This window comes from Numenius arquata, chromosome 9 (genome assembly GCF_964106895.1).
Source record: "Numenius arquata chromosome 9, bNumArq3.hap1.1, whole genome shotgun sequence".
Classification (NCBI taxonomy): Eukaryota; Metazoa; Chordata; class Aves; order Charadriiformes; family Scolopacidae; genus Numenius; species Numenius arquata.
The window spans coordinates 27,346,872-27,416,063 of NC_133584.1; the positions used below are offsets into that span (position 1 = coordinate 27,346,872).

The following is a 69,192-nucleotide window of genomic DNA, read 5'->3' on the forward strand; positions in this document are numbered from 1 at the left end:
ATAATACTGAGTCAACAAACCTGATGTAGCATCAGCACTGGCTAGAGGTGCCTGGTTGTGTCTTCCCCCAAACCTGGGTCAGCTGGCAAGCGTGCAAAGCTGGCAGATTCGGGGGTCTGACCTTGGGGGTCCTGCTTAAAGCTTGAGAGAAGCAGGAGTAGATGCTGCCAGGCTCTTTGTGGCAGCGGAGCCTTCAGTGTTGAACTGATCCCAGCCTCTCAGGGAAGGAGCTGCTGATAAAGAGCCTGCATTGGCTCTCGGGATTTTCTCTTTGAATTTTAGCAGACGTTGCCTGTGCTGGACAATGAAATCTCTCTGAAAATCGATTCCGTGTAGGTGTGATTAGAATGGAGCAGAAGAGCTGGGACTGGCTGGTGCCTGCTCTGGCCACCTGGAGAACTCTGGGAGTGCTGTCAGCAGCTCTGGGGATCTGCTCATCTGCTCTCCTCAGCAGCTCTGCCATCAGCACTACAACAAAGATGTTATGCATACTGATTGATTTTTGTTAAGCACAGACAGGACCAAAGAGAGATGAAACACTCTATCAGAATAGGGATAGGATTTTTTTTTTTTTCTTCATGAAATGTGTGGTTTAAAATAGAGCTGAACTCCAAAGGACAGGCTTTAGCCTCTGGATGGAGTTTTAAAATGCTGTAGGAGCAGGATAGAAGCTCTGATAGAAGTGAAAGAGAGTAAAGCTGAGTCTGGGCTTCTGAAAGTCTCACTTTCTGTGACCTGCTCCCTCTTTTGTTGATTGCTTCATCATCCTTAGCAAAGATCCAGGAGGATCCCTCTCTAAATACTTAAGAAGGTGCATAGATGTTTTGGAAACAGAAGATTGTGTGAATACCTCCCCAGAGCGAAACTGAAATGTGATTTTTGTATCCTCAGGATGAGTTTAACTATTTTTCTGTTCGAGAGCCACAGTTTCATGGAGGAGCCACTGGAATAAATTCTAGCTTTCTGGATATAGTTCCATGTGTCGTCTGTTTAACCTAGTCTGTAAGAGGGACCCAGTTTATGGACAGATTCTTACTGCTACTTGCTACAAGGTGCTTAAGATTTATTTTTTTTTTCTCTGAAGTGGCAAATAGCCCTGTTGGAGGTGGATGTGGGGTTGGCCCCTTTGGAAGTGCCCAAGTGTCCCTGATCCACTGCAGTTTGGTGCACCCAGGAGCCAGGATCTGCCAGTCCCAGTGCACTGAGTTTGCCCGTTTGCTGAAGTGCAGATTCTCTTTCACTGCTGCTGTTTGAGTTATTCCCTTCATTAGATCCCATGATTATATCACAGCAATTTGATCGTGCTGAATGGTTACATTGGGGCTTTTTTTTTTTGTGTTAGAAAAATCTGTTTTCCTTTATTTGGTGGGTATTTGGCTTGTAAGTCCGTGAAGGTGACCACTGCTCTCTTCACTTGTAATTGTGTGCTAATTGTAATTATTTCAGCTTCTTTCCTCTGTGGACTTCTGCTTGTTCTGCTGCTGGATGGAGAAGTAGCCTTGGTTGTACATTGCCATGGGTGACCACTGCTTTTGTGTGCTTTCCTAGCTGCTGAAGGCACCAGGGTTTGGTGATGGAGGCTTTGCTGGAAGGAATGAAGAGAAATGGGCAGGGGAGGTACGTATGCACCAGTATACCAGTATACACCAGTCATTCAAAGTCATTTAAGTATTAACTTTCCCTCTTATTCAGAGTCAAATCCTCTGGTATCAGGCAAAGCTGACGTTGCTTATTATTTAAGAGCTTTGGAGTTTGTCCACTGGCACACGCTGGTGGACAAATACAGTGTGTGGTGGCCTTCAGCTGATGCAGAAGCAAAGTCACTGGGTAAGCTGGTGTTGCAGTAATCACTTATCAGGTATTACGGTCTTAATTGTTAGAAATTTGATTTTGCATCTTCCTGAAAACCTTACCTCTTTTTGTTGTTGTTGTTGTAAACCCTTCTTGTCTTCTAACATCAGGGGCAGTAGTAATTAAAGGTGTGAATAAATATTATTTTTGGTAACAGCCTTGCAAGGTTAACGAGACATGACATTGTTATCTGTTTTCATTGAAAACATCTGATTATTTCCTGCTTGTGCTGAACCTGCAGTCCCATTCATCTCTGAAGAACCCTTAATGCTGTCTTAGGTGAAAGTATCTAGACTTTGATCCCAGGGAGAGACTGTAGTGCCAATAATGGAAAAAAGTGGTTTACATGTTAAACAAGCATGAAGCAAAAGTCCCTGATGCCATTTTCATAGTCATCTTTGCGAACGTGACCCAAGTTTAGTGATACCATATCTTCTGCAGATAACTGGTTGCAGAAATCAAGTTTAGACTTAGTTTTATATTAGCAGATGCTGTGAGGGAAACGTTCTTGCTTTGCATAATAGCTGCTAATTTTTGTTTAACTCGCAGGGCAGGGTGAACTTCAAATTTAACTGATTTTGGCTCCTTTAAGAAGTATTTCTTTCCCTATAGAAAAACTGCCAACTTGCGAAGCGTGCATATGCTCTGGGGGAACAGAGAAATTTCAATCCCTTACCCTATTGATTTCCATTTCTTTTCGGTGCTTCCTGTTTGACAGGCAAATTAAAGGGGTAAAGATCATCATGGAGTTCACCACCCTCTAGGGCTCTATCTCGCAAGCCTGAATATTGTCCCTGGCTTAGCAGCTTGTGAAGTTTTAGAGGAGTTAGTTGGATTGGCTTCAATAATTACTGCACCAAATTAGAAATTGCAGCGTCGCTAGGGAGCATGCTCTCCCCAATGGATTGCGAATGTTTTATTCTTCATTATCATGTTGTCATCCAACCCCCTCTACTTAGGGGTTTGTCTGCATTTGTGATAAACTTCTGTTTTCAGGAACTGTTAGCTTGGCTCTAAGATTTCTCTGGTGACTGCAACTCGGTATAAGATGCCTCTGCCTGGAGAGCAATTAAGGCAAATTCGAAATATGGATAAAACATGCTGCGGTTTGCTTAGATAATGCACAGAGCCGAGACAAAGGGATAAGAGTTGATAGGTGCTTGTAATGGTTCTCTGCAAGACATTTGACGTGTGTAGGTCATTTGTTCTTACTGGGATTTCACAAGTATTCTTTGTTGGTCATTGCCAAATTTAGGTCTCTGCCTAGCGATGATACTGCATTAGAGAATGGGATGGGCGTGTAAATATTAAGTATATTTCTCCACAAGCTGATTTGCATGGAGTTCAAAGCACTACGCATGCAGAGCTGGTCCCTTGGTGCCCATCGGTTTGTTCTGCAGACTTTGTTGTCAATGGGACACTGTACCTGAGTTGAGTGGTGCCCGCTTTGTAACTTCCAGCTCTTTCCCTTCCAGTGGTGGGTTCTTGACTTCCTGCGAGGCTGAGCTGCAGGAGCTGATGAAGCAGATCGACATTATGGTGGCCCACAAGAAATCTGAATGGGAAGGGCAGACGCAGGCTTTGGAAGCTTGCCTGAGTGTCCGGGAGCAGGAACTTTCCTCTGCCAGGGCTGCTCTGCAGGAGAAATATAAGGAGGTACCTCAAGTTCATACTGTTTTCTGATTGGTGTCAACCCCTGTGTTTTCTGTGTTACAATATAAAGACTGAATGTGAATTTCAGAGTGGTTTGGGTATTGTTTCATTAGTTTTGATTATTTTATTTTTTAATGTTTAAATGCTAAGCCAAAGCAAGGGGTTAACTTTAGTAAATAGCTGTGCTAAGCCAAACAGGAGCCTGTCTCATAATTGGAAATGAGGAATAGAGTTTATAAAGGAGCCTGTTGGAACAAGGTGCCAGGCTCGTAATTCAATCAAAGTCAAGTGATCAGCTCCCTAAGGGTCGGTGGAAGTCCACAGATTGAGTTGTCACAGTTTCTAGAGAGAACCCAGAGACATCGAATCTGGATACAGGAGTAATCCACAGCCCAGCAACCTGCATTCATTGGCAGAAAAAACATTTGGTAGGGTAAACTACATCAAGATGTTGCTGGTAGGTTCTCCAAGGGCTGTTTTATGCAGCTCAGGTTTTGTAGCCTTTAATTAAAGGCTTACTGGGGGGACTGCAAAAATTTTCTGTATTGATGGAGAAGTATCAGTAAGTGAAGTTTTTGCATAGGATGCGGGCCATAAACCTTCTCTTGTGCAAATGAACTGATGTCTCTTTCCTTGGATCAGAGGAAACCAGCAGGAGTCTGGGTGGCTGTATCTTAAGATCTAGCCACATGGGCTTTTTTTTCTGGAAGTGTTTCTCTTTATAGTTACTGTATTCTATCTTTTGGCAGACTTCGTGCTACAAATTGTATTTTGGCAGCTCTCTGAGGAAGTTGCTTTGACTTCTTGGGTTGAAAGCCAGCAGATAACTGTACAAGCCGTTGGGGTTTTTGGGTGCCTGTACAACCATACTACATCTTCAGAATTACCCAAGTACTGCTGTAGCTTTTAGTGATTTGGTGTGGAATCTAGCAAAATAAAGAGAAATGTGAGAGGTTGCGGCAAGAGTGGGTTAAGAACTCTGTAGTTTCTTGTTAATGTGGTCAGGTGCTTCTACTGGTCCACGTGGCAAGTTTTGGAGTGAATGTCTTTGATTACAGAGTTATTAAATCTGGAGTCCTGCCACAGGATTTTTATTTGCAAGAACAGTGATTTTCATCATATAGATGAGCATTGTTATTGTCAGTTGTGTTTTCTCCAGGCACTTTTGAAATATTTCTTACCACCAAAAGCGAACATTGATTTCAAAACTGAACTGTAAACTATGGTTAAGTCACTACTGCTTCTGCATGCTTTTGGTTTACTCTAATGAATTTTCTGTGGTGATTTCTTTTAATTTTAATGTATTGGCTTGGTGTCTTTTGGACCTGCAGTTATAAAGGTGGCCACTCTGGGTTGTGAATGGGAAAAAGACCCAACCCAAAAATCAGTCATGGGAGAAGTCGAATCGATGTAAGGGAAGTCTTGCCATTAATTTCAAAGTCCCATTTCTTTCTTTGTCCTTCTCATCTCCATGTGTTATTTGCAATCTCTGCTTCACCTCAGCGTAGTAAGATAAAATACATAGCCACTTTTTCTCTTGGTAGATAGCTTGAAATCATAAGGCATTTTTATGAAGAATTTGATGAAAATACCAAATAAAAATAGCCTTTTGACACAAGCCCCAAACTGTCAGTTTCATCACAAAAAATGAAAGCCAGAAACTGGCTCAAAACAAGAAGCCAGAACAGAAACAGTTCTGGCCCCAGCCTGCCAAAGACTTAGGGATAGACTTAGTCTGATTCATAGTGTGTGACCCCATTGAAATGTGCAGTTGTTAACAGAATTAGGATCTTTTAATAGTCGTTTACCACTCCTACAATAATGTATATTTATGAAATGAAAACTAAGCCCAGTACCTACTGACAATAAAGTCCACTTGTATTGTTTTATTTATTTATTTCTTAACTCTTGGTTCAGGTTGGCACGTTGCGTCACCAGGTAGCAGACATGGAAAAAGCCAAACAGGAGATGGTTAGAGAATATGAACAGCAGCTGAAGAAATTTCAAGAGGAGGTGAGTTGCAAAAAGAGAAGACTGGGTTTTAGTTCCCCCTTGATATATGATCTGATAGGTGAAATGCTTTATGTCATTGCTTTTGTTTAAATGCCATGCTTCTAAAACTTCCCATTCTTTTAATGTTTATGCTCTTACAAAAAAGAGCATTGGGCGGAAACAAAGTAATATTTTTATGCTTCATTAGGCCTGTTTTTTGCACTTCAGAGGGACTTGGTGACGAACAGAAGACTGTTGGGAGTAGAAATGTGTAGTAGATGTATTGTTGCAGTTTTCATGTGTTAGACATTTGCAGAAGTTTACTGCAAAATTGTCCTGTCTTCACCCATCGTAGTCACCATCGTGCTTATTCTGAAGTTGCCATGGGTACAGGCAGCAGCAGTTTGCTCCTTCAGCATTTTGTGAAATTAAAAAAGGGTGGTGGTGTAACTGGCCTTGATCCTATGAGATGAAGAGATGAGCATGGTATGTAGTCTCATCTTTTGGCCTCCATTGACTTGGATTTCGTTGGTAAGGATTTTGTTCTCTCGAGGCGTATTAGTCTTAATACACTTAATGAAAACTAAGTATACTTAGAAAATATTTTTTGAAAATAATTGCAGAGCTTTCATCTCAAAAAAGCTTCTGATTTCACCGCAAGGTGGTACATGTGGAATGTCCTGCAGGTGGTACAACAGCATTCCATGTTTATGCCTTAACTCTTTGCCTGTCTCCACTTGCTTGGCAGCAGTAGAGTTAAATGGCATGAACAGCTAGTGAGCATTGACCTGTTTTCTCTGGAGGGCTGGGCCTAGCTCATGCTCGCTGTAAGCCATAAGTTAAATTAATTTGGTAGCCTCTGCTTTGATGACAGAAGGCATCTGTCCTCATTTAAAACACCTTACTGTTCGGTATGACTAACAGTCTTCGTTCACGAGATGTTCCCACTGGAATTGTGGATAAGCTGCAAAGCAAAGCTGGGGTGCATTGGCACATCTGCCTAAATTGCTAAGGCTAAAATACAGTGTGTGTGTTGTGGCCAAAATTGCAATGTGTTGGTATTTTACCCACGCAGTATTAAGGTATTAAGCTCCAATATTCCTCAGTCTTCTGTTCCTAGTACTGTTTGGAGAAAATCTCTCTGTCTCGGTTTACCACCATTACCAGTAAAATTACAGGTACGGTGTCTTACTCACTGAGATTGGTGAAGGAATAAGGCTGTAAGCTCCTGACGTGTTTGGCAAAAGATGTCCATCTTTCCAGTCCCACTGAACATGCCTCAGTACTTTGCTGACTCAGGGCTCTGGAGAGCCCTTTGTGACCAGCTCACGAGGTCTTGATTCAGATGTTTTTTCTTCTCACGTCCTTCTGTTCATCCATGGGCTTGGCTTTCCCCATCAGTAAAATGGGAATGATGACTTCTCAAATTTGTGTGGCCGTTTGGAAACTTAATTTATTTAATAGCCAACTTGGAGGGAGCTCATCAAATGGAAAATTCTGTGCAAGTTGCAAGCGATTATTTGCTCAGAGGGTCATTTAAATGTCAAGAGTTTTTCCCTCATTCCTGCTTCTGATATGACTTTAGCATTCTAGCAGTAGGCGTAGGAGTGATATTTTCTGTTGGCATTCTCCCCTCATTGTGAAATACATGGTGTATCTAAGCAGAAAACGACAGATGAAGTAGTGTTGATATTATGTATAACGGCGATTCTCAAATTTTCCTTTTCCCACTAAGCGGAAGGGTTGCAGCTCCCACCTGAGCTTCACGAGTGTATTTTAATCACGTAAGAAATTGTACTTGTGTGTAGAACTATCCCCCCACCCCGTCTCCTCTGTGTGATATCAACCACGGGTAGTGCCTGCTGTTGCTGTGTCTGGGAGCCACCTGTGGAGAGGGGGCTACCATGCTCTTTCTGCACTGACAGCCACACATAAACCTCTTGTCTTATCAATATTATAGTCGTGTGGTAAGACAGGGGTCTAATTAGAGCTGCTGATGTCATGACTTCAGTGGCATCTTGCTCCTTTTCTACAACTCGGCATATTTTGCAATCCCGTCGGTATAATAGGCTCATTATACAAATAGAAGCCTTCGCTTGCAAGCTGTGTGGCCTTGATTAGGGGAATTGTTTGTGTGAAGCCATTTTGTGTGCCTTCTTTCACAGTGCTGTCTAATTCTTGCCTTAGGGTCCTTGAACAAAGTTGTCTCTTTCACTGAATTCCTTGCAGTTGTCCAGGCTGAGGAGGAGCTATGAGAAGCTGCAGAAGAAACAATTAAGAGAAACCAGAGAAGAAGCTCACAAGAGACAAGGGGAGGACCAGTTTGAAATGAGCCGACTGACCAGGAAGCTGGAGGTACGTAGTGAAAAGGGAAGTGCTAATCAGAGTTCGTACGTATTTCTGGGCTTCGGTGGTGACTGAATAGTCAACTAGGAAGTGGACTCTGAATCCTGCTTAAAAAGCACTCTCCATCTACTCTCCAGGCGTAGCTCTTCTCAACTGCTTGTGTAATAAAGGCAGTTTGCTGCGTTGAGGCCTCTGAGTACCCAGGATAAACTATGCTGCTGTTCTTATTTGTAGACTAAATAGAAGGAAGAAGGTGCTGGAAGGGTAATTAATGATGTGACTGGAATGAATTCCAGTGTGGTGAGGTTGTCATCTCACTTCTTTGAGGAGGAGGGAGCTACTTGTCATGCTTCTTCTCAACCCCGTCCCATCTTTTAATCTTTCTGCTATGCTGAGCTCAACCGCACTCAATTTTCTTCTGCTGCACCCCAAAGATGTGGGTAACAAACACATCTGACTGATGTAGTGTCCAATTTCTGGAGCAGAGATTAGCATTAACATTCTGTAGTTCATACTTGCCGTCTTAGTGATTTCAACAGCAGCATGTTTTGGAAGCTAAAGACAGTTGGAATTGTTAAACCTCTGACAGCAAATCCATGAAACTAGCCATGAATCTGTTAGCACTTAACATTTGTAAACAGCAGTAATTGACACTGACGTTTTAACTCGGGAGGGAACGAAATAGAGCAAGCACAGTATGTGAGGGGTTTTATACTGCTGAGTTGGTGCATCAAATGACTGGCTAATGGGATCCCTGCTGTGGGGAAAGGTGCGTGAGGATGTGGTGGAGAGAGAAAGCAAACATGGATACGAACTAGAAGGGGGCCCTTCTTGTCAACTGCATGGACGTACTGCTCCAAGCCACCCCTGCTGTCCTTGCAGGAGTTTCGTCAAAAATCACTTGACTGGGAGAAGCAGCGCTTGCTCTACCAGCAGCAGGTGGCATCGCTGGAAGCGCAGAGGAAGGCTTTGGCTGAGCAGTCTGAGCTCATTCAGGTACAATTAATTTGTGCTGAAAGTTTTTGTTTTGTTTGTGGCAGCGGGTGGGAGGGAAAGGAGGGGGGGGAGAGACTAATGAAATCTCTCAGGCTTGAATCCAGCTTAGGTTGCCATTGAAATGACTTTTAATGTCCCAGTGGAATAAGGTTTACTTGTATAAGTGCTGTATGGAAAAAAGATCTGGAGTCTGTCAACAGAAGTTAGATAAACCTCGTGCAGCTCTTCCTGCCGCCTCTCTACCCCTCCAATTAGTAGAGAAGACGGTAGGATGAAGCTTTCCTTGGAAGGCAGAGACCACAGCATATGACACTTTAAAATAGCTGTTACATCATATTGTCTAATTCAAAGCTGCGTACCTGCCAGTAGCTAAATATGTACCTTGTAGGTCCAGCTCAGAGGATGATGTTGGAAAATAGTCTTCTCTATGACAGATACTTCTGCAAAGTACTGAAGTAATAGCAGGTTTCAGCCCCCCTCTTTTTTTTTTTTTTTTTTTTCATCTTTTTTAAAGTCTCTTAAAGGCAAGAAGAAGTAGTGGGGCTGCTGTTCCTGAAAAGCTGATCGCTCAGTGAGTTAGCGATGCTGCAGCAGAGCAAGATGAATTGACCTAGAGCACAGCTGTGAAGTCACACTGACACAATCACAGCAGACACTGATAAGAAGCTCTTGCTGGGGGCTTTGCACTTAATGGGCTCCTGAGTTGCTCTTGAGTGGAAGCTCCCGCGAGGAGGAAGTTTGTGATGACAGGATTGACGCTGGCTCTGACGGGGGCTTTGTGAGAGGCTGACACCAGGAGATCTACAAATGCAGAGAGAGCCGTTGAGCAGAAGGTCTCGCTGCTCCGCTGTCTTTGTATCATTGATAGCTCCATTGTCTGGGAACAGATGTGTCCTTGGAGTGCGGGCTGGTACACTGGAGCGCAGAGAAACTCTTCTCACTGTGCAGCAGAAAAACAGGAATTTGGGGAAATTTTTCCTAAGCGGTGTAGATGACTTAGGTGCATAGGTACTGTGAACAGACTGCCTGAATGCTCCATTTCCTTGAAAAGCCCAGCATGAAAGGGCTAAATTTTTGCCTTGGATGTTTCTATTCATTTTCATATGCTTAGTTGTTTTTCTGGGACCATGGAGTGTTTCCCCTTTCTCTTTCAGCTGGCTTCCCCTCCTATCTCTCAGCGCAGGCTGGGGCAGCCTGGGCTTCTCACCTAAGGATGAGCACCTCCCTGTAACACCCACAGCCTTTAAAGTCAGCAAGTGAAACTTGGAATCCTGTGCTGTCCTGCACATTCTGTGGCTGGAAATAAGAGATATCTTAAATGTTTCCTTAATGCAGAAATAAATGTTCAGGTAGTCCTGGGTGGAGAAAGGCTGTGCTTTAAACTCTTGCCCCTCTTGATTACGTTTTTTGTCACGGCTATTCAAATAATGAAAAGGCTGTAATCAAAATTATACCATAGCCTTCCAAATGCACAGTTCCTATAGTTTTCTCAGTTATGAGGCATTATGTGCCAGGCAGTAAATGAAGGCATGTGGTGATTCTGGAGCTGGCAGGAATCGCTACTCTTAGAAATCGGGAGTAAAGGACTACTCAAATATTTTGTTTCAGCCTTTAAAAATTACAAGGTACTATAGAAAAAGGGAATATGTGAAGTGAGTATTCTTAGAAGCTTATATGAGAGCTGGCTTGTTAAATTTCACCAGCTAGCTATGTGGAAAAAAATGCTATGAAATAAAAGTATTGTGCCTATAAATAATAGAGCATGTATTGTTTGCTAGTCATACGTTCCTTATAACTTTTTTTTTTTTGTCTGCCATTAAAACAATAAAACATTCAAAGTGAGCGTTCTCGCAAGCTGTTAGAAGCAGATATTTACTGTGTAAAGCAAAACATAATTGACTGTTACATCCAGTTCGTTTTTTCATCTGTTTGGTGGTTGTGTTTTTTGTTTTTTTTTTTTTCCATTGTGCACCAAGACCTGCTTTCTCTCCTGGTGTGGAATTAACGACTGGGTTAATCTCTAGCTTGTGTATGGTATTTACAAACCTCCTTCCCTGCTGCCATCTCTCCTGGTCTAGCCGTAGGTTAATGAGCAAAAAATAGTAGGCAGCTTTGTTCTTAGTTCGTACTCGAGTATGAACTCACAACTTGAGTGATGCGAGATCCTCTTTTCCCAGATTCCCTTTTGGAATCAGAGTGGCTCCTCAGGGTTTTTTTTTGTTCTATTTTCCTTCAGAAGTTTTACCCATCTTGTAACCCTGAAACAATGCGTTCCCTAATCCCTGAAAGGTCGTGTTACTGACTTTGAGAACGTGGCTTGTTCCCCACAGAAATCAGTAGTTGTTTTGAATGTAGTTTTGATACACTGTGTTTTCTATAATTTAGCTTTAATGCAAACCAATTGCTCTTGGCAGACTCAGCTTGCCAATCGGAAGCAGATTCTGGAGTCAGTGGAGCTGGCCAGTCGCTCGGAGATCCAGCACTTAACCAACAAGCTGGAGAGGGCCAATGATGCTATCTGTGCCAACGAGCTGGAGGTGGAGAGGCTTAACATGAGAGTGGACGACCTGACTGAAAACAATCGCATGATTCTAGAAGATCAGCAAAGGGTTCAAGAAGAATTAAGGCAATCCAAGAAAATGTTAGAGGTCAGTGGAGGAACTGTTAGGAAACTGGATGTAAAGCAGTGCTTGGGAGACATGGCAGGAAGGCTCTTCATCCCAGAGCTTCTCTCTCTTTCTAGAGCTATTGTAAGGTTCCTGATTGGCCTCAAAGCTGGCTTTATACCCGTGTGGTGCTCTGCAGTATTTCCAAGGGTTCCTTAAAAATCTGATCAACCTCTCATGGCATTACAACAAACTGATTTGGTCCATCAGTAATGCCTTCTCCCTCCCGTGCAGGTGCTACAGGATGAGAAGATGGAACTTCGAGCCACCTTGCAGTCTCAAGAAGATTTCATTGACAGCTCCAAGCTGCACCAGGAACAGTTACAGAAAGAGCTGGCCAGGGTGACTGAAACTCTTCACACAAAAGAACTCCTCATCAGGTAGTGTCTGTGCCTCCCTGGTTGGTACTTGTGCTCTTGAATCCAAATCTATATTCCAGGTTCTCCCACTAAGGATGGGAGAAGCATTTTCATACGGCTGGATCTGTGGTGGTTGATATATAGAATTGTACGCTGTAGTTTCTGTGCTTCCTTGCAGCATTTGCCAAATTGCATTGCTTTTGAAATCAAACTTTGGATTTTGAAGAATGTGGAAGGAATCAGCTTTCTACTCAGCTAGGTTTCTGGAGGCAGCACAGGGCTTTTGAGCTTTTTAGCTTTTTTTTCCCCTCAGGCATTTTCAGTCAAACGCTGGAGGCCTTTCAGGATTTGATAACGTGCTCATTAACGTAAGTGAGAGTTCTCACCGATTTAATGAGTTACCTTGGGTAAGGTAACTACATATGTGACAAAATCATCTCGGCCTTCCCCTTCTGCGCTGGCAACACGCAAGAGCTCTAGGGTTCTGGTGGCCGTGTCAGAAGGTTTTGGCGTGTGTTACCCAACAGCCCCACCGTTTCTTGCCGGCTGGATGTCTGCTAATGGCAGGGAGATTGAGGAAAATAGGATGTTGTCTTTTCCAATCAGCCTGAGCTCGAACAGGGGGCTGTCATCCAGCTGACATGTTTGCGCGTTCACAGCGCACGCAGGTGTCACCAAATGTTGGGTTTTATGTATTTTTCAGAGAATTCCAAGAAAACGGTGGTTATGTTCCCTGTATTAGTGAACTCGGGCATGACTCAATTTGTACTGAGATTAAAGTTCATGTTTCTGCTTAGGGCTTTGGAGGAACGCTTGCAGGAGAAGCAATTGTCTTCCCCAGGGCTAGAGCTGGAGCATATACTGCTGCAGCTGGATGTTGCCCAGAAGAAGGAACAGCACTTGCAGTCAGAGGTGACTCATCTTGAGAACAGGTAACCCACTGCTTGCTTTCCCTGGATGTGCAATGAGACTCGGATAATAACATAATATCTAATACATTGTATTCATCGAGTTAACGAGTCCCACTGATTTTTTTTGTAGGCTTATTTTAAATATCAAAGGGCTGAAGAAATCAAATGCTATTCATTTTGCCGTTTAATAGTGAGGCTGTTTTGCTAATTGGTTGGCTGCTTTTCACGGCACAGTGTGGGTGTTCTCAGTGTTTTAGCTTGCTTGGGCTTAGCACCTTCACTGGGAATAGGGTAAGGAGCCTTTGTTGGTCAGCTGGTAAGAACCAGATCTAGACCTTACTGTGAAACAAGGATTATAGACAAGCCTTCCTCTCCGAGTTTGTGGTTTTCAAACTAATGTTTGCATGGGAAATTTGTAATCTTACCATGGTAAAGAAACAAACAAGAAACAGCTGTTATCTGTAAGATCAGCTTCCTGATCTCTTTTGAAATGATTTCGGTAAACAAAATCAAAGGATTGGTAAGAAACTTCTAGGTTAAGAGTCCGGTTTCTGTTTTGACGGACACAGGAGACTGCTTGGATGATCAAAGTTTCTCAGACCATGTCCTCCCCCTTGCGGGTATTCTAATCTGTAGTTTTACGTTTGGCACCCAGCCTGGTGTCTTCAAATGCAAGGTGTGCGCAGCTGAGCGAAGAGCTGGATGAGAATATCAAAGAGCTGCAGTCAATGGAAGAACACCGTGCTGAGTCAAAGGCGGAGATTAAAAAGGTAATGGTGCTTTGTTCCTGGAGAGTGGGAAGGGCACAGCTGTGGAGTCAGCTCTTCCCGTGTGTGTCAGGTGCCCCAGCAGAGCCCGCAGCGCACGGGTAGCAAAGCTCCAAGTGGGATGGAATGCCAGGAGTGCTGAGGGGCGAGGAGCAGAGCTGGCAGAGGAGGAGTTGAGCAGGTGGGTTTGCAGGTTTCTGTACGTGGCTGTGAGGTTTGCTTTGTGAGCACCTCTTAGGCCTCCCCCTGTGCACGCAGTACTTCCCTACAGCGTGGAGATACTAAATTAGTGCCGGAGGGGCAAATAGGCAAAGAAGGCCTGGAATCCTGAGTTTAAGCCTAATACAGACTCCCAACAGGGTAAGGAACAGGGAGAGAATGGGTTTTGCTGCAGTGTGTCCTATCACGCTTGAGACAGGGCTTTCACATGTGTTCTAATCCATATGTGAGTAAGGGAGTTTATTTCAGAGTTGATGCCTAGATGTGAACTCGGGGCTGGAAGAAATGGAGCAGCTCATCTGCCCCAAGGACCTCACCCCCGTGCTCTGTGCACCCGAGGGAGGCGAGCCCTCCGAAAGGCTTGCCTTTTAATAATGGTCTAGGTCAGTTAGTGTGAGAGCTTCCACTGGAGCATGGTTAGAGCAGAAACCTTATTGGGCTTGAGTGAAAAACCTCACTTCTGTGAAAATCCCTCATCCTTTATTCTGAATGTACACAAGTGCAGATCTTGCCAGAGATGTGTGCTTGGTTACACACCTAAACAGCCACACAGTAAATGAATCTCCTACAGGCTGCTGGGGAGGAAGGAGAGATTTATTATGGTTGTTTCTATTTTATATACTTGGGAGGCATTGAGGTGACATGGAGATAAATCACTGTGTGTATGGTATTTACATGGCTAGGCAGAGATCATCTGATTCAATTTTCTAAAATGCTTGTAATTCTGAGAAAAAAATGCTGGAGGTTTGGGTGGTTAATATTTTTGGCTAGTGGAATGGAGTACTAGGGAAGAAATTATGCTATGTTGTTGTTCTCTTATGTCACTGAATAAATATACGGTGTGTCTACCGGAATATTGTATGCAGTTCAGGTCTGCCATCTCAAAAAGGATTGAATAAAACAAGGTAAGGAATGGAAAAAGATGACCAAAAGGACAGAGTGGTTTTTTTTAATACAAGGAACAGCTGAATGGAGTAGGTCTTACCAAGCTGGAAAAGAGATAAATGAGATTGAACGTACTAAAAATAAAATCATGCCTGTCATGTGGAAAGTAAATAGAGAATGATTATTCTCTCATAACACGGGGACTAGTGGTCATCAAATGGAGTTATGAAAACAAAGAGGTATATTTTTACCCTGTGCATAGCCGGCCTGTGGAAATTTGCCATGGGTAGCTTTAGTTGCTACAAGCTAATATCGATTCAAGAGACTTAGGACAAATTCATGGAGGAAAAGTCTGGCTAGAGCTATTTAAAGATACCATCTCTGCCTCTGGAAGTGCTTGCCCAGTTATGGTAAAACACCGGGTATCTGGTGTCGGCCATGGAGGTACAATGGTGAGCTAAAGAGACCCTGATTTGATCAATTATGGGTCTTCTGGAGTACTCCACAGCATGTCACATGTCTTGTGCCAGTTGGCAGTTTATGGTGTGGAAAAGGATTGGGATGAGGTGGTTTTCAATCAAGAAGGACAAGCATGCACGGAGGGCTTGTTACACAAAGCTTTTTGTTTTCCTGTACTTAAATTTCATATTACTGTGTCCTTTTTTGCTGAAACATCTTTTAAAAGCTCATGGGTGGTGTGTGCATATCTTCCTCCAGTTGAAAGAGCAGCTCTCTCAGGCGGAACAAACTCACAGCAGTGAGCTAGAAGGGATGAGAAGGGAAATCTCCAGGTTGACGCAGGAGTTACACCAGCGGGACATCACAATTGCGTCTGCAAGTGGCTCCACATCAGACCTAGAGCAACGGCTGAGAACAGAGATTGAAAGAGCAGAGAGGAAAGCAGTGGAGCACAGGGTAAAAAAGGGCAGAAGACTCTTATGCTGTCTCCTTAAGGGATCTGAAGGCTTGGAACACCACCCTAGGTTTTAGCTATGTTAATAATTTCCTTCTCTCTTCAGCCTTTGAACAAAGGCTTTGAGACCCTTCTGATGAAATCTTCTAATTTACGGTGTTCACTGAATCTGTCTTCCTCCTTCCTTTGAAACCTGGGACTGACAGTCCCACAGAATTCTTTGAGATCACTCACGCTAACTAGGCCTGGAAGATGACATCTTTGAAAACACAAGTAAACGACAACTGTGCATGGTTATTTGTATGGCCTTTTCTGTAGGGTCCCTGCAGAACAGGACATGCTTTGTACTCATGCTTGAATTGAGGGTGGCAGAGACCTGGAACAGGCTGCCCAGAGAGGTGGTGGAGTTTCTGTCTGTGGAGACATTCAAAACCACCTGGACACGTTCCTGTGCAACCTGCTCTGGGTGAACCTGCTCTGGCAGGGGGTTGGAGGAGATGATCTCCAGAGGTCCCTTCCCACCCCATAGCATTCTGTGATTCTGTGAGATGCCTGCAGGATGTTGTGGGTACGTGTTGTGTTCTTTTTTTCTGAGCTTGTTGTTTGTTTCTGTTTCCTCAGGTAATTCTGGTCCAGCTGGAAACCTTGAGGCTGGAGAACCGTCATCTCTCAGAGATGCTGGAAAAAATGGAGTGCGGTATGCTAGAGGTATGCATTAGGGACCAGAGATGGGCAGGGGCTCGTGTTGTGTGTCCCCTACCTGGGGACAGTAATAGTCTTTGCCCAGGCCTCTCAAAATGTGTGGTAGGGCTCAGTGAACTTAAAACCTAAGCGAAAAATACAATTTGTGAGGAAACGGGCCCAGAAATACACAGACTACTCACAGAGTAGTGAGAACTGTGGAAGCAGAGCCCTCATCTCAGTTTTCCCGCTGTGGTGGGCTCCTCTTGACGTGGCACTCTTGAGGCTAGTTGAGGCCACCTTGTGCAGAGGGGAGAAAAGGATCCTGTGTGGAAGAGGCACAGTCTTGGCAGGAATAATTCCTTGAAGCGGTTGGTTTTAGTGCTTGTGGGAGGGGAGGAAGAAAGGGCTGGTTTGCAAGTTCTGTCTCACATAAATCAGAACGGATGCCTCACAGGGGGCAAGGACTGGATTCAGACAGCTGAAAACCTCATGGGAATGTATCATCAGAGCTTTTATCCTGTCAGAGCTGTGGGAAGGAAATACTCAGCTCTTTAATATTAGTTTGGAGTGATTATCCAATATGCCAAGTTCTCGGGGAAAGTGTTGAACAGAAGCTTGTGACTGGTGAGATGGAGAAAAAACAAAGCTTTCTCGAGAGCTGATTTGAGACTGAAATGACCTAAGGCCCCATTCCTTTGTGCTTGAAGTGGCTGGTGGGCTTTTTCCTGCCTGCCTGACTGAAAACTTGATAGCAAAGTGCAAAGCAAGAAAAAAGACCCCACACCTCCGTGGTACAGGAGCTACTGATCTTGGCCAGGTTCTTCTAATGCACATTTGGAAAGACCTTAGATACGGCAGTGACGAGAATGAATTAAGTATCTAAATTTAACAGACTTGGCAAAAAGAAAGTGTGAGTGTGACAGGAGTAGAAAGAATGGGAATTATGCCCCAGGGAGAAGATGGGGAGAAGAATGTTGTTCAGATTTTCCAAAAGAAAAAAAGTAATTCACTTTTACCAGTGGAAGTTTCTAAAGGGCTATGGGTCACCCCATGTGGGTGGATGTGTATGCACAGCCTTTTGTAATTATTACCATAGGCCTTTGCTAATTTGAGCGAGGGGATCTGGAAGTGTTCTTGCAAACAAATTAGCAAAGGCCTGTGAGCCTACAGCCAGAAGCAGATACACTTGAACTATTCTTGGTCTGTATTTTCCTGTTTTCAAAAGCAGCCAGTGGTGAGAGAGCCTTCCTTTCCCAGGCAGATCAGCACAGCTTGTCTGGATGCAGGCACAATAATATATCATTGATTTGCTCTTATGAAAGCCTTGAAACTTTTGCCGGTCAAAATTGAGATTAGAGGGTGTGCTTGAAGGAATTGCTTGCTGGCCTTTCCTCTGGATTCGACCATGTGCCTTGCAAATCCAAAGTTTTGACTTCAGCCCTCCTCTGCCTATTAGGGAAAAGATGTCACCCCGAGTGCTCTCAGTGAAGACTATGCTATTGAACTAAATAAATTACAGTCCGAGAACCAGCAATTGCGGAAGGATCTCGCAGAGGCCAGAGCAAAACTGGGGCTCACCCAGGAGGTCTGCCAGGACGGAGCCGAGGGCACCGCTCAGCAGATGCAGGACGAAGAGCCTGAGGCCAGGGATGTGCAGTACAGGTGAGTGTTGTGTGATCCCAAGGATGCTGCTTCCTTATTATGAAGGAGAACAGAAGACCTGGGCATGTGTGGGTTTTTAATGACGTGCTTTATGTACAGTATCTATCTCCAGCACATAATATGTATGGGAGAGCACAAGAACTGGTTTGGACTCTGCCTTTATGCTTGAAATGCGGTAGCTTTTAGTCCCAGCTGGTTTGCGTTCTGCAAAGCCAGGGAGTATCTGACTGTCTTTTGACTGCCTTTGCCTTTCTCTTTGCTTGAGAAGCAGTCGGTGCTCTTTTGGGTGAAGGGGTTAGATTTGGCCCAGGTGGCCGTGCTCCTTTCTTTTGCAGTACTAGGATGTGCAGACTGTAGTTTCTGATATCTAGAATAGCAGAAGAGTGAGAGAGAATTCCCTAGAGACTGGATGTGCATGTGGAAGTCCTACGGAAACAAGAGCCAGTTTGCATTTGCAGGGCTATTAGTAACCTCTCTGTTGTTATCTCTGTGCAAGTTTTTGCTGAAGTTCAGCTGCTGAGAGGCAAACTTCTCCAACAGTTTTGCGTTCAAACCTGCCTTCTAGGACAACTCGGGAAGCACAGCACAAACATGATGCACAAGCAGAGAGAATACATCATGAACCTGACGGGACTGTTCAGCATCATCAAGGGGAGCCCCAGGGATGGGGGGCTGCTGAAACAAGAACTGTGACCCCTGAGACGGGCGAGCTGTCCACCCCGACCAGCAGGAAGAACTCCACAGAGTCGCTTGCTTTGGGTGCCTCGCTGGGAACAGATTTTTTGCTCCATGTGCTGGGTGGAAACAAAGATTTTGCAGATGAAGCATCTAAGCAGCCCATCTCAAATCATCAGAGAGAATCTGTGCCTTTGGTAAGCCATTGAAAAGAAGCTGGTTGCCATTCAACAGCTGAGGATATAGCTGGGTTCTCATCTGGCAAAAGGAGCCAGATTTTTAATGTGCGATTTGTCTGGTATGTGTATGATTCTGTAGGTGTACATCAAATGTTAAACAGGGAGGAAGAATCACTGCTGGATGGTTAATACTTGGACAATGGGGGAATGGAAGAGGGTCACTGAGAGTAATCCTCATACCCTGGGTCAGACAGGGCTGTAGTAGTTCAGGGAGGGGAGAATCCTGGGTGCTGATCCTTGCTGCAGATGTGTTGCCACTAGAGTATTTAGACTCTGCCACTTCAGAGTGTTTTCTCCTCTGGTTGTGTGTTAGCAGTGACAACAGCTATTTTTATTTTGTGGGGAGCCCAGAGAAGAATGTGATGCACATATAAGCGGGGGCTTGTCAGGTTTGTACATCTTGATGAGGTTTATTGCCAAGAATAGGTCTTGATTGTTTCAAGACTTACGTAGCTTGTGGGCACATCCAGAAAACAAATGTTGAGAGCTTAGGGAATGGTAATATTCTAAATGGAAACTCTTCAGATTGCAGGATTGGAACTGAAGAGCGAGCGGTTCCACTTCAGGGTCTGAGAAGCTCTAGGGCTTGATGTTTAGTAGAAGAGAATGTGCTGCTTTTTGTTCTGAGAGGTAGAAATAAGGTTTCTAAGGAAATGCAAATATTTCTCCTGGTGTTGACTGGGACTCCCTCCTTGTGGTGAGGCTCTTTAAGTCAGTTCCTTTAAGTCTTTAGGTCAGTTCCTTCAATGTTAAGAGAGGAGAATTCTCATCAGTAGGTAATAGTGGGGTAGGAGAGATTTGCTTGTTATCTGCAGCCTTTTTTCTGCTTCCCTTTGTTCCTGGCTGTTGATAGAAGACTGGAAAACCACAAGACTCCAGGATTTAGAAGTAACCAGGTACCTCCTCTTGCCAAGACACTGATGCAAGTTTTCTGTAGGGGAAAGCAGCCCCTTAGTAACTTTATAATTCACCTGCCAGCCCCTGTGCAGGAAGCTTTTCTTCATTGACTCGTAAATTAAGCTTAGTTTAAAATGTTATTTTTGTAAGTTAAGAACACATGGGTAAGTGATTTGAGTAGCAGGAATAGTTCTAGACTGTAAAGGTAAAAATCTGGGGTAGTTGATTGACCATTGCTGGCTGAACTGGAGCGGTGTTCAGTGAGCTGCGGTGGGAGTTTGGTCTGTACCTCCTGTTATTTCAGGGAAGAAGAGGAGGTATAGAAAAGAAAGCAGAGCTATCCCCAGTGCTGGCCCAGTCTGGACAGTTCTTTCCCTTCCCTGGAACCCAGGTTCTGAGATGATACAGCTCACTGCCATTTTTATGAAGACAAGGAGCAAGATCATAGAATCATAGAATCCTCTGGGCTGGAAGGGACCTTCAAAGGTCATCTAGTCCGACCCCCCCCGCAGTCAGTGGGGACACCCCCAACTAGACCAGGTTGCCCAGGGCCTTGTCGAGCCTTACCTTGAATGTCTCCAGGGAAGGGGCCTTGACCACCTCCCTTGGCAACCTATTCCAGTGCTCCACCACCCTCATGGTAAAGAACTTATTCCTAATGTCTAATCTAAATCTGCTTTTTTCCAGTTTAAAGCCATTACCCCTTGTTCTGTCATTGCCGGCCTTTGTAAACAGACTGTCTCCAGCCTTCCTGTAGGCCCCCCTCAGGTACTGGAAGGCCGCTATGAGGTCTCCCCGGAGCCTCCTCTTCTCCAGGCTGAACAACCCCAGCTCCCTCAGCCTGTCCTCGTAGCAGAGGTGCTCCAACCCCCTGATCATTTTCGTGGCCCTCCTCTGGACCCGCTCCATCAGGTCCACGTCCTTCTTATATTGAGGGCTCCAGACCTGCACACAGTACTCCAGGTGAGGTCTCACCAGAGCATAGTGGCAGAATCACTTCTCTGGATCTGCTGGCAACACATCTCTTGATGCAGCCCAGGATGCGATTGGCCTTCTGGGCTGCGAGTGCACACTGCCTGCTCATGTCCAGCTTTTCATCCATCAGCACCCCCAAGTCCCTTTCCTCAGGGCTGCTTTCTAATACCTCATCCCCCAGTCTGTATTGATAGCGATGTAGACCTTAACGCATGTGACCTTAAGACGTAGACCTTAACACAACCATGACAAAACCCGTGGTATTTTGTAGTGACCTTCTCTAGACTCACGTTGTGATTGCTCACGCCGTGTCATTCCCTCTCAGTATTTGAAGCGGAGGGACTGGGAATTGAAGTGAAACTCCAGTTCCCCCAAGTAAACAGTTAATTCCTGTTGATCCCTCTGTGGTCAGGGTTCCACCTGGGAAGTGCAATAGTTACGCAGGCAGATGGGAGAGCTCGTTTCTGTTCAGCGCAAGCCCTTAGAGAGGGGAACTGCTGGAATGGAAAAGTTATGTGTGCTGAGGTACTGATTTTACTCCCTGCAGTTTTGGCAAAGGCTTGGGAGGTTTTCCCTGTTGGTTGGAGGCTGTTGGGAGGGACATTTACCTGTGACACAAGCGTGAGAGCTGAGTGCTTGGTCTGTCCTATTGGACAGAAATGACACAAGACATAAGGAAACGTATTTACTTGCATGATTTGCGGATCAGTAGTGTTTCTGGCTGAAACTTGGAATGAGAGAACACCTGATAACCCTTTATTTCCCTTTAGTGCCCCCTGCCTACAGCTTCAGTTGACTCGATAGCGACAAGATACCTGGAAGAGGAAGAACTGAGATCCCAGCACATCCTGGAGTCCCTAAATGCTCACATTGAGGAACTGAAAAAAGAGAGTGACAAGATAGTGAGACAATTTGGACACCAGGAGTAATGTTTCTCACTGAATTTGAATCCTGGTTTACTGATGTGGTTCCAGACAGTGACTGGGGAGGTACCTATAAATCACTTGCCATTGGAGCGTGAGTGAGAGTCCGTATCTCCTGCTTTGGTCTGAATTGGGAGGATGGACATCGAGGAAAGGAAACTCTTCTCTCACGTGTTTGATCCGATGGAGGGTATTACACCACGAACACTTCAGTCTGCTTGCTGTAGGTCAGACAGCTGCATCAGAGCTGTGCCTTTGTGCACTCACTCACAAAGGGATTGTGTTTTTTAGAAGCAAGCCGTTTGCTAATTTTAACGTAAAGAATTTTAAGTATGTTTTTTACATGTAAAAGCATTGAAATAAAACAGAATGGAAGAACACCTCTTTTCTTGTTCATACAAATGTATAGAGCAAATCTCTTGCGGCTTATCTTGCCTTCTCATCAGCAACTTTGATCAACACCTTTTCCGTCCTTTCCCTCACAGAGCAGCTATGTTCTTCAAGGAACAAGGAATATAATTCCTCTTTCCTTGAGGCTATCTGTATTTTCTCCAGCTAATTTTCCCTTAGAATGAGAATTTCTTAGTGTTTCCTGGTTCTTGGAACTTCTGCCCTTTACTGTTCGTATGGTGTCTGGTGTCTTTGTCTTGCCTTGCACATTGCTGGTGCTGCAGAATAGCTGAGGAGTGAATGGCTGAATCCTGGTGGTGGTCACAGCTCTCGCAAAAGGAAGGAGAGGAGCTGGAACTGGGAATGAAATTGAATGGGAGGAGAACCCACGGACAAGTGAGAGTCATCTGTGTGGCAGACGCAATTGCAGCTGCTGGGTAAGCTGGTATCAGCCTGTTTTGAATCTAGGCAGTCTCGGACACAGTTGAATTGCTGCATTAAAATACATCTGTGACTGTTGTGAGGAATATGCTCAGTCCTTCCTCAAAGAAAGCAAGTTGTTGATGAGTGAGCAGAACCTGTTTCCTATGGACTTCCCTTTCTTCCAGGGCATTCTGCGGTTCTTCCTGTGGCTGAGCCTTCACAGCCTTTGTACAGGCAAACCTAGGGATGGAGACATCCCTTGTCCATGTCTGTAAGCTTCCTCTTCCTCTCCGTCAGCTTCACCTTCTCCTTGAACAGTTTAAGGCTGTGGAGAAATGGGAATTAAAAAGCAACACAGGCGTGCAAAAGCCAGACATCAAATTAGGCAGGTGAGTTGAGCGAAGGCGATGCCTGTCTGCAGGCTGCATCCTCTTTGTCATGCCCTAAAATGGGACTGCACTTGGTCAGGCAACTCTGCATTCCAGAGCTGGAAAGCATTTGAATCAACAAGTCCTTTTATTTTGGCTTTCTTCTGGAGTTCTTTGAACAAGGGTGAAACCTTCAGATCCATTCAGTGAGGCGTTGGACTGCCCGCAGCTGGGGATGAACCACGCTCGCGTGTTTTGCACAGTCAGCGTTGGCCTCGGTTCCTGCCCAGAGCTGCCCACAGGTAAGCGATATTCGGAACTCCCACCTCAACTATCCAGATCTCAAGTAAGGACTTGTTGGTCACGGGGCATTTTGACAAAACCTGAAGGGCTGAATAGAACAAACTGTTGTTTCCCTTTCCTGCGTGAACCTGCAGGTCCACAGTGTGGTGTGACACAACTCTTGGAGATCCCTCGTGTCCTTCAGTGGTGACGGCAATACTGGTTTTCTAAACGATACCTTACAAACCAGGATATATTTCCTGAAGATTTGTTAAGTTACACCGTGCACTGTTTTCAGAAGTTTAGAAGACGTTTTGGCTCATTAGTGATGTTTGCTTCCATACCTCTTTCCTTTAGAGATATTTGGCCGTTAATCTTCGTGGTGGCAGAGGTGAAGGGAAACTGAAGATGATCTATTTGTTTAATTAGCAGCTATAATCCTACAGTATTTATCAATTCCTAATACATGTAATAAGCAGCTTCGTTCGGGGAGTAGGGCTGTAAAAATTTGATGTAACGAGTAAAATTTGCAACAAGGGAACTGCTGAATGACTTCTCTGTGCTGGTGCCTGTGCTCTGCCTTCCCCACCTTCTCTCCTCCCAGACACACGGTGCCATGGGCTCTGCTGATCTTGGAGCTGCTTTGCATGGACAACAGGAGAGGAGGAGGACAGAGGCTCAACGAGGCAAAACGATGCCCTGGAGTTTTGGGAGTGCTTGTGGATGAGAAGGTCCACATGAGCCGGCAGTGCGCACTGGCAGCCCAGAAAGCCAACCACATCCCGGGCTGCATCAAAAGAATGGTGACCAGCAGGGCAAGAGAGGTGATTCTGGCGCTCTGCTCTGTTCTGGTGAGACCCCACCTGAAGCACTGTGTCCAGCCTTGGAGTCCTCAGCACAGGAAGGACTGGACAGGAAGGACAGGAAGGACCTGTTGGAACGGGTCCAGCGGAGGGCCACGAAGATGATCAGAGGGTTGGAGCACCTCCCCTATGAAGACAGGCTGAGAGAGCTGGGGTTGTTCAGCCTGGAGAAGAGAAGGCTCCAGGGAGACCTTATAACGGCCTTCTAGTACCTGAAGGGGTCTACAGGAGAGATGGGGAAGGACTCTTGATCAGGGAATGTAACGATAGGACAAGAGGGAATGGTTTTAAACTGAAAGAGGGGAGATTGAGATGAGATGTGGGGAAGAAATTCTTTGCTGTGAGGGTGGTGAGAGCCTGGCCCAGGTTGCCCAGAGAAGCTGTGGCTGCCCCATCCCTGGAGGGGTTCAAGGTCAGGTTGGAGGGGGCTTTTGAGCAACCTGGTCTGGTGGGAGGTGTCCCTGCCCAGGGCAGGGGGGTTGGAAACCGATTACCTTTAAGGTCCCTTCCAATTCCAACAATTCTATGATTCTATGATTCCTGCTCTTTTTGCACTGCTCGTTTTTTAAGCATGTGCCTTTCTGATGGCCAGCGTGGAAATATGAGAGCATCTGATTGCCACCGTTCCCTGGGTGAGGAAGGTGGCTTCTGGGTGGATGGAAGGGCAGAGATGCACCTTTCCAGAGACAAAAACTCGTTCTGCACAAATTTAATTTGCCTTCACTGAGAAATGAGGTGTTTCTGTGAAACTGGGTGATGTGAATTCATAGAACTAAGTAATTGTGCCTCTGGGTGGTGCAGGGATTTGTAAAAACTCTTCAGTCTCAAGGCCCGCCAAGGGAGAGCTCTGACTGAAATGGGAGAGCTGGGAGTCCCGAGATAACCGAGAAGTCTGTTCCAGAGATGTTCTCCTGGTGTTAGACTCTTGGCTGCGCTGAAGAATGTGCATTTTTTATGAGGGGGAGGAGGAAAAGGCTTGTTTATCCTGGAGGGAGATGTCACAGCAAGTACAGAGTTGTGAGGTGCTTTTATCTGGGGCTGCAGGGTTTCTCGGGAGTTCTTCTCTGCCTTTGCAGTGTCAAACATCCCTTGCAATAATCACCCGGCCCTGGCAGCTTTATAATTAATGAAGCTAGAGAGGGAGGGTTTTTTTGTGTGTGTGTGCCTTTGAACTCATGCCTTCGATAGCACCAAAGAATTTCTTAGGCGTTTGTGGGGCTGAGCCAGATGTTTGCTCTCTGTTTGAAACAAAAACGTGGAGTTTTATTTGCAGCGCTTCTGTTTGTACCAGCCCAGCGTCTTCAAAGTGGGACCATGTTGCAGGTCCTGCCTGTCTTCAGTGTGCTACACATGTTCTCCTGGGGGTGTGAGGGTGCTTTGGGGCACTCTTTACTTCGAGGGGTTAAATCGGTCTTGTCTGCGCCTGTGTTTAAGGGCAGTCAGTGTCTGGGGTTGGCAGCCTTGTGCAGGGGGAGGAGGGAATATTCCCTGAGCTCCCTGAGATTTGAGGGCAACGAAGCTGGTAAAGGGCCTGGAGAATAAATCGTACAAAGAACGATTGAGGGAGCTGGGACTGTTTAGTTTGAGGAAGAGGAGGCTGAGGGGAGACCTCATCACTCTCCACAACTACTTGAGAGGACATTGTAGAGAGGTTGGTGCTGGTCTCTTCTCACAAGCAAATAGCGATAGAACAAGAGGGAATGGCTTCAAGCTGCAACAGGGTAGGTTTAGACTGGACATTAGGAAGAAATTCTTCACAGTGAGAGTGATCAGACACTGGAACAGGCTGCCCAGGGAGGTGGTTGAGTCACCATCCTTGGATGAGTTTAAGAGTTGTTTAGATGTGGTGTTGGGGGATATGGTGCAGGGGAGAACTTTGTAGAGTAGGGTAGATGGTTGGACTCGATGATCCCAGGGGTCTTTTCCAACCTGAATGATTCTATGATCTCGCAGAGCAGGGGGCAGTAGTGTATAAACCAGCCTCTCTGCTCTCCTGGGATAATTTTTCCCCCTCTACCAGGGTAACGATTCTATCTTGAGACAGAAATAGAGCGTGTGGGGTTGGAGAGAGACCTTGTGAAAGGGAGTCTGAGAGGAGGAGCCGAGTTCCTCCATGGGTATCCTTGTACAAGGAGCCTTTCCCATGGCTGCCCTCTCACCGTGCCTGTTTGTGTGTGTCTCAGCGAATGTCCAGTTGCACAAAATGTGTGTAGTTTGGTATCCTTGACCCTGTTACGTGGGAAAAAGTAATTTTCTTTAGTTGCTAAGCTCTCTGGGATGCCTCCTTATCCTCCCATTGTAAGAAGTGACATATTTGACTGAATCGGCTTGACCTGTAGCGTGAAAGCTGCTGAAGTGTGTCCTCCTTGATCTGAAAAAGGGGGATCTAAGAAAAAAGAATGTGTCTGCTGGGCACCAAAATAAACCAGGGCTGTCTGCGCTTACAGACAAAGCTCGCTTTAGCCTTCAAGGTCCTAGGCAATCAAAAAACCCCTGAGTCTTTCTTGCATCCCCACTGTTGCCATCCAGGGAGTGGATGCCTGCTGGGCTACAAGGCTTTGGTTAGTCTTCCTGCAGGGAGGAGCTGCTGCTGCTGGTTTTTGAGGGGAAAAGGCACTAAACTGTTTGGAGGAGGAGAACTTAAAACCTACTTTTATGTCACGTATGGAGCCTCCTTATCTCCAGTTACAAAGAGGACCCCAAAACATTGCTGTACTCCCAGAGGAAGCTTTGGTAGCTCACACGTTGTGTTCATGCTTGCAACTCGTGTCCTCAACTGAGGGTTCTGCTACGGCTCCAGGTACCCTGCACACTCACCCAACTTGCTTTCAATGGGGACTTAACCCTGGTTGCTGGGGTGGAGGGAGTAACGCCGGAGGGATGGGAGGCAGGGATGGGCAGCCCTGTGCCATCATGTATAACTCCTGCCCCCTGGGTCGCTGAGGAGGAGGGGGGTGTAGGAAGAACCTGTGTAATTTGTGTGGAAAACACAGCAGCTTTGCAAAGAGGAGTTCATATCATTTGTCAATGAAACAGAATGCAAAAACATAACAGGTTTATTTTAAATTCAAGCTCAAACATAATAATATCTCTTGGGTCACGCTAACACTTATGGACATCTGAATCATTTATGAAAACATGGCTTGATCTTACAATGTGTATTTGTGAGATTCACTAGAAGGCCCCCTTTGCCTTGTGCATGTAGGGGCTTTCCAAGAGTACAGCACCAAATAATAGGGTTTTTATATGGTAATAACATCACTCAGCCTGCTATTCCACATAACCCCTCCAGTTCTTTAGTTGCAGTATTCCACAGACAAGTTGGAGTAAGGAGTGATTTTTTTTTTGAGAACTTTATTCTCCGTTTTACTGTAGTTGTAGTTATGGAAACACCTATATGCTTGAGATACGATTACAGAGCTAATATTGCAGAAAAAAGTGTTTACAATTCAAATTTAACTCAAATATAAAAAGGTAAAAATGATTATTATTTTTTTTGATTGCATTAAAGAGTCAGTGTAAAAAGTCATTTCGCAGTATCGCTTAAATTTGTAAGACAATGAAGTGCACGAGAAAACTTCACGTTGTATCTTCTCTCTCCTGGGATGGATTTTGCAACTTGACTAAAGATAGACAGAAACTTGGTTTAAATATCCTGAAGCTCCTCGTGTCCAATATTGTTGCTCAAAACCAGGGTGTGCTCTCTGCATCCTGCCCCATAACTAGCTGGATTCTTCTTGGAGTAGCCATCGTAAGACTTTTCTTATGGTCCATAACTTGGAACCCAGCGATCGCTGCTGATGCTGGATGACCTATGGCCAGACAAGTCAGTTGTTTTCTTCAAAATGTTTGTCTGGGCAGTGTTACTGAAACGTGGGCGAGGGTTTTACTTAATTTCTTCCACTGCTGCTCCCTTCATAAACAGGATTTTCTGCTGCTTTGAACTTCTTTGAGCCCTTGGTCTTGCAAAAGCCTGCGAGCGTTGTCCCGGATTCGTTGAAAGAAGAGATTTGATCAAGAAGAACGAGCCATCTCCTAAAGCCGTATTGGTCTTGGGCATGTCGGGAAGGTTGGTTCATGCAGGTGAGTGAAAGAGCAAAGAGGGGGTCGTTACTGGGACTCAACTTCGTACTTCAGGACGTGTGAGTAGAAGCTGTGGTTCGCGTTCTCCTGCACCATCACGAACACCTCCCTGCATCCTGCCGTGTTGCAGGTTCCCTCCCAGTAGCCTCCTCTCTGGGTGAGAGGGGAGGTGTCGTCAGCTTGAACTAGCACCTTTGCTATCCCGTGCATCTTGAGTTTGAATTGGATGTTGCGATTCGCCGGCAGCCGGCCGGAGAGCGGCTCCAGTATCTCATAGTCTTCCGCCCACTTTTTGAAAACCTGGGGGAAAGCCGGCCACTTCACTTCAGTGTTGAGGCAAGTGATGAGGTAGTTGAAGATGTAGTCGTAGTTGCCAGGATCTGACTTCTTCTTGGCATAGATTTTCAGAACAAAGTTCCCTGCATGGGGGAGGTGGATCTTCAGCTCAATTTGGTTCCCACGATGGATTTGCATGATGTGCCGCCTTCTCATGTCCTCCGTCAGGCTGCTGTTGTCGGAGTGCAGCAGGGCTAGGACGCTGATGTCTTTGCCCAGGGTGAAGGTGAGAGAACACCGCCCGTCGTTGGTGTGAATGATGGGGTCAGGGTGTGATGGCCTCAGGAACCCTTGCCGCTCCGTGAACCAGCTTGGTCCAACGGGCTGACTCAGGTCCTTTGGGAAACGCATGGCCTTGTTCACGGACTCGCACTCGATCACGTATTCCAGCACGCAGTCGTAGACATCTTGTGAGGCTTTGGAGGGCTTGGCAAAGATCTGCAGCTTGTGACTCCCTGTCTTCTGGGGGTAGATATCCAGCTTCATCCCGTGTTTTTTCAAAGTCATTAAGCCGTGTTCTTCTGTTCCGTTCAGCTCAAACTTAAATAATGTGGCAGCACGGCAATCCACCGATATAGAGGCTTTTCCATTTTCTATGAAATACAAAAGAAAAGAAACCACATTGGAGTCTCGGTACATTTTTTGCCTGTACACCCTGTTCTGGGAAGACTAATCTGTCCCAATAAATTGCCGCTTCTCTAATAGTGAAACAAAGAGCTGCAATTGAGAGGTCACAGCTTGTCAGCTGTCTGCTTGGACCAGTGTCCCTTAAAAAGAATGAGGTGAAGGGTGGCCTTTGTTTTGGAGGCGTGCGTTTATCCTATTTCGGTATACACTGAAATGGAGCTGTCTTCCTATAGAATATGAAAGCCTGGGTGAAACACAACTGAAAGTACAGTCAGCCCATGTGCTCAAGAGGGGCTTAATTAGATGTGATTAGACCTGATTGCTAGTCCAGTAGCTGTTCCCAGAAGCTTCAGAGAAAAGTGCAGGAACCCTCCAGTACGTAGAAAGGAGATAATCGACCTCCCTGTGAGCCTGTTCCCAAACAGCTTGAAGACAACATTAAGTCCCAAATTGTTGTTGCCTCTAAATTTAAACTCTGTGCTCTTAGCATTCATAAATTAGCTTTCTCCTTGGATTCCTGCAGCTCTTCTGAAACCTGAGGAAGGTGATCCTAAATGTGGGCCCCGTCATGCAGTGGTGCTACCGCAACTGTTTTGTGTTAAAAGAGTCACTGGATTTACTCGTGGTGCTGAGCGTCGCATAAAGAAGTGCCCGTTTATCCATCATCCAGTAAGTCAAGCTTTTGGAATGTCGTAAAAGGTTTTAATCTCGTTTTCAAGCCAGAGTTGCTAATAAATAATAGTCGTACTTCTAATTTTGCACCATGGATGCTGGCTGATAGAGTAACTCATCCTCAGCCGCTGACTGAGGCTTTCTTTTAGACCCCGGGGGCTACAACAATTTTTTTCCCAGCTTGAACAAATGAAAAGAAAGAAAAAAGAAGAAAGGAAAAAAGACCCTCCTCTGCCCCAAGAGCTTTGAGCACGCTCTGCTTGCCAGAACCAAGCTGGAAATGTAATTCGGTACATGCACGCTGGCATGCGGGGGATGCAGGGCTGCATGAGGAAGGATGCTCTGCAGCTTCCCCTCGGCGGGGTGTTACCTGTTTGGATGACAGCTGTCTCCGGCTGTGCGGTCAGCAGGCCCAACGTGTAGAAATTGCTGTTGTGCAGCATGTTCTTCTCAAAATCCTTCAGCGTCAGGGTTGGTTTAAGAAGCTGCCAGTTACTGTTATCTGGGAAGTGGTTGTTAATGAACAGAGCCGGGTGAGTGAGAAAATAAAACTCGTTGTACCTGGAAGAAGAAGAAGGAAGGGATTAAAGGAAAATGAGTAATTATAAATAGTTAATTCTTCCCCTGCACAGTGGTGGTGGGTACAGCAGGAGGGAGTCAGGGTGTTTTGGGCTGCTGAGAAACCCAGGTCGGTGGGTTTTAAATTCTCCAGATAGAGAAGGAACCTGAGCTTTAGTCTTCCATGTCCAGGGCAAATGTTCAGCTGATAAATACCCTTATTGGGGTATTTTATTGAACTGGGGTAATTGCACTATCCCCTGCAACCATGGGCTCCTGATGTCAGAGGGAGGCACCGCTTGTTGTTTGAAAGTGTGGAGGCACCACCTCTCAGGCAGCTGAAAGCTGTGAATCTGGTGTTGCGCGGTACTGCGTAAATTGGAGATGTCATAAGCAAAACAAGTTGACTTTTAGCAGTTGTGCTAAAGGCTGGCTGCTCAGGGCTGCTGCCTTTCTACAGGTACATGCTCCGTCCCTCGTATGGGCAGCCCAAATACCTTGCTCAGGGCTTTGGGACCTTCAATTTGTCAGTGGTGTTTCTTATCACACCCATCAGCTTTCTTCTACCTTTGGGGTAGGTTTATGTGTTAACACAGAGGACGGTTTCTTTACCTGAACGTGAACTTGGTGAAAGAATCATCAACAGCACCACTTCCCCAGGTGCTATCGAGTAAATGCCACCTTCCATCAAGGTAAACAGCGTTCCAGGCATGGTCGGAGTCCCCTGTGAAGGTCTGTCCCATCTTGTACCCGTAGCCCTTAGAGTATCCCGACAGCTTCATGCACTGGATTCCTGCAATACTAAAAAGAAACGACAGGATGTAGTGGGAGACTTCTGTTTTAAACCTGTCCGCATACTTTTGTGGAAGGAAAAAAGGAGGAGCAAAGTCCAGCATGTCTGCAGATCCTCGGTCCTGTGGACCAGCTCTGTAAGCTCCTTAGGTGCCTCCTTGGAGAGAGTGTCCCACTGGAGGAAGGGGCTTCTCTCTTCCAGATTTTGCACATTCCCTCTCTTTTTGCCTGATGCACCATCAATTCAGCATCGTTAGAGGAGGATGACAAAGACGAAGTGTGCTTAATTGCTCTCTGTCTTGTTACTCGGTGGAATCCCTTTGATGCTGTCCACAATTAGCCCATGTAATTATAAATTAAAAGTGCGTCTGTTCATGCTTGTGTTCCCTCTGTGATGGTAGGCCCGGTGTTTGACACCAACTAAGATATCTTAGACCTCACGGGATTGTGGATGCTGATTTAGTTTCCTTAAAGAGTGAGCCTGTGCTTGTCCAGGGTACAAATGATTAGTGTCTTTATAAAAAAATAATGAATACCTGTGTTGATGTGTAAATAAGATTTAATTAGGCACTGTGTTAATAAGCTCTCCGCTGTTGATAGCGATGGATTCTAACATTGGCATCTTATTTCGGCATTAATCTAAAATTGCTTCACTTAAAGGATTGTCTTTCGTGTAGGGTGGTATTGACATTTTTCCTCCTCATTGAAAAGTGCATTAGATGGAACAGGTACCTGAAGTAATAAGCTGTGCATGCTTCAGGAGCAAGATTGTCTGCATAATGTGGGTTTAACTTGGAAGAGAAGTGATATTTATGGGGAAGATAATTAGCATGGTTGTTAAGAAGTCGAGGTCTGATAACGGATCCCGGCTGGTAATTGGCAGCGTGATAGTGCTCGGAGGGAGGATGGCAAAAATGGAGATGATGCTGGTTTAAAGGGGGAGGTGGTCACTTCAGCTTCTCATGCAGGCTTAGTGAACTCAAACCCGGACGTCTTTGCGTTACGTAGTTATTTGGTACTCTTTCTTTAAGAGTATCAAATTAAATTCTTTAATTCTTTCTTAAATTCTTTAAGAAAATAGAATCGCAACTGCAGAGGGCTGATTGAGAGCCAGCTGGGAGCTCACGCTGGGTAACCTGCAGAGAGAAGACCGAGTTCTAGGGCAAGGAGGAAGGCGGCAGTACCCCATCCTGCGAGAGACGACCAGCCGAGAGGAGAAGGGAGCAGTCCAAGCCAGCCCTCGTTTAGCCGTGGGCCATTACGAGGCGCTGCCTGTCACACAAGGTATTCTGGGAGACTGTGGCAAGACCGGAAGGAATGCCATTGAGAAACCTGGTGTCGCAGGTGGTCTGCAAAGTCTTTGCCAGCCCGCAGTCGCCTGCGAGCCAAATTCTAACGTGGAGCTGGGCAGTAAATCTGGAGCAACTCCACTGACAAGACTGGCGAGAGCTTGGATTTACATGATGTAACTGAGACCAGGAGCTGGCTCTGGGAACTTTCAGGAATATTTGATCCCGGGAGTTTCAGAGGGGCCTACCAGGAGCTAAGTACCAAATTCCCACTAATTTCATGGGGATTGGTGCCTAATCCTTCTAGGCTTCTCTAGACGTTCTTGTTAGCTGGGATATTCAGGGAGAACATTAAGGGACAAGTTCCGCCCTTCGTTCTCTCTGTGGTCTCGCTTACAGTGAACCTCAGCAGAGCAAGGAGAAGAGTTCATGCCTGGATGTATTCAAAGTTCCCAAAAGAAAGATCAGAACATTCAAATGGTGGTCTCTCAAATATCGGACAGCCAAAAAGCCATCTTGTAAAAGAGCAATCCTGTATCGGTGAAAAGAGCGATCGTGTCTCCGTTCTTGTGTCAATGACTTTATACAGATAAATTAACCAGGCAGAGAGAAGATTGAGAAAATCTCCAGAAATACTCAAAGTAGTAATGCGATGGTAGAAGAGGACCTAACTGCAAGGTGGACTGGAAGAACTGAATTAAGAAACAGTTGGCAAAATCTGCTCGGTGCAGCAAGGAGGTTAAAAGCTAAGTTGCCGTTCTGCTTCCAAAAGAGCAGGAAATAATCTGGATCTAGCTACAGGTGTTGCTGAAATTCAATGGCACCTTCTTCCCTTTGATTTCAGGTTGACTTTGATGATTTCAACTAAAAAGGAAGCAAATCTGGCTTCTCCAGAGGGAGACAGAATGCTTTATGCTTGTGGTAGGTAGGTGTACGCTCCTGTGCCTGAAAAGGAGGAAAGCTACTGACTGTAGAAAACGGGAAAAGCAAGAGGATGTGAAACCTGGATTATTTGCAGACTAATTATGAATAAGGCGCAGGTAGGTGGTCATATCCACTGTGGGGAGTGTGATCCGCTTTGCCCCCAAAGGTGGTGCTGACACCTCTCAAGTGCAAATGGTTGTTTTGCCTTCATCGTTAATTCTGGGAAGGGAGTTCCTCCCCAAGTCTGGACTGCTTGGTTTTGCCCTAAAATGAATTCATGAATCTGAGATTCATCAGCTGAGAAGCCAACTCTTGATAAACGCTGCTAAAATGTCAGTCAGCAGCCTGTCTTTACGTTCATCGCTCTTACGCCTGGTGTTTGGAAACTGATGTTTTGTGGCCAGCTCCCCCCTGTGCGTGCCCACCTTTCCTCTGTGACGGGGGTCTCGGCTAATGGGAAAAAAGTCTGGCTGCCAGAGCTGTGCTCGGAGCTGACAGCGCTGTGTCTCCTCTCTGCTGGCACTGGGACAAGTAGGACTCAATCAGTGTCAGCCGTTGACTTCGGCGGGACCTTTGGGGCGAATCCTGGTGACTGGCAAATTGGGTTGTTTGTTAAAGTTGCCTCAACGGGCGCTAGGAATAAAAGGAATGTTAAAAGACCTCCCCCCCACCCCCGGTGAAACTTGGCTCTGAAAAACCGTTATGTAAGGAGACGGCTCTTTGCCTCTTGCCTTTATGCTTAGGCTCAGCATAAGACTTGAATGGTGCACAAGAAGGGGTGAGGAGAACCCCTTAAAAGAAAGAGGTGTCTTTGGTTATAGTTTTTCAGGGAAGGAGCTGACAAAAGTAATAGGCTGGATGACTGGGAGGTTTCCTGAATCGTAAAATGAATAATCAACCTGGAACTGTGGAATTAAGAGTAAATCAACAGAGCCTTTAAATAGTAAAAGATATCCTTGGAAAAATTAATGTTTTAATGAGCTAAACATATGCTTTTTAATGAACAGATGCAAATTTCCCCCACTTCTAACTGCTAATAACTGTTCCATAAGACGCAGTTATAAATTCATACTTCATCATCCTATTTCTGTATTTTACTCTTTAGAAAGCAAGATCAGATATCGTGGGGTACGTTGTTGGTTGGAAGCGTGCACCACATTAGCATCTGGCACGGTAGTAGTATTGTCTTTTTAAAGAAATCTGTCCTTTTGCTTGTAGATTTTGTTTGTTCCGTGGCAAAAACCTTCCCAAATCTTATTGCATGGTGTGGAAAGCCAGTTGTTACTTACACGTGGCGATTAATAACTGGCCTTTAATTTTTTTCCATAGCTATGTTGTGCTGAGAAGGTTCTCCTTGGGAGAACCACTGCCCAAGCCTTAGGAAAGCACATCGTTGCTTTCTGGTGTTAGGAAGCCCCTTCCAATTTTGTGTCCCGGAGTCATCAGGTCCGGTTTGACTCCTCTTGGACCACCCTTTGACGTAAGGCTGGTCCCAAACTTACCAAGCGCCTTCATTGCCTTCACTACTCCTCTAAACCAACCTATTGCTTCTTGTGTCTCTCCTTCCTTTGCTGGGTGGGAGAAATGGGAAGAAGGGGTTTGCGCTGCCTGTGCTCCCTGTTGAAGTCAACGAGGTTTTGTAGGCAGAGGATGGATTTTAGTTATTAAATGCTGGCATATCTATAAAATGGGAATTACAGGATTGGCCTCAAGGGTGATGGGCTTTGGGACTGACCGCTGTCAGTGGTGTGTGGTAAGCGTGAGAATTACCCTCGTGGTAATTCTGTAGCGTAGGGGAGAGGGCATCTCCAGAAGGTCTTGGGAAAGCTCCTTCTGGGACTGAGCCTACCTCTTGCATGGGGAGCGTGTTCAAGACCACGCTCCTCCTTCTTCAAGTCTCGCCATGCTTTTAACCTTCACATGCAGATACTCAAAGGAAAAACCTGGCCTCGTCTAACCAAATTAGCTCTGTGTTTTCATCTGCCATTATGTTAATGCAATGCGAAGCTCAGCAGATGGCACAAAGTAAATTATGCTGGGGGGGGGTGGGGATGGGGGGTGGGAGGGCGGAGGAGGAAGCAAAATTGACCTTTCTAGGACTTGCTGTTTTTTCACAGCATGGCTTGGAAGCTAAAGTTCCACGTCCTGCTTAAAGTCACATCAGTCAAGGCAAAGGCGAGGCACAGAGATGACAATGAATGTTGATTCTCCCTGGCAGTGAACGTTTCTGAGCTTCATTTACCTGCACATTTGTTCAAAGAGCCCAGCGTATCCCTCACAAATGCTCTTTCCCGTCTGAAGCACGTCTAGGGGCTTGCTCGACAGCTGGCTTTTGTCATGGTAACCCACGATGTCGTATTCTGTGGGAAGGAAGGCAGAGGAAAGTTCATCCAAAAGCCTGAGGCCATGGGATGGACGGGCGGCAGGAACCAGGCTTGGGTTGCTTCTCGTCACAGAAGGATACGGGGTTGGAAGAGACCTCTGGAGATCATCTAGTCCAACCCTCTGACAAAGCAGGTCCACCCAGAGCAGGTGCCACAGGAACATGTCCAGGTGGGTTTGAATGTCTCCAGAGAAGGAGACTCCACCACCTCTCTGGGCAACCTCTTCCAGGGCTCTGCTACCCTCAAAGGAAAGAAGTTCCTCCTCATGTTTAGATGGAACTTCCTATGTTCCAGTTTGTGCCTGTTACCTCTTGTCTTGTCACTGGGCACCACTGAAAAAAAGACCAGCTCCATCCTCTTGACACCCACCCTTTAAGTATTTATAGGTGTTGATCGGATCCCCCCTCAGCCTTCTCTTCTCCAGACTAAAAAGACCCAAGTCCCTCAGCCTTTCCTCATCAGAGAGATGCTCCAGGCCCTTGATCATCTTTGTAGCCCTCTGTTGTACCCTCTCCAGCAGTTCCCTGTCCTTCTGGAACTGGGGAGCCCAGAGCTGGACCCAGTGCTCCAGATGGGGCCTCATCAGGGCAGAGCAGAGGGGGAGGATGATCTCCCTCAATCTGCTGGTCACACTCTTCTTGATGCCCCCCAGGATGCCATTGTCCTTCTTGGCCACAAGGGCACATTGTTGGCTCACGGTCATCCTGTTGTCCACCAGGACTCCCAGGTCTTTCTCCTCAGAGGTGCTCTCCAGCAGGTCAGCCCCCAACCCGTACTGGTGAGCACCATCCCTGTGAACACCAACAAAGAGAAACGAGCTGCGGTGTGAGCTGCACGGGGACATCTTGGACAGCTGGTGGGGGCAGAGGGACAAGGTCTGTCCCTTATCACTCTTTGTTCCAAGCCTGGGCTGGGATTCTGCAGCCAAACCCAAATGTGAGGAGGGAAAAAAATCTGCCTTTTTAGAGAAAGTGGGGCCTCCCCCGGGGCTGCCCCCCTGTGATGGGGGGGGTGTCTGCAATCTCAAGAGCTCCTGGTAAAAAGCAGAGCTCTCTGCATTGGAAGGGGTTGGACTCGTGTCACTGTCAAAGGAAATCCTTCAGCTTTTTGCAGTCTTTACAAGCAGTTTGTATTAAAAATGCCTGGAAAGTAGCTCATTGGGAAATACCTGAAATGATTTGTTGCAAGGGAGTCATATTAATGCCTGGGAGCGTAGGAAATCTCAATTTGTTTAAATGAATGCAGGGAAGCAGCGCAGCAGGATCCCTTCAGACAGAGCGAGAGGAGCTGGTCTGGGAAGGTTCGTCCAATACTGACCAACCCTGGTCATGCCCATAACCTCCTCCTTGAAATGCCAGAAGGGATTTTTTTTTTTCTGACAAAGCTCTAAGGAATGCTGCATCAGCCGATCCATCCTGCCTTTAATGCTGGGGAAGAGGGAGGAGGGGGGATGGAAAAAGCTGGCAAGACGCTGTATTTGTGCTTTGATGAAATGCTGCAGCCGCTTGTCTTTTATCCGGGGGGCTGGCTGGTGGGGCGGCAGGGAAAGGTTGGCTTCTTCCCCCCCACCCCGGGTGGTTCGGGGCATCTTGAGGGGTAGGGAGGGCCAGCTGGCTGCACGTGGCTCTGTGCTTATGCTAGAAATGATGGCTAGAACAATTTCTTTCAGTAGAGGTAGCGGCCCATCACAGGCAGGGAGTTGAAGTGGGAGGTCAGAGATACCCGGGGAGCAGCGGTCCCACTTAAAATCCCAACGGGGAAGGATTTTATATCGTCAGTGCTCTTCCAGGATAGATACACTGCATTTTTTTAAAAATTTTTTTTTTTTGGTGAGCCGATTTAAATTCCTAACACTGTGTGTTTATTTCCCATGCATGCAAATAGGGGTCAGTCTCTGCAGGGAGAAAGGAGAACCGGGGCCAAGGCGGTGGGGAAAAAAACCCCAAATCTTATGAGGATGTCACAGCCTACCCGCCGGGGACCAGAGACATCCCACGGATGCACGTAAGGTAAATGGACAGACCCAAACCAGACGGGCCGTCCCCAGCAGGATGTGGCCCCGGGCAGTGTCAGGCAGAAATGAGTTAATAGTATAAGGACTGAATGGAACGATCAGCGGCCGACCGGGGCTGGGATGAGTCAAATGCTGGGTTTCGGGAAATGCGGTGAAATCAGCAGCCTGCGTTATTTAAAGGTGAGATTAAAGCTGCTTGGGATGGACCTGACTCTGCTAACCGAGCAGTTGCTGGCCGAGCTCTGCTGATCTCAGTGGGTGTGAGATTAGGCCAGCGCTTCCCAAATTGCTTTTCTCCTCCCCGTCGGCTGCCCTGTTCCGCCAGTGAAGGGCACCGCACTGTGGCCCCACGGGATGGGTAGGAGGGGAGGGCAAGAATAGTTGCACTTCTCCGCCTCTGCCCCCAAGAGTTAATGGGGAAAAAAGCGTTTCTGCATGTGCTATGCAATCAGGTTGCACGTCCCTTTCCCACCCCACCAAGGAGCTTGGGGTGGCAAGAAGCCTTTTTCCCCCCTCTGAATGCTACAAATGCTCCTCCTTCCCTCTCTTCTTGGCATCTCTTGATTATTTCTGGAATGTCGGTGTTGCCTGGGTTGGGTGGGAAGGGGAAACAGTGATTGCAGCTCCCAAAGAGGCTGAAAGGGTGAACACAGAGGCAGGAACTGTGATCCAGTGGATGCCAGCACCTTTTGTGGCTTCTCTGATGAGCTGCTGACATGGGCTGATGGATGTGTCAAGAGGACGAATGCAATTAGGTACCAGCTAGAGACGGGAGCATGGGATGTATCCACAATAAGCAGGGGCAAAGCTGCCCAAGAAAACAGCCAAGAGACTGTCTGAGGGCACCTCACCTGAGACTGGCTGGGTCCAGGCTGCTCCTTGCGAGGGCCGGTCTGCTGCTCAAAGAGGGAGAGCAGAGGAGCTGCAGAAGCAGCTGTGATGGCACTGAGCTGGGCAAGGCAGCTTGGTGGTTCCTGGTGGGACCTACGCTGTGCTGAGACCCTCCCGGAGCAAAGGCACCAGGGTGCAGGGAGCACTGGGGAGGGGTGCCAGGGATTCAGGACAATGCTGGAGATGGAACTTGTGGTGGCTTTTGGGTGGCTCTGGGTGTGACAACCAAGCCCCTGGTGCTTGGAAGCCTTGCTTCATGCTCTGGCAGCTTAGATCACAGAATCACAGAATGATATGGGGTTGGAAGGGACCTCTGGAGATCATCTAGTCCAACCCCCTGCCAGAGCAGGGCCACCCAGAGCAGGTTGCACAGGAACGTGTCCAGGTGGGTTTGGAATGTCTCCAGAGAAGGAGACTCCACCACCTCTCTGGGCAGCCTCTTCCAGGGCTCTGCCACCCTCACAGCAAAGAAGTTCCTCCTCATGTTCAGGTGGAATTTCCTATGTTCAAGTTTGTGCCCATTCCCTCTTGTCCTGTCCCTGGGCACCACTGAAAAAAGACTGGCCCCATCCTCCTGACACCCACCCTTTCAGTATTTATAGGTGTTGATCAGATCCCCCCTCAGTCTTCTCTTCTCCAGACTAAAAAGACCCAAGTCCCTCAGCCTTTCCTCATCAGAGAGAGATGTTCTAGTCCCTTCATCATGATAGGAACTTGTGTGGTTACACTTCGAATAAGGTTATGGAAAGAAATCATTTACACACAGACAGACCTCGTAGGGCCCGGCAGTGCCGGGGGGGGCAGTAGGAAACAGAGGTGGTGAGACAACCTCTGAATAAGTTTCTGGATAAATGCACCCAAAAAGCCTCCCTCCTACCCACCATGTGAAACTACCCCAGGAGGTGTAGAGTAAACTGCAATGGTGGGGTGACAGCAAGAGCCTTATCTTCTCAACTGAGGATCTCAACCTACCTATGTGGTGGCATATCCACATCCATATGGCTCGGACTTTCTCTAGATCGGTCCGGGCTTGTTTAAGCAGTGCTGTAACGAGGTCCTCTACGCTGTTCTTGACGTTCACCTGTTTGTGAGGAGGAGGAGGAAGCGTTGCAAGATCACCGTGAAGAAATTGCTATGGTCGATCTACCTTCCTCCCTGCTCCCTTGTTCTTCTAAAGCTAGACCCCACCTGCCAGGATACTGCTCTAACTCCGGCTTCATTAAAAATGGAAATAAAAAGTTGTAGTTCCATGTTTCGAGCAAGCATTTTTGGTCATAGTTTCCCCTCCTAGAGTGGGATCTCTGTTGCTGGCATTTGCAGGGAAAAGGTTTTTCACTAGTTTGGGAGATTTCGAGGCACTTGCCCAAGTAGCTCAGACTAAGCTGGTGTTAGTGCCAGTAGCTGGGTTTCAAGGAACGTCCCCGCAGGGGAGCTGGGAGGAGGACAGAGGTAAAAAGCAAGACTTACTTTTAATGCATAGGCATCCAGCTTCTCAAATTGCTGCAGATCTACTGGCATGGATTTCAGAGAAGATTTGTCCCATGGATATGCTGGGAAGAAAGGAGTTGTCATTGTCTGGGGAAGGGAGGGGGTGTTTTTCCTGGCTGTAGGCTTGAAGAAGGGGACACTGCTCCTGCCCGACCCGCGGAGGCATCCATCAGCAGGTGCTCAGGGAGCAGAGGACACCGGGGCACTCGCAGAGGGTCCCTGCCAGCTGCGTGGAAAGCAGGAGCCATCCTGTCTAGTCTGGTGTAATTCGGGCAGTGCCGGAGCGGGAGGTGCTCCTGCCCCTTTGGCACTGTACCACAGCATAGAAAATCCCCGGATATTATATGGAGGTGCAGGAGATACGACGCAGGAGTATCAGGGAACGGTCTGTGCTGTGGAAATCCTAGTGAAAACATGGCTTTTAAAAAAAAAAAAAAAAAAAAGCTCAGCAAAGAACTGCATTTCTTCAGTAGTTTTTGCTGAAGGTGATGATTACTTTGTGTGGCCAAGGGCCATGATTCTGCACGAATTCAAGTGTGAGAGAAACGTTACATTTCGGTTGGCCGCTCACCACAAAAAAGACATTGAGGGGCTGGAGCGGGTCCAGAGAAGGGCAATGGAGCTGGTGAGGGGTCTGGAGAATAAGTCTGATGAGAAGAGGCTGAGGGAGCTGGGGGTGTTCAGCCTGGAGAAAAGGAGGCTAAAGGAAGACCGTCTCGCTCTCTACAACTCCCTGAAAGCAGCTTGTAGAGAGGCAGGGGTCAGTCTCTTCTCCCAAGTCACAGGTGATGGGACAAGAGGAAATGGCCTCAAGTTGCGCCAGGGGAGGTTCAGATTGGATACTGGGAAAAATTTTGGCACAGAAAGAGTTATTAAGCTTTGGAATGGGCTGCCCAGGGAAGGGGTTGAGGCACCATCCCTGGAGGTATTTAAAAGATGGGTTGACATGGTGCTGGGGGACATGGTTTAGTGATGGTTTTTTTTTTTGTCAGAGTTAGGTTGATGGTTGGACTAGATGATCTTGAAGGTCCCTTCCAACCTAGATGATTCTATGACTGAAACTGGTGCACCTGCCCCTCTGCAGGCTCTAAGTTCTACTAAGTGTGACTAAAGGGTTAAGAACTTGCCCTAATTAATCAGATAAAACTTTTTTTTTTTTTTTTTAACAGCCTCCGAATGAGCTGCCACTGTTCTCTCTCATCGGTGAGCTGCCTTGAGTGATCCAGCTACAGCTCGGTGCACAGACGGGTCGGATGGACGTCTCCCCTGGACCCCCCATCTGCTCAGCCCTCCCTTTGCTTCCAAGCTGGTGAGAAGAGAATTGAGCTCTACAGCAATCTCTCCCCCTGTCATGTGCTGTCAAAGCCGTTCAGGACTAAAGAGATTCTTCTAGCTCTCCCTGTAGGATTGTTATTTCTCTGGGAAAAAAAAAAAAAAAGGATTTAAAAGAGATCACGGAGCAGAAGTGCCGTTGCGTGACTCCCGAGTGCTGGGAGAGGTGAATGAGTGGTGCCACGGAGCTGTTGTTTGCCTGGAGAGAGGTGACAAGGAGAAGAGCGTTGGGGGCACAGAGGCTTTGTCTGGTTCATTCCTGACCCTTGCTAAGCCAGCGAGATGCTCCTCTGCTGCCTGCTCATCCAGTGCTGGTGGGAGCGGGATGCTGGAGAGGCTGCGAGAGCATCCTTTCCCAGCTGAGAAGCCACAGTGCTGCTGAAATCTCTATTCATCACCCGCTCCCTCTCCATCTCCCCAAAAAGGGCCCCTTTGCCACCAGCTCCAGCCCACTGGGGAGGTGGCCAGAAGGTCTCTTCCTGACTTACAAAGGTGTTCTGCCAACGCGAGCCCTGCCCTTCTTGGAAACCTCTGCACCAGGGAGGGGTTGTGGGGCATCCCATGCCCCGGTGACCCCTGCCAGGCGGGATGCAGCCACGTCCCTGTGCTGGGCCTGCAAAAATCAGCGTGTAGGCACACGGCATGTCTTTCTTTAACAGGCTTCTTCGTTTAGCTTGGTTTTCCCCGAACAGAGCTATTATGAGATAAAGCAGATTTACGCATTGAAAGGCTCCCATTTTCTACAGCTCTGAAAATTACTTTTTGCCTTTTGGGAATGGGATGTTTTTTTGGTTCTTTGGGGTTTTTTTTTGTTTTGTTTTGTTTTTTTTTGTTAAAATTAGTTATCATTTTTTCTGTCTTCATCAGGTTGTAGCCGTAAAGGCTCCCCTGTGGATGCGGGACCGGCAGTAACTGGCGTAGCCCCGTGCCGGTAGGAAGCGAGCATCGCTCCTGTTTGCAGAGCAGCCCGCCTCGGGTGCCCAGCCTTGGGGACCGTCTCGGGCACCTGTGACATTCCCAAAGCCATCCCCATCTGCCTCCCCGACGAAGAGGGCGTGGGGAAGCTTGAACGTTACTCGTGGTAATAGAAATTAAATCCCTTCTCCCTGCACTTCAGTGTGAAACCTCCTGTTTCTAGGACTGGTGGGCTTTCCTATCTGGGGCTGCCCCACATTGTGTCCCACCGGCATGGGGCGAAGGGACAGCTGATAGTTACCGTGCAGGTCCTTTCCTCCCGGCGGCCGTGGGGCTTCGGTACTCTGGAAACCTAGAAAATTGGGGAAAGGGAGGGTGAGGCGAGCAGTTGTTGGCAGGAGAAAAAAAAAAAAAGAAAAGAAGACAAACAGAAAGAAGTGGTTCTGGGGAGCAGGACTGGGTGGGAAAAACTGAAATCGAGGCTTTTCTTTCCTCCTTCCCTTGCGCTTGGACATTGATGTCAACACGCTGCGGAGGGGTGAAGCAAGCTGCCTAGACCGCAGTGCACTGCGTCCCCTCCCCGCCGTCCTGCAGAGGCCACATTCCCCAGCAGTCAGACATCTCCTGTTCTAGCCCGAGGGCTGGGGACATCTAACCCCTGCCCACCACCCGGCCAAAGCCCCCAGGCGTGGAAGAAGGGAGTTCCAGAGCTGTCAGATGATAACCCTGCAGAGAGCTCTGCGGCAGCTGGAGGATTTCTGAGGGATGCTGCGGCCCCCGGACTGCCACCACCCGCCTTATCCCACAGCCTGTAGAGGAGGAGACCTCCTCCCCTGCCCCAGGAGGAGAAGGGTTTTGCTCCTCAAGCCCCCCATGCTGGCAGGGTCCAGTAGCATCTTCCCAGCAGGGTGAGCAGGCACAGGGGTTGGGATCCTCTCAAGAGCCTTGAAGCCCCTGTGGGGAGAAGGGAGCTCTGCAGTGTGCCCAGGTGGCCAAGAAAGCCAACGGCATCCTGGCTTGTATTAGAAATAGCGTGACCAGCAGAAGTAGGGAGGTGATTGTGCCCCTGTACTCAGCACTGGTGAGGCCACACCTGGAGTATTGTGTCCAGTTTTGGGCACCTCAATACAAGAGAGATATCGAGGTGCTGGAGCGAGTGCAGAGGAGGGCAACGAAGCTGGTGAAGGGCCTGGAGAATAAATCTCATAAGATTTAATTCAATTTAATTCAAGAGCAATTGAAGGAGCTGGGACTGTTTAGTTTGAGGAAGAGGAGGCTGAGGGGAGACCTCATCACTCTCTACAATTACTTGAGAGGACACTGTAGAGAGGTTGGTGCTGGTCTCTTCTCACAAGCAAATAGCGATAGAGCAAGAGGGAATGGCTTCAAGCTGCAACAGGGTAGGTTTAGACTGGACATTAGGAAGAAATTCTTCACAGTAAGAGTGGTCAGACACTGGAACAGGCTGCCCAGGGAGGTGGTTGAGTCACCATCCTTGGACGAGTTTAAGAGTTGTTTAGATGTGGTGTTAGGGGATATGGTGTAGGGAAGAACTTTGTAGAGTAGGGTAGATGGTTGGACTCGATGATCCCAAGGGTCTTTTCCAACCTAGATGATTCTATGATTCTTGGGAGCGACCTCCTGGACGAGGGCTAGCTTGGGGACACGCGCCGTGGTGGAACAGAGCCTTACCTTTGTTGTCCTGACCTCTCAGGCTGGACGACCTCCGGGAACCTGCAACAACCCCGGCATGGTTAGTGCAATCACCGCAACCCCTGCCCTGGCTCCAGGGGAACAGTGTCTCCTCCAACTCCCGGAGGGCTTCCTGCTCTCCTGGCTTCTATGAAGGGAAAGATGTGGCCCCATCTCCCTCCCACCCACTCTGCCAGGGGGAAAAGAGGGCATCTGCTGTTGGTTTCAGTGGGCAGCCCAAGCCCAAACCACGACACTGTACCTTTCCCAAAGGATAATTTCTTGAGGATCTGGGGGGTGGTATTCTTGGGGTGAATCTCCACTGTCACTTGGGTTCCTGCAAGAAATGATGACAAACTCCCTTAAAAAAAAGGGAAAACTAAGCAGCACATGGAGAAGAAGGGCAGGATTTCCTGCTGAGGCGTCGCTGCAGCCAATTATTAACTTCAGCAAAAGCAGCGGCAGCTCTGGTAATCACAGAGGTGTGGAAGAGCTTGGCTTTCCGGGCAAAACAAAACACCCTTAAGATAAAGCTTACGGTCAGAAAGCTGCTGGTCACCTCTGGCGTGATTTGTAATTCTTAAAAAAAATAAAAGCCAGCCTCTTATAGCCTAACAGGTGATAAAGTGGAGCATAAATAAAGCAGAGGTTCTCAGCAAGGATTATGTGGCACCTTAAAAAAAAAAAAAAAAAAGTTTTATCACCATATTAAATAGCTCTTGATGGACATACGGTAAGCAGAGAATCAATTTTTTTTCATTGATTTTTCTTGGAATCAAACAGAAAACGGCTCAGAGCGATGAAAATGGTCTGACTCGTGATAATAAAATCATTGGCAAAGGCTGTTGCCTGTAAGAGGCAGCATCCTGGAAGAGCCGGCTGGGGTCCAGGCACGCTCTGCATGCCGTGATGCTCCAGAACAACCTCAGGTGGAAGCCTGGGGGTCTTGTGTTTAAAGTTTCAGAGAGAGAAGTACAGGGGAAAAAAGCTAGGGAGGGTGTTATAAGAATTACCTGAACTTTTTGAAAGAGACTGTTTTTTTTTTTTTTTTTTTTTTTTTGGACAAATATTTCAGAAGGTTTTGCAACCACCGAGGTTCCCTGGAGGACCTCAGCGCGCTCCTGGGCTCCCCGTTTCGGACCAGGCGGAGATTACTTTGGGGACTGAAGGTCAAGATGTTAATGCGCCTTGGGGCTGCCATCCGACCGCACGTGTCCTGCCTCCTACAGCTTTATCCAGAGTCTCGTTACATTTGGGGCTTTCCTTGAAAGCCACCTCTCGGAACCAGCTAATTAGCTAGGAATTTGCACGTTCATCAAAGAAGTTCTTCCTCAGCATTTAACTTGAAAAACTTTTTTTTTTTTTTTTTTAATCTCCTGTGATTATGCAGAGAAGTTTGATGTCCTTTAAAGCCCCAAAAGAAAACTGCAAAACCTGTAAAAATAAACCCCCTTTTTAATCTTAGAGCTTGACACCAATTCTGTGGTGGTTGCAGATATCCGGGTGTCAAGAGCTGGTGGGTGTATTTTATCCATCAATTCAAAGGTAAAATGAAGTTGTTTCTCAAAGGGATGATTGTGCAAACGGTATGATTTCCCTATGATTTTTGCATTTTCAGGGGTCACTTTTTATTTCTCAAGATCATTTTTCTCTTTGAGTTTTTGCGAGTTTTCTTGCCAACTCCCACTTTCTCTGTTTTCCCCCACAAATTAAAATTGTTTTCAAAATACAAATTTAATGACGAGGGATGCCTTTTTTTCCAGTAAGCTTAAAAGGAGTTTAACAAATGAAAAAACATAATTCCACAGAAATTTTTCAAAGTGCTACACCCACTGCTTTAAAAACTAATGGTGTGAAAGGGCTACTGATGTTTTTATTACTTTTTTTTTTACTATTCCTAATTTAGACATCTGTCATAAAGAAACAGTTGCTCTTCTCCTCGTTCTTGGTGGCCAGACTGGTCCATGGCCAAACCGGTCCTTGGCCAGCGAGTGCTTTGGGGCACAGCTGGCCCAGCATTGCCCCTGCTCTAACGCAGGGATGGCTCCTTCCAAGGACCTACCCTACAAAAGGACTTCTGTGACCAGCTGTTCTAAGCTAAACTTCTGCCAATATTATTTCTTCTAGCCCTTGCACCCTTCCATCAGCGCTGGAATATCTGACAGCGGCAGGAGTATGTTCTTATCGTGCTGGCTGACTACATCTATGCTCTATCCTGGTGGTCGGGGGATGGTGGGAACCCAGGTGCTCCAGGACCCACCACCACGCATCTGCCCTGAAAGACCCAAGGACTCTCCAGGCTCCTCTGGGATCTTTAATTCTTCACGCTCAAGATCACAAAATGGGCAGGATGGGGCTTTTTTGCTCCTTTGGGGTGTTCTGAGGTTACTTTATTACAAAAAAAAGCTTGAGTGAGAGCTCACTGAAGCCTTGCTCTGAAAAAACGGTTATCCCTTGGGTTGTCACTTACCTTCGTTAGAGTATGAAGTAACAGCTTGTGTCTGCTCAGACGACTCCCTGGAGACTCGCCGGCCTGGTTGTACAAAGAAAAACATCTCAGCACCTTGAAGAGAGTGGAGGTGCCCGGCGTGGAGGCGGATTAAACCTGTGCTCAGCAGCCAAGTAACAACACAAGAAGCCAGACCCCCCCCTTCTCTGGCTTGGAAGCCCAGTCGCTGGTGGTCCAGGGGCTGCTGGCCCAGCTCCAGAGGGATGCTCCAGCCTGGGGAAGGGCTGGAGTGGGTGCTGATGCTTGGGATGGGGGGTGTTAGGGTGCTTGGACCATTGGGTGATGGTTGGAGAGGTGGGTGGGAGGGAAGGGCAGCGCGGGGAGCTTGGAGGAGATGTGGTCCTTCAGCGGTACCACAGTGTGGCTCTCATCATCTCATCCCCATCTCCATCTCTCCCTCCTGTGCTCAGTGATGCTGCTGGCCCCAGGGTCCTCGGGGCAGAGGGAGGTTTGGGGAGCATCTCTCGTGCCCGGGGAATTGCCGGCAGCATGAATCTGCTCCCCCGGCCTGTGCAGACAGCTAGCCAGGGCGGCCAGCAAATGCCAGGTGACACCGAGCCTGAGCTCCCACCCGGCTCTGGATGCTCCACCCTTGCCCAGAGATGGGGTGGATGTTGGCCAGGAGGCCAGGGCCATCCCTCGCTCTTTTTTCAGGGTGTAATGGGATGGCCGTCCTGCCAGCTACCAGAGACCCGCACAAGGAACCTGGTTTTCCTGGCTCATCCTGGAGGCTGGATACCAGCTGTACCTCATGGCGGTGACAAGGATTAGGCCCGTGAACAAAGGGGTTTGGGGGTGGTGGCATGGGGGCTACAGCCTCTTCGCTTTGGTGGGGTTGGGGCGAGGCTTATTTAATACTGTTTGTAAATATTGCGGCCACACCAGCTGCTGGGTGGTGTCAGAGGCTCCACCAAGATGCTAACACCGCTGATTAAAGGGGAATTTATTAACCCCTGCGGTGCTAGAGGAGCGAGAGCTCTGCCTGCTCCTCTGGCGTCTGAATTCCTTAGTAATCCTCACAGGGATTTAAATCGTGCCTAGGGTAGAGCTGCAAGGGAAGGTTTCCCGTATCCATACTAAATACTCCTGCCATTAGTTGGGGGTGGCAAATGACTGATACCATCCTCTGACTCGCAGTGGAGGCTCTGACTTGTGCTCTGCAGCTCCGGTTGCAGACCCTCTTGAGCATGACGGAGGAGCAAGAGAGGGTTGAATATTTATCTGCTTCCCGGAGTGGAGGCTTCTGTTATCTCGTGTCTGAGACTGTCAGATTTTATTTTTTTTTTTAAAAAAGAAACCAACCCAAAGTTGTATCTTGCCATGAAATATTGCTTGCTCACGGTCTGTGAGCGTCATCCAGCCAGGGCTGGTTTTAGAGAGGTTTGGATGAGGGCTGCGATCAAGCATCATCATGGCTTTTGTGTACTGTGGTTGCTTGGCCTGTGGAAGCAAAGCTGCTGGTTGGAATAACTAGAATCTGCCGTTTGGCACCACGAGAACTAAGGATTTGCCTTGCTGTCCTTTGCCTTTCTATGCGAGACACCACATTAGGCTTAGACTGCCAGGAAACCAAGTCCAATGGTCTGGTTCCCTTCCCCGGGAGCTACTCTGTCCCATTGCACCACACTCCTGCAGCCAGGAGTAACCCCTTCAGAAGTCCCCCCTAGATGTTTTCAGGGCAGAGGGGTGAGGAACTGGCAGGGGAACCTTCAATGGTTCCGGGATAGCAATCACGCCTGCCTTGTGCCCAGCAATCTCTGGGCAGGGGAGATGAAGACAGGACTGGTGGAGAGATGGGTTGAAGCCCCAAAGGTTTCCTGCACGCCTCTGCTGAAGCTGTGTGAGTGCTGGGGAAACCTCTGGAAGCTTCATCCGCCACCCGAGGGATTTGGGTCACTGAATTTCCCCCACCATCAGCTGGCTGTGGAACGTTAAGAGCTCGGTGCACCTGAAACGTGACCGAGCTCCGTGGCAGCTTGCAGGAGAGTCCTGGGCAGATGGGCTCTGCAGTGCCACCGATGTGCCTGCTGGCCATGGGACAGAGGGGACGGCATGGAGGGGACGCTTCCCATGGCACGTGGCCTGAGGGTTTCCGCATGCCTCCACCCAAGCCCCGGGAAGGGATGGGTTGTCTCGAGCAGGGTGTTGCTGGAGCGGCACAGCTGGGTGCTAAAAGCTTGCAAATGGGTTTTGTGTACTGCAGTTGGTTTATCAGTGGGGTGAGAAGACGACATACCGTTCAGGGCTCTCCCCTGAGGAGGTGGCTGCGGTCTGCTGTTTCCATTTCCATCATCCTGCAAACCTGTAAAATATGAAGGTGAGATGATTGGCAGGGTGTCCTTCCTGGAGTGAGGTTCTGCGTTGCCTGGAGGCCAAGCAAAAAAGCTTTCGTGGCCAAAAGCTTTCATGTAACTCATCATTCCAGCTGAACCTGGGCACCATCGGGATCCACCTTCCCTGTCCCCTCTGCAGCGCTTGCTGCTGCAGCCCCTGTTGCTAAAGCATAAAATGCCAGGAGGAAGAAAGTATAATAGTCCACATCTAAGTTGCTTCCCTAGGGCTTGCTTGTATTTGGGTAGGTGCTGGATGCCCTCTTAGATGAAGCATGAACAGAACTTCTGCGTTAGCTCTGCCCATCCTTGTTAGTCTGGAACTGGTTGGCTGAAAATGTAGCTTTTCCCTAAGGTTTTAGAGCCGGAATACTCCCTTTTCTCCTCTTACTTCTGCAGGGAGGGTCCCCTTACAGTTGCCGCAGCTTTTTGGAAGATCCCCTGAAGAACAGGAGCTGGGCCAGGGAGACTGTCCCAAACTGTAGCTATAAATGGCTCAGGGTAGTCATCCTTGGAGACAAAGCCTAGACACGCTTCAAACAAAACAGCTTTGCCCCTGCACCGGGTTGTAGTAGGCGCTGGTCTTGTGGTGGGGGGGAAACCACCCAGCTCTCGCCTTGCTCCTCTTTGCACAGCCCAGAGAGCCCGTGGAGGCATCTCGGGGCCACCGCAGGACACGGCAAGGTGCACACAGGGTCCTCAGATTCGTGTCCCCTCCTCCTGCACCCTGTGTGCGTGCACCAGAGCTGGGCACCCACCGGCGCGCAGCGAAGGCACGCTGGGCTTTTATCAAATACCCCAAAAGTTAGAAGTTTGGGGTTTTGCAGCATGTCTGCAAAGGAAAAGAGGAAAAAAAGAGAGCAGGGCCGGGGGGTGGGTGGGTGGGGAAAGCCCAAACCCCGTTCTGGAGCTGCTGCTTGGCTTGGCCGTCTCTGGGGCGGCTGCATCCCTCCCTTCCCTCGTACCCGTTACCTGCGACTCGGCCGCCTTCCATCTGCCGCCCTCTCTGCCCTCTCTGCTTGCCCCCTGCCTCCTCGGGGCGGACGATGAGCAGCAAATTAATCGTTACCGCGCTGGGGTCTGCCTTAAAGTCCATGGTACCCATCAGAGCATGGCCAGGGCACCGCTCCTCCCGTGGAGCTGCCGCCGCCGCTGCTGCTGTGAGCTGCCGTGTTTATTTTCCACCTTTGGAAAGGCAAGTTTAACCCCCCCCCCCCCCCCTCAACTCCACACAGCCCCCCCCCTTCCCAGGCTGGCCCTGCCAACTGCACCCTGAGCCCTCTGCCAAAGCCGACCCTAATGAAGAGGTTACAAGTCACCTTTGAAAGGAAATCGCGGGAGGGATCCGTTTCCTAAAGCAGAGGAAGGAGCTGCGTTTCGGCCAGGGTTGGGGTTCTGGTTTCAGAGCGTGCCCCCCCCCCACCCCCCCCCCCTCCCTCGCTCTGCCCTTTTCGGCTTTAAGCACTTGTCTACACTCAAATCCCCCAGCAGCACTGTTCGCTGGGGGGGGGGATATTCGCTTCCCGGCGCTGGCAGAAAGCCTTAAAAGGCTTTCTGGCTTGATCCTCTCCCCCGGCAAAAACTTAAAAGGATGCTTTAGGAGTATAAATAATAACAATATGGGCGGCAGGAGGAGGGGAGAGGTGGGCAGCGGCTGCGGTGGGGAGAAAAGGGGCTAGAAATGGGGCAGGAGCAGCCGTTCGTGGTGGGGAGGATCAGCCCTTGCAGGGGGGGGCTCGTCGCGCTAAGGGAATAGCAGTGTGCAATTCCCAAAGGAAGCCCCCACCCCTCAAAAAAAATATAATAATCCCCCTCCCTCTGCCCTTCCATCAGGCTGCGAGCTGGAGGTTGCTAATCGAGAGGGAAAGCCGTGCGAATCCCCCGGCTTTCTAGAAACTCTCCCAGCTTACAAAATGGGGGACAACAAGGGTTACAGTGCGGGTTAGCGACCGGGCTCAGCTCGCAGAAAGGGCTGGCAGGGTGATGCTTTCTAATTTTACCGCTGGCCTCCATCCCGCCCGCGCTGCCAGCCCCGGCCGGGGGGTCCCGGGGGACCGATGGCACCTGTGGGCTGAAGGGGGAGGGTGGGGGAAGCTCTCTGGCAGCCTTGGGAAGGGCTGCGGGAGGCACTGGCTGGTTTCGGGAGCCTGGCAGGGGCAAGGTGCCTTTGTGCAGGCATCAGGAGTGCTTTTTGGGCAGGAGTGTGGGAATGCTGGGCTCCTCTGGCTGGGGATGTTGTCCTGGGTCCGCAGGCAGGAGCTGGTACTACTGCCCGGTGTTAGGTTACTCCTGTCCGCAGACACGGGTTTTCCCCGTGGATCTCTATATAAATCCTGCTCCCTCCCCATCTCCTGCCCCTTTTCTGTTCCTGAGCCCCTTCCAAAGCACGGACAGCCGATATGGCCCCGTGCTCGCCTGCAAATCCAGCCCTGAGCAGCTCCTCAGCAGATCCAGAAATAGCGTGCGTGGCTGCGGGGGACCTTCCTCCATCCAGCTTTGCTGGTGCACCTTTGCGTGGTCCTACAGGCTCCGTGACCCCCTGGATGGTGCCCGCAGCATCCCTGCCAAGTGGGGGTGTGTGTGTCAGGGATGGGACATTGCACGTAGCCCCCAGTAACGCGGCGAGAGTCCTGTGCTGGGGGTGGATAATATTGTTACTGGGGTCCAGGTGCTGGTTTTGCTCTTCAGTTCGTGCGTTGGAGCGGTTTCAGGTTCGGGGGTCCCTGCTCTGGCTGTGAGGAGCTCGCTGGAGGCGGTTAAGCCCGGTGAGGAGGAGGAGGGAGGGACAGATGCACGCTGAGAGGCGCTGGGTTCTGCCAGCCAAGCTTTCCAAGCCATCTGGGGCTTGCCCGTCTCCGGTTCGGGTCCCTGAGATTTATGGCTGGAGTGACTTTCTAATCACACTTTTGCCATCTGCCTGTTGGCCTTTAGCATCTCCCTCTCACCTGTCACCCAGCCCTGCCTGCTCCTGCCCGCTCCTGCCCACGCCACCACGAGGAGCACCCTTTCCTCCCCACTGCCCCAGCCACTCCTCCGAGGTGCAGCCCTTGGTCCTGCGGGTCCCTTCTCCCTTGTCTTCGCGGGTGGGACGCTCTGATCTCCTGAACTACTCATTGGCAAGGCTGAATCCTAATTCTGGTGTGGCCCACAGGTCCTGCACCAAACTCTACTCCGGCCAATGCATCTTCCCACCGACCCTCTTCGCTCTGCTGCTGCCTCCCATCAATGGTGACTTCCCTCCATGTCCTCCAGCAAAGCAGCTCGTTCCTCCTCCAGGTCTGCTTTTAACGTCCTTCCTTTCCAGCTCCAGAAAGGTGATGGCTCAGTGACGACAAGAAGGAGTAAAAATCTGGCTGGGGACATTGGTAGAAGAAGGTTTCGGTGGTGCAGCCACGAGAACATGAGCTGAACTGGGTGCCGACGCCCACACGAATGGTGCGGTGGCACCAGCTGATGTTCAGCTGATGCGCTTCTTCCCTGGCAGCTCTGAGCTGGAGCCTCCACAGCCGAGCACGTGGAGGTTGCTGCTGGCGCTTTTCCTTCCTGGCAGGCTGTAAAAATTAGTAGCGTCTTATTTTATTTCTCTGAGCGGAGAGCTGGCCGCTCCCGGCCCACAGGATGCAGTGCTGCAGGGTGAGCGTCCCCCATCTTTTCACCGACGTCCTCAGCTGTGCTCAACCAAAACGCGTTTCCAGCACAACGAAAGCCTCTGCAGGACGTTTCCGCTTCCCTGGGAATAACGACCGTCAGGAAGAAGGATGGGGCTTTGAGCAACCTGGTCTGGGAGGTGTCCCTGCCCAGGGCAGGGGGGTTGGAACTCGATGATCTTTAAGGCCCCTTCCAACCTAAACCATTCTGTGGTTCTATGATAAGGTAGTTGTTTTTGGAGGGCTCTTTTGCATTTTCTTTTCTTCTTCTTCTTCTTTTTTTTTTTTCTCTCCAAGAAAAGCATGCCTTGAGAGCGGAAAGGGAAGGTTTCTCATGAGGCTTTTCTGACAGTGCCATGAGCGGGAAGGTAAAGGCTTTGCTTGAGGTGGGTGCTGTTGCCCCCCCCCTCCCTGCAGCAGCCAGACCCTCCTTGTCCGAGAGGTTTCCGTAGCCATGCCATTGTTTATGCATAGGAAACCTGCCACTGGCCTGAGACAAGGTCACGACCAGCAACGTCTGTCTGTGTGCCAGGATATTTTTGAAGCTCAAAAAAAAAAAAACCCCAAACCTATAAATTTGCATTTTGAGGAGGGAAAGGAGAAAGCCTTTTATTGCTGTGTTGATTTTAAAATAAAGGCAGCTCTTTGAATTTGCTGCAGGATTTGAAATGTTCGCCTAAGTCCCAGGGAGATGAATTAATGGCCAGAGAACAAGAGAACCTATCAGAGTGGCATGATTACATGTATTTACCACATGGCTGTCATTTCTCCAGGGGTGATCCGGGGGAGAGAGAGACCGTACAAACGTAGAGCAAGAATTAGGTTATTTGAATCCCATTGGGCAGAAAGGAAAATTGCAGGCTGCGTTCCCCAAGAAAGCGTTTTAACTCTTCTGCAGGTGTTTTGCCTTCGCTGCGGTCTGTAAAGGTTCCAGCAGAAGGTATGGTGGGAAGATGCCCTGCTTCCACTGCACCGAAAGGTGGCTGCTGGAGAACTCGGTCCTGGCAAGTGCCATGGTTGAGGGTGCCCAAAAGCTTTTCCAAGACCATTGTAGATGCCTGCACCTGGAAAAAGTGCTAGGGCTGCCCTTCTCCTCGGTGCAGAGACATGGGGCATGTTCTCCTGACCTTCTCTAGCTGTCCACCCTGGGGGAGATGGCTTACACCCTGGTGGTGCAGGGTCTTCTCCACTGTCTGGAGAGGAAGCCTGGGCATGTAACGCTAGTGGAGGCAATGCCAATGTCATGTAAAGATGAATCCCAGCTTGGAACAAACAAGCCCTTGATGACGACACCTTTGGTAATTGGCTAATACTCATTGCTTTAAAACTTCTGCCTTTCATTTGATGCTGACTGGTTCGTGCGTTACAACCAACAATACCCTTGTTTCTCCCACCTGTGCCATCCGAGAAGCCATTAGCAGTAGCCACCTCCGAGCTCTTAGCCCCTTTGTGCAGGAGTTGTTCCCCGTTGCTGCTCCTCCTCCTCTGTGCCCGCGTTAAGCTCTACCGTACCCCTTTTGAGATGGGGGACCGGGGCTGGATGCGCTGCTCCACGTGCAGACAAGCCAGTGATTTCTGTCTCGTTCTCCGTGCCCTTCCTGTTAAGGTCCCATCCCAGCATTAGCTTTGCTTTGTTCACCCGCCACCGAGCGGGTGTTTTCACAGAACTCTCCACAAAGACTCCTCTCTTCCAATTCAGAATAGCTAATTTAGAGCCCATTATTGTGTGCGTGTGTGTATATATTTCGAGTTCGTTGTGGTTTTTTTCTTTTTTTCCCAGGCATTACTTTGCATTTGTAGTCATTGAAGCTCAGCTGCCATTTTCTCTCCCAATTGCAAGTTAACTCTGGAGCGCCAGGACGCGTTCCTGTTGTATCACGCGTTACAATTGCACTCTGATGAGTTTTAATCTACTCTTTTGGCCGGCCTGTCCTTTCTTCCTCCCTCCAGCAGAGCTGCGAGACGCTGCGCTTATTCTCCTCCCAGCGGCTTCCAAACCACAGATTGCTCAGATGCTCTGTTCGTTCTGCAGCTTCTGCTGTGTCAGCAGCTGTGCTTTATGATTTAAGACGGCAGCAGAACTTTCCACTGAACTATAAACCCCTGTATTCAGTTTCCTGGTATCCACACAACCGGGAAGCTAATTGATGGCTGGGATAGTCCTGCGAGGAGAGGTCAGGACGTATTTAGATTGCAGGGAGACAATGGAGGTTGGTGCAGAACTGAATTGAATGCACAAGCCCGAGGAAGAGGATGGCGGGGGCGATGCTTTGAAGCTGGAGTCTACCTGCCCCGGGGAAATAGCTGTCCCCAGGCAGGAGAGCCTCTGGCAGGAGGTGATGCATCTCGGGTGGCATTGCTGGTCCATGGAAGCCAAGCCTGGCTGGCCCCTGGCTAGTGGTACGGCACAGCCCTCGAGAGCGTGTGGACACCCTTGCCCTGGCTGCCTGCACAGGGATGCTGGCAGCAGCCGTATGATGAGTACGGAGTTGGATGCGGAGCGGAGCTGTGGCTCAGGGAACGTCAGTGTCACATCTCTGTGCTCAGAGAGGGGACTGCAAATATTTCTGCAGGTTTCCGCCGCTTTTCCCTTTTTCCAGTGAAAAACCACATTGCCGTGGCGGTCGCTGCTCTTCCTTCCTTTGTTTCTTGCTTTCAGCAGCTGAAGACTCAGCGGACGTTTTGCTAAGGTTTCTTAAAGACGGAAAAATACCGGCGTTGATGCCTGGTGGCCTCGTGTCCTCAGCCACTTCGGGTCGCTTTGGCAGGGCGCTCCTGCTCCCCTGCCGCGGTGGCAGCTGGATGGGGCTCTGCCAGCAGCACCGGCAGCCGACGACAGGGCTGTCCCTGTCCCCAGCACGCAAGGCTGCTAGAGGGGAGGGAAGGAGGGGGCTGTCGGCAGGACATTTGCCACCAGAGGTTGCCAGGGCTGGAGAGCTCTGCTGCCTCGTCCATCCGAGCATGGATCTGCTGACCTTCAGCTTGCTGCTTGGCTTATGTTTTGTTGCTGGCCTTTCTAGATGAGGAGAGCGGCTCTATCCGGGCTGCGTGCGGTCATTAAGGCATTAATCCTTTTATAATCTTCAAATAGCTCATCCTTTGAAGGCAGTGAGGGCAAGTGTGATGGACCCCTTCCCCCCTGACCTTGCTGGAAGGCCAGTGAGGTCTCCTCCCTTCCACTGGTCGCTGGGAGAGGTTTTGTCCTCTCCCAACCACCGTGAGACCAGCTCTAGAAAGGGCTCATTCAGCATTTCCAGGGACAGGAAAAGCCCTTGGATACCCTGCAGAGGGTTTAGGGATCGTTTGTGAAGGTGTCCCAGTAACCTGAATTATGCATTAGCCATGCCCTTGGGCGACGTGCTTTATTGTTAACCACTTACCATAAAATTGCCCTCAGACAAGCTCAATTAATGAATTAATGCAAAATGCGCCTGAGATGGGTAGTACAGTTACAAATGTTTTAAGGGACATGGGTGAAGAAATGAGGAGGGGACGGGCAGAAAACACGTGCTATCTCCTTACACCAGTATTAAATATGAAGGGCGTCCCTGCCCCCTGAGCGGACTGGCTCTCTCGACATACCCCTCCTCTGAAATTCTGGCTCTTGTGCTGTGCAAGTCTGGTGGAGGTTGCATAGCTGTTCTTTCCAAGAGTCCTCCAGAATACCCAGGCATGTTTATTTTTTCCCTGGAAGGCTATTTCTGGTTAATTCAGGAGGGAGCCTTGCCCCTTCTAATTAAATAAGCAGCATGTCACTTCCTGGGAGATGCAGAAGGTGCTTTGCTAGACCAAGTGTCGTCTTTTACATTCCACCAACATCTCTCTGCTGCGGTGATGAGCAAAGCCCTTCTTCTTGTTGGCCCAGTAGACAAATGAGTTATCTCCTCTGCCTAGTCAACCTGGTATTTTCTAATACAATGACAAACGTAAATGGAAAGCAAGCTTGGAAAAATACGTGCAGCTTGGTATGAGTACTGATGTTTGAGGGAGAGCAGACGTTGTAGGAATCAACCCTTCTGGAGTGACAGTGGCCCTGGGGGAACTAAACACCCCAACTTTCCTTCCCGAGACACCAAGGTGGGGCTGTTGCTCCTTGAGAGCTTTGTCTGCAGATGGGCAAGCCCTCTGGTTGTGTGTGACTGGAGTTAGAGCTGAAGGACCTGAATGGTCATTTGGAGGCAAGGTCATGAAACAGTTCTCATTGGGGTTACTTCTTCTTAACCCAAGGTACCAGCATGCTGTGGAAGGAGCTGGATGCTCTACATGACGGTCATGAACACCTGAGCTATTGGATGAGTTGATGACACACCAGTGGCAACAGAAGGAAGTATGCAGATGAGTTGGAGAAACTATTGAGGAAACTGTCTTCTTGTCTTTGAGATGGCCTATGTATATTTGCTGCTGGTGGAACACACCACAGTGTCAGTAGTAAGGGCTGAACAGTTTGAATTTTCTGTGAGACCTCTGGAGGAATAACCTTGATGTTTCTCTCTGAACTATGTCTACCAAAAAGCGATCTCAGGTGCCCTTGAACGAAGAATCTGGTGCTTGTCAGGACAGAATGAGGTGTGATGATGCCAATAGGAGATGGATAATCTTAATTCAGGGCAAGGAAGGCCTGTTCTTGCTACATAGGGGGTCCTTGAACCAGGAGTGCTGCTGATTCCATGTATTCCCAGGACTAGGAGTGATGTGAAGGAGGTCTTCTATGTCCCAGACAATACGTAAAGCTGGCTGGAAGGAAGAATGTGTCCACAGGGAGGGAAGACTATTTCTTCCACATGTAAACTCGTATTTTTTGGCCAAGGACCAAGAGGTAAGTGCTGCCTGGAGCTGCCCCTTCCTTTGCATTACCCTGAGGGCAGCGATGCTGTTCATGGGCCAGGAGGCAACGCGTGGGTTTGCTCTATCAAGCTGGCATGGATGGCATTCTCCTCTACCGCATCTCCTGCCCTCCTGGAGGGCTGCACTTCCTCTCAGCCTGACTGCATTACTGCCATTCCCACCCAAAATGCCAGATCATTTCTGCACGGGCCAAACCTTTACCCTTTGCCAGGTATTTTGCTACCAGCTTGGAAGAGCCAGTTGCCCTGTTCCCCATGTCGAAGCCCCCAGGCGTGCTGAGGAACCAGACACCCTCTCGCTTCTCATTGCCCTTCCAAAAGGCAGTAGAAGACGAACCTGACAGCCTGCTGCTCCAACACGGCCACCGCGCCCGGCTGGAATGAACATCCCAAGGTTGCCATGGAGATGCCTGATGGGCATCTCTAACTTTTCCAGAGACCTGGCAGGATGCCGGGGCATCCTAAGCAACATTAGCAGCGCTGAAATAGATCCCCTCTGCTCCAGGAGGCCAAAAAGTAGTCAGGAAAGACTTCTCCACTCGGGAGGGAATGAGCTCACCTGTGGAGCTGGGCTGTCTGTCTTGTCCAGTCGCTGCTCCCACCTCCACATGAGCTGTTGGAAATAGGAGAAAACGTTATTAGACTCTTTCCTCCAGCAGCTGACCAAAAATCACATTATGCTTTTCTCTCTGCTTACACAGTTTTGGGAAGCTGAGCGCCAAATGGCACGATGCTGTTGGTTCTGGCACGGTGCTTTGTTTGGAGAAGGTGAAAGTTGTTTTGATAAAGAAATGAGGAAAAAAAAGGAGTAGGGAAGCACAGTCAGTGGCACAGCACATCGGCCTGAGCACTGGAGCCAGGCCTGAAGGGTTAAAACAACCCAGAAAGCCTCAGAGGGTCCCTCAGGGTAGCTCCCAAGCAGCCTCAAGTAATGAATTTTCACTTCTGTGCTTTCATTATCATTGTTCTTAGCTGGAGATTTACCATTTGTCCCCCTCAGCTCTGCGGCACATTATTCGTGTCATTGAGACAGTTGGCAAGGACAGTTGCCGTTTGCTCCGCTTTCCTATCGGAAACACGATGGGCTCCGTTCCTGCAGGCTCCTGGGCTTCGGGGAAGGAGGAGGAGGAGGAGGAGGAGGAGGAGGAGGAGGAGGAGCGTGCATGGACCGTTACCCCAGGAAGGATGCTCTGCTTTGCCTTCGCCCTCCGGCTGGCTCCTTCACGGAGAAGTCCCAGGTTTGCCATAGTGCCGGAACAGCCGCTGTGCTCAGCAAAGCCCATAATTTGGTTCTTTCAAAGATGAGCTGGTGACTACCAACCCCTCTCCCTTCCCCCTTAATTCAGCCAAGCGCACTTACAATTATTACAGGCAAGAGTGTTTAGGTTCAGTGCAGCCAGACTGGGTGGGAAGGAGCATCAGTCACTTCATTGCTAGCTAGTTTAGTCCTTTTTATTTCCCTTTTTCCAGAAATATTTTACTATATCATATAAAATATCTACATACTTCTAGAGAGGTAAAAGAAGAACAAATTCAGAAGTGAGCTACAACATTGTACTGGAACACAAGCGGCAAAGCTTTGTGGTACCACAGCATCGCTTCCAAATCAAATACCTTTTTTCAATCATTCGTGCTATTTATTAGTTCCCTGGAAATTATGAAACCGGGGAAGCAACACTGGTAACTTGTGTATAACACACTGATAAAACACCACTTGGGGTTTATCCCTCCTGTTTGGTAAGTTCAGTGAAAGCTCTTTTGTTTTTCCCTAGACTCCCAGAAAGTGGAAAAGCAGGAGAGGTAAGGCAGTGTCCTCCACCAACCAAGCTTTCCCAGCGTGCTATACTTCAGGCTGCATTTTTAGACACCAGTGCCAGCCTCCTCTCCTCCTAGTGCTGGTCCCGCGGCTGACTTACTGAGATCGTAGGCTTTGCCTTCGTCCTCACTTCTACAGCAGAACAGCCTGCAAGGATAACACGACCATCAGTTCGCAGTCCTCGAGTGACCCTGCTGCCCTCCTGGAAGTGAGTAGTTCTCCCTCAAATCTGCGTTTTGCTTCTTTCACAGGGTTTATCTCACGGGGCAGCCCCTGGGGACAGGCACGTGGCAGCATCTTCTGCTTTCTCCCTGCCCGGCGGCTCGGGGCTGCCTTGAGAGCCGGTGCCTTTGGGCTGAGGGCAGGTTCCTGCTCTCGTCATCCGTCTCCCTGTCTGCTTCAGGGTTATTCAAGCAAAAGAAGTCCCAACCCCTGTGACCACCCCCCGGCAGAGCTGAGGAAATGTGGTTCAAGGAGGGAAAAAACCACTTTACTGAAGAGACAAAACATCTTCATCGCTTTAAAGGTATTCCTTGAACAGGCATCCATAAAACCCCGATGAGATAAGGGCTGCTGGGCGTTGGACGTGAGGGCAGCGCATGGGGCGCTTGGTGTTTGGACTTTGCACGTGCACGTGAAGGGTTTGCACCAGTAAATCCCGGAGCCGTGCGGGTGCTGGCAGAGCTCCGGTTGGTGGTGGCGGCACCCCCGGTCACTGGTGGTCCCTCTGTGGGGGCTGCCCACGGCTGCTCCCCTGCAAAAAGCCCATCAGCTTTCCCAGCTCGGCCAGCAAATGTCAGCGGATTCAAATCGCTGGCGGCAGCCACGGGCAGCCAGCTCTTTACTCTTTCCATCGGCGCTGGGTCAGATGACAGAACCCCCTCCTCTTCCCTCCCTCCCCCCCCCCCCCCCCCCGAGTATTATTATCGTTATTTGTTTGTATGATGGCAGTGCCTAGGAACATTCCCCCCACCACCACCACCACGGGCAAGGAGCCTTTCGCGCAGCGTGGGTCGGGACATGCATCACCAGGGGAGTGATGCCTTGCCGTTGCGATAACGCCACCTCCCCACCCTCCTCATCCCCCTGGCTTCCATGTCATCATGGAGACAGCACCCAGCCACCGCCGTTAACTCTGCTTAATTTGCTGGGCCGAAATGGTGGGGAGCTGGATGCTCCTTGGGGCCACGTGGTAGAGCAGCCTAGGAGCGACGCAGAGCTCCGGCAGGTAGCACAGCCCCTCCAGTAGTGACCGGTGGGCTAATGCAAGCCGGAGAGCATCTCCAGAACAGCAAGGCTGCGTGAGTCCCCCGGTTTGGTTAAAGCAACAGGTCTCCAATTAAGCATAAGGGGAAGGAACTGGTTCCCTGGGTTTTGCTCCGCCAGACCAGCTGTCTCAATTAACTGGCTCCCCTTACAGTGTTTTTTCAACTGTACAGAGATGAGCCAAGGACACATGAAGGTAACGTGAGCTGGGAAGATTCCCCGAGCGCCAGGAAGTTGGAGCGCGGCTCCCCCTGCCCTGCCTCTCCTCTTTATGGACGGGCACAGCCCGGCCGCAGCTGAAGTTCAGCCTCTCTCACGTGCTCGGGGCTCTCTTAAGGCTCCTGAACCAAGGCATTGCTGCCCAAACCAAGGCATCATCGCCCAAACCAAGGCATCACTGCCCAAACCAAAGCATCACTGCCCAAACCAAGGCATCACTGCCCAAGCCGAGGCATCATCGCCCAGCCCCTGCTACCAGGGGGGCATCTCGAGCAATTGCTGCTCTCAGGGAAAACAACCCCCAAACAACCACCCAGTTTGTGGGCGATGGTGCAAAACCTCTAATTTGCTGGTGGGGGGGAGAACACCCAAGCGATGCCCACTGCTGACGTCCGCACGTGGCTTCTCTCCTGCAGCCAGGCTGCAAGACCTACCTCCCCATCCCGTGTCCCCAGCCCCGTGGGGATGATGGGCTGTGGCCGTGGCATCTCCCCACCAGCTCCTTCCCCCTTTTTGGGGGAGGCTGGCTGGGCGCAGGAGGGGCTGTCTGCCCCTGCTATGGTTACCTCTCTCCCCCCTCCTCCTGCAGCCCTGGCCCCATGCCCCACTCTGCCGTTTTTTGCCCCTCCTGCCCTTCTCTCAGGGGAAAACCACCAGCAGCAGATGCTTCCTGGGACCTCTGGGCTGCCGCAGCAGCAGGACGAAGCTGCATCAACGACGACCAGCAAGAGAAGGGAATTATTGGGTGGTAACAAGACTTTTGAGGCTCTGCTTGAGGTCCTGCCGTCCCCCCTGCCGTTCAGGTTTGCTCTGGGCTCCTCTCCCACAGCTACCCCGATCCCGATGCTCACTCTGGAGCAGGAGCAGTGTCATCCGCAGGGGATGGAGATACCAGGGGCACCACAAGCCAGCTGGAGATTTTGGGACCGTTCATCATTAACCCCTACCATGCCAGCAACTGCTCTGGCTTCAACACTCCCCCCCTCCCCGGGGTTGTGCTGTGGCCTGCCCAGGTGGCCGGGTGGACATCATGTGAGGCAAGGAGCCGGGGGCTGACAGCGGCCCCGGGCCAAGTCGTTATGACCATCTGCTCCGTGCTGTGCCAGGCTGACGGCTGCTGTAAAGAGCGTGCGTGCCGCAGAGCCCTGGGGATCTGGCGGTAACAGGAGCCGAAGGACTTCAGAGAGGAGCTGACTCTGTCTTTTCAGCTCTGCCTTGTGTATATTTATCTGTACGTACAAATAGGGAGCCCTGGCTGGGGTGGTTGGTCATTGCTGAGCTGTGCCGGGCCACGCTGAGCTGGCTTCCAGCATCCCCACACCTTCGGCTCCATTTAGCCTTGGTGGGGTGTGGAGCAACCATGTCCCACCAAGCTCGTGGGGCAGCAGGAGGTTGGGGTTGCTGAACGTGGGCAGGCAGGATTTGATGGGTTTTGGTGCCTGTTTGCAAAAGGGGGTGCCAGGGGTCCCTGCCTGCTCACGGCCAGGAGCCACGAGGCACGTTGTGATGGTGAGAAAGGTGGGGGAGAGCAGGAGCAGCCCTCATCCTCTCGCTTACCGAGTGCCCTGGTCAGAAATAGGACTTTTATCTAAAATACACACCTGGGCAATGCAGAAGAAAAGCCAGAATGGGCTTTCGCTCAGTGCTATAGAGCAGCCAGCAAAGGCCTGACTCCACATTTTGACTTCAGCCAACAAAATTAATGCAGTCCGGTGCAAGGCTTTCTCCGAACTCGGTTTTGATTTTTCAGGGAAATGTGTTATCGCAGGCAGAAAGGCGGTGAAAGGACTGCATGAGGACTGCTCGAGCATTGTGTGACCAGGGACACGATGCAGCGCGGGGCTCTGCTTCGGCACCCCAGTATTAGCCCATTTTCTAATGTTCTGCCTTTGAATCTTAGTCCTCTCCTTTCCTCGTAACTCGTAAAATGCATCAGGCCATTCCTAGCTCGGTGGAAAGAGATTTTTTTTTTTTTTCTTTGTGAGCCAACTTGGACAAACGTCAGGACCTGCTTAAGGCTGGTTCTGGTCAGACCGAGCTTCAAAGGGAGATTAATTTCAACTGAGCTTTACAGTCTTTCACGAATTGGCTTAAAAACAAGGATTATCAAAATGCGTCAACATCGAAACGGACGACTTAAAAATAAATCGGCGCTTAGGCTACCTGAATTTAGGGGAGTAAAAATGTAAAAGTGGGAAGAAATGGGAGGTGATGGTGTCTCCTTGCCATGTTCCCTAAACATGGCAAAGGGCTTTTGTTTCCATCCCAAAAGCACAGTGAGAGTCAAAGGAAAAGAAACCTGAATCTACTTGACTTAAAGGTCACGCAACTTAGTGTTATGATATTTGAGGGTCTCGTGATATTGTTTTTTTTTTTTTAAATGTTAATACCCCAAGCCCTGCATTGGCAAATGTACTGCCAGTGGTTATCAGCTACGACTTGAAGACTCAAGTTGTTTCTAATCTGCTTTAACAGAGGTTAAAGACAAGAAGTTACCTGTAGGAAAGGTCTTTTATACAAGGCCCACGAGAAAGTATGAAACTGGAGAATGATCCTAATTCCTATAACATTTCTGCTATATGCCACCCAAAACTGTTTAGTTTTTTAGGATTTTAGCAGCTAAAGTCCCCATTTCACCTCTAGTTTTTGTGCTCAGGGATCTCAGCACACCTCAGAGAGGTCACCTGAGCTCCTGTCCACATCTCGGAGAGTGAGGACCAAGGTCTGGGGGCTGAAGCATCTCGTGAACTTGCTGCAGAGCTGAGGTTAGAGGCACATTTCTCTTTACTACTTGATTTTCTGAGCCTGCCTCTTTTCCCCCTTTCCCCAGCCCTGAATTTTACCTGCATGTCATCTTGAAGCTGTTGGTTGAAATATTTCATGTTTGGTTTATATGTAATGCTGAACAAGGGCACAGGGCAGCTCTTAAAAGGTCAGCTTTATATAAATGTATAATGCAGATGTATAAAATATATCATTTTAGAATAAATTCCGAACCACTGTAAAACATGGGAAGGTTTTCTTAGGGTAACTCATTTTAGTGCTAGCTCAGAGGACCCCTGGACACACCATTATTTTGATTTATAAGCTTTTCAGGCCAGGTGTTGCTAGCAAGAGGTCAAAAAGGAGTTGAAATTGTTGGTGCTCGAGTGGTGCCTTGGGCTGTCTGACCCCAGCAGCACTCACAGGCTGCAGAGGCTCAGCAGCTTCCAGCAAAACTCCTGCCCTACCACATCGCATATTGCACTGCTTAAAATCATCAGAGATGGTTACAGGGTTGTCAAGAAATGTTGTAACTCATTGCACTGGTGATATCAGATCTGTTGCCTGTTTTAATCCTGACACCATAAAGAAGTATTGAACAGGCTTTACAATAAAGGCCCAAGATACAGTAATTCTGCAGGATCTTGGCTCGCAGAAAGGTGATTTTTGTTTTTCCAGTAAAAAGCCCAGGGAATATTTCTGAATTAGACTAACAAACCGGCAGCGTTAATTCTGTGGCAGTGCTGGCACAGTGTGGAGGAGCCCAAAAAGCAGCTGGGTGACGAGGTGCCAGGCATGGGGTGCAGCTGTAGGAGTGGTGGCAGGGCTGGCCGTGCCCATCACCGTGGCCTCCCAGCCCCGTGTCCTGCCCCTGAGGAAGCAGTAAAGGCAGCCCATCAGCGGTGAAGCACCTCTGGCGTCGGGTAGGAGCCTTCTGCCTTTAAGTTTTTTCATACAGATCTGTATGTGTGTGTGCGCGTGCGTAAGTGTCATAGAATCACGGAATGGTTTGGGTTGGAAGGGACCTTAAGGTCACCCAGTGCCACCGACAGGGACACCTCCCACCAGACCAGGTTGCCCCAAGCCCCCTCCAGCCTGGCCTTGAACCCCTCCAGGGATGGGGCAGCCACAGCTTCTCTGGGCAACCTGGGCCAGGCTCTCACCACCCTCACAGCAAAGAATTTCTTCCCCACATCTCATCTCAATCTCCCTTCTTTCAGTGTCAAACCCTTCCCCCTCCTCCTATGGCTCCGCTCCCTGATCCAGAGTCCCTCCCCAGCTTTCCTGGAGCCCCTTTAGGGACTGGAAGGGGCTCTAAGCTCTCCCCAAAGCCTTCTCTTCTCCAGGCTGAACCCCCCCAACTCTCTCAGCCTGTCCTCACAGCAGAGGGGCTCCAGCCACCAGCCTCTGGTCCTTCCTCGAGCCCTCTCCCATCTCTCCCCTTCCCGGGAATGGCTCCAGCCTGCCATGGAGCGGGTGGCCTGGGCTGTGCCTCTGGCTGCTCCATCATCACCCTGGTGCTGAGCGTGGAGGTGACATTTCTCCTCTTACAACCCCACCTGATGCTCACGGGGAGCCGGGGGGGACACAAACCCCCATCAGCAAATTCCCCTTCCAACAGCTCTTCACGGGGGCCGTTTGCTTTTACGATGGACGGGTGTTTCCTTCCCGGAGTCACTCAGCGTGTAAACGTAAAGGAGGGGAAATATAATTACGGTGTCAGCAGAACGACTGTAATTCATGAGGCCGATGACACTACAGAGCTGATGATGTCACGGGGCTTTATGCTGCCTGATTGACTTCCTTTTCAGCAGAAATCACCGAGGGTATGGGTTAGCTGGGAAAAGGCATCCTCAGTAACTCAGAAACTAACACCGGTGATTAAACATTGCCGTATATTGCTGAGATGAGGTGAATTCTCATTCTGCGCTTAAATATAGAGAGGCAGGTGCTGGGCTGGTGAGAACACATCTGGCCGGAGGGGGAAATTAATCCCCGGAGGTCAGGGTATTTACGCCAGTGGTTTACTAACCTTTAACACGCGTGTGCAGCCAGGAAGCCTCTCCAGTGATTGCCCACGTTCTGCGTGGTGCCTGCCAGTCCCTCACCGCCACAAACACCTAATTAATTCCCAGGCTTTTAAGGAAATGAAGCCGTAGAGAAATATGCCACCAGTAACAAATTACACAGCACTGATGCCACCAATTAATGCTGTGGGAAATAATACTGTATTTCAGATGCTGAATGTTGTTGGTTTTTTTTTTTTTCCCTCCTTAAATTAATTTGTCACCATACAATAAAATAAGGATGCTGTCCTGCCTGGACGTTGCTAAATTAATATTCAGATATTGTCCAAAGTGCTAAAACGGAAAAAAAAATAAAATATAAGTGGCATAGTTCTTTATGTTTTTTCCCCTCTTGTTTTCATGGTGTCTGAGAGCAAAGAGCCAAACCAGCATATCGGTCTGCCGTACCACCAAGGATTGTGGTGACTGTCCCGCTGCTCCCAGCCTCCACCAGCACACCTCCCATCCTGGTGCTCCCACCTCACCTTGCCGGAAAGCCCACAGTATAGCACAATACTTCCTAAAAAAAGCTGCTAAGCTGGCACGGGTCCCTCGGGCGAGGAGCCTGCCGGGTTTGTTGTTACCTCCTGGCCCAGGAGACGCAGCAGCTTCGGATGTTCCCCATGCTGGGCGAGGAGGCGACTGAGACCTCTGGGCTGCTCCACGAAGCAGGTCGCAGCTTGGCTTTCCTTCAAGCAGCTGGGATGAGCGATGGCAAAAGGAGGAAACGAGGTGAAGTATATACTCCCACCAGGGCTGATCTTTGCACCGCTGGGGTTTATCTTTGTACGGGCGAACGTGAGTCACGGCGGCAGTACGGAGAAGATGCCTTTACGTGGCCAGGTATGGTACAAGCGCACAGATGGGTTATTTCGACTGAAAGCATCCACAGGAACGCGCCGGGAAATGCCAGTGCGTGCAGGTGCTGTAGGGCACAGAGAGGCATCAGGGAAACAGGCTTGGGAGAGGCTACCTGCTTCCTTCCTGGCTGGCCCGGGAGGGTTCGGGAATGGAAAGCAAAAGGGAAAGCAGGATTTCTGGGTGGCGGCACCTGCAGCTCTGGAGGGAGGAGGCATTTATGGAGGTAGGCTGTGGCTGTCACGGGGTGCTCCATGCAAACACCCCAGGACCGCTACTCAGCAACACTGATAAGGTTGAAAACCAAGTTAAACTCACTTCGATCAGGCAACAGGGAGGGGAGGCAGCACCAGTTCAGCAGGGCTGGCGTGCAGAGCGCAGCCCATCCCTGTTTGCAAGGGTCAGCTCAAAAATAGCCAGGCTATGGTTGTTGATACTTTGATTTAGTTATATATTATTTAGAACCTCTCCAAGTGTGGGATTAGGAAAAAGCAGTGTCAGCGGGTGGGGGTCCATCAGTCTTCTAGGACCATCAGAAACGGTCTCCAGGCCATCAGCCAGGGAAGCATCTCTGGCCAGGGGACAAAGGAAGCCTAGAATGGGAACTGGGTGTCAAATTAATAGTAAAGAATAGAATCACAGAATCATAGAATCATGTAGGTTGGAAGGGACCTTTAGGATCATCTAGTCCAACCATCAACCTAACTCTGATAAAAACCCATCACTAAAACATGTTACTAAGCACTATGTCAACCCGTCTTTTAAATACCTCCAGGGATGGTGCCTCAACCACTTCCCTGGGCAGCCCATTCCAAGGCTTGATAACCCTTTCCATGTAAAAATTTTTCCCAATGTCCAATCTGAACCTCCCCTGGTGCAACTTGAGGCCATTTCCTCTTGTCCCATCACCTGTGACTTGGGAGAAGAGACCGACCCCTGCCTCTCTACAAGCTGCTTTCAGGGAGTTGTAGAGAGCAAGAAGGTCTCCCCTCAGCCTCCTTTTCTCCAGGCTGAACACCCCCAGCTCCCTCAGCCTCTCCTCATCAGACTTGTGCTCCAGACCCCTCACCAGCTCCGTTGCCCTTCTCTGGACCCGCTCCAGTCCCTCAATGTCTTTTTTGTGGTGAGGGGCCCAAAACTGGACACAGCCCTCAAGGTGGGGCCTCACCAGTGCCCAGTACAGGGGGAGGATCACTGGGTACAAGAGCTCTTTAGCAGGGTCTGCTGTGCCCAGGGTGGTGTGGGCAATGCTGCAGGCGAGGCAGGTCACACCCCGGTACGATGGGGATGGCAGCAGGTGCTGCCCATCCAGATGCAGCAGAGCTGGGCTGGAGAAATGCAAAATTAAGCCTGTTTCTGACCCTATAAACCAGCTCTGAGAGCAGCAGAATCAATGTGTTTTACAGACTGTGTAGCAGCTCCTTGGGTCAGACACGGTAGCAGTTTCCCCTGCTCCTCCCAGTCTAAATGCTCCGTCCTGCCCAGAAATGAAGTTAGATAAAAAGAGATTTTTATTTATTTATTTATTTATTTTTAAATACCACGGACTCTCATCTGGAGAGGACAGCCGTCAGCAGGGTGTATTCTCAGCAGGGAAGAAGGAAGCATTCAGTGCTGTTCAACATCTTTGTCAGAGACATGGACAGTGGGATAGAATGCACCCTCAGCAAGTCTGCCGACGACACCAAGCTCGGTGGCTTGGTCGACACGCTGGAGGGAAGGGATGCCATCCAGAGGGACCTGGACAGGCTTGAGAGGTGGGCTCGTGCAAAGCTCATGAAGTTCAACCAGGCCAAGTGCAGGGTCCTGCACCTGGGATGTGGCAATCCCAGGCACAAATACAGGTTGGGCAGAGAATGGCTGGAGAGCAGCCCTGAGGAGAAGGACTTGGGGGTGTTGGTGGATGAGAAGCTCAAAATGAGCCGGCAATGTGCACTGGCAGCCCAGAAAGCTCCCCGCATCCTGGGCTGCATCAAGAGAAGTGTGGCCAGCAGGTCCAGGGAGGTGATTCTACCCCTCTGCTCTGTGCTCGTGAGACCCCACCTGGAATACTGTGTCCAGCTTTGGAGTCCTCAGCACAGGAAGGACATGGACCTGTTGGAATGGGTCCAGCAGAGGGCCATGAAGATGACCAGAAGGATGGAGCACCTCCCCTATGAAGACAGGCTGAGAGAGCTGGGGTTGTTCAGCCTGGAGAAGAGAAGGCTCCAGGGAGACCTCAGAGCAGCCTTCCAATATCTGAAGGGAGCCTCCAGGAGAGCCGGAGAGGGACTCTGTCAGGAAGTGTAGTGACAGGACAAGGGGTAATGGTTTTAAATTGGAAGAGGGGAGATTTAGATTAGATATTAGGAGGAAATTCTTTCCTATGAGGGTGGTGAGGCACTGGAACAGGTTGCCCATGGAAGTTGTGGCTGCCCCATCCCTGGAGGTGTTCAAGGCCAGGCTGGATGGGGCTTTGAGCAACCTGCTCTAGTGGAGGTGTCCCTGCCCACGGCAGGGGGGGTTGGAACTCGATGATCTTTAAGGTCCCTTCCAACTCTAACCATTCTATGATTCTATGATTCTCATTCTCAGCTTGGCTGTCTGGAAGGAGCATTGCGCTACTGAAATGCCACCTGCCCCAAGGGGTAATGAGAAATGAATGTGATAGTGTGGAAGATCTGGGCATTATTGAGAAGTTAGCTCAGTCTCCAACTGGATTAATTCACTGCTGGCAGTTGGAAAAATTAATAAAGTGCAGATCTGTAGCAATCTAGGTGATTTTTTTCCCTAAAGCCGTAAAATATGAACATTATCCATGGAAAACTGTTGGAATAGCAGGTAAGGCTCAGGCCCGCAGGAGGCTTTGTGTGCTGGGATGCTGACTGTCACGGGGCACCCCCAGAGTGTGACAGAAAGGGATTGGGAGGGATGTCCTGGCTTCCAGCCCCTCCACCAA

At 49.0% G+C, this 69,192-nt stretch overlaps 2 protein-coding genes across 5 annotated transcripts; one reads left to right on the forward strand and one right to left on the reverse strand.

Moving 5' to 3' along the window:
- The first annotated feature begins 1,446 nt into the window (after window positions 1-1,446).
- Window positions 1,447-21,986, forward strand: CEP63 (centrosomal protein 63). 4 transcript variants are annotated; one of them, XM_074154146.1, is made up of 14 exons: window positions 1,447-1,617; window positions 3,327-3,507; window positions 5,422-5,517; window positions 7,726-7,851; window positions 8,725-8,838; window positions 11,253-11,486; window positions 11,739-11,884; window positions 12,661-12,795; window positions 13,430-13,544; window positions 15,363-15,560; window positions 16,180-16,266; window positions 17,699-17,904; window positions 18,470-18,776; window positions 21,461-21,986. In XM_074154146.1, the coding sequence occupies exons 1-14, from the start codon at window positions 1,574-1,576 to the stop codon at window positions 21,617-21,619; spliced, it is 2,148 nt and encodes a 715-aa protein (XP_074010247.1). In that variant the 5' UTR covers window positions 1,447-1,573; the 3' UTR covers window positions 21,620-21,986. The 4 variants fall into 4 exon arrangements, with proteins under 4 accessions (XP_074010247.1, XP_074010248.1, XP_074010249.1 ...); XM_074154147.1 differs by lacking the exon at window positions 11,253-11,486 and having other exon boundaries at window positions 1,574-1,617; XM_074154148.1 differs by lacking the exons at window positions 17,699-17,904; window positions 18,470-18,776 and having other exon boundaries at window positions 1,574-1,617; window positions 21,461-21,619.
- A 4,976-nt stretch (window positions 21,987-26,962) lies between these two features.
- KY (kyphoscoliosis peptidase) lies at window positions 26,963-49,936 on the reverse strand. The gene is made up of 12 exons (XM_074153234.1): window positions 49,748-49,936; window positions 48,682-48,747; window positions 46,407-46,469; window positions 44,199-44,273; window positions 43,937-43,978; window positions 42,546-42,596; window positions 39,977-40,059; window positions 39,482-39,590; window positions 35,463-35,580; window positions 30,828-31,016; window positions 30,028-30,218; window positions 26,963-28,951 (listed from the first exon to the last, which is right to left on the reverse strand). The coding sequence occupies exons 1-12, from the start codon at window positions 49,878-49,880 to the stop codon at window positions 28,050-28,052; spliced, it is 2,022 nt and encodes a 673-aa protein (XP_074009335.1). The 5' UTR covers window positions 49,881-49,936; the 3' UTR covers window positions 26,963-28,049.
- Between the last annotated feature and the right edge of the window lie 19,256 nt (window positions 49,937-69,192).

Bases quoted from the DNA above. Each gene is read 5' to 3' on its own strand.
- CEP63 (XM_074154146.1), top strand. From the start codon at position 1,574: ATGGAGGCTTTGCTGGAAGGAATGAAGAGAAATGGGCAGGGGAG. The intron at 3,508-5,421 runs GTACCTCAAGTT...CTCTTGGTTCAG, and splicing joins TGCAGGAGAAATATAAGGAG to GTTGGCACGTTGCGTCACCA. The intron at 15,561-16,179 runs GTAAAAAAGGGC...CTGTTTCCTCAG, and splicing joins GGAAAGCAGTGGAGCACAGG to GTAATTCTGGTCCAGCTGGA.
- KY (XM_074153234.1), bottom strand. From the start codon at position 49,880: ATGGGTACCATGGACTTTAAGGCAGACCCCAGCGCGGTAACGATTAAT. The intron at 43,979-44,198 runs GTACAGTGTCGT...GGGTTGTTGCAG, and splicing joins GAAATTATCCTTTGGGAAAG to GTTCCCGGAGGTCGTCCAGC. The intron at 30,219-30,827 runs GTAAAGAAACCG...TTCTTCTTCCAG, and splicing joins TTCACCAAGTTCACGTTCAG to GTACAACGAGTTTTATTTTC.